Source organism: Cornus florida, unplaced genomic scaffold, assembly GCF_030987335.1.
Source record: "Cornus florida cultivar Cherokee Brave unplaced genomic scaffold, ASM3098733v1 CherokeeBrave_3.0.0_Hap2_Chr05, whole genome shotgun sequence".
Lineage (NCBI taxonomy): Eukaryota > Viridiplantae > Streptophyta > Magnoliopsida > Cornales > Cornaceae > Cornus > Cornus florida.
The window spans coordinates 91,655,978-91,728,066 of NW_026775575.1; the positions used below are offsets into that span (position 1 = coordinate 91,655,978).

Below are 72,089 nucleotides of genomic sequence, written 5' to 3' on the forward strand. Positions count from 1 at the left end.
CAGATCTGGATCTAAATCCCAAAGATCGAGTCTCGATCAACCGAATTGGTCTGAATCCACTCGATATTCCTCATTGATCAACCAAACTTCCATACGATTCCCACAGACGGCGCCAATTGAAGATGCAAGAAATTCATTCCCTCTTTCTCTCTCTAGAATTCTTACACTTCAACCAAATCGATCCCCCTGTATTTTCCATTCCTTCCTTTATTTATAGATATTTACAAGATATTTACAAATATTGACTGACTGCTGGATCTGGGCCTGTTCCTCCATAAGTCCTGGTCACCTTTGATGGGCTTACTCGCGTTCGGCCCATATGGCAGTGTCTTTATATGGGCTGACCCAACTGTACGGACCGGATATAGTGCTTGCAAGTCAGATCCGGCCCATGTCGTCCTGGGCCTCCTCAAGTACCTATTTTAATATATCACTCTTAACCGCATATCTTCCACCATTACAACAACACGTACTCTTCCATTAATATAATATTATATATAATTTGTATCATAATATAATAGTATACATAATATTTACCATTAAATATTATTTGTACTATATTTTCATTTTCATCCAGCCATTAGACCAATATAAATTTAGGTTTTTTTTTTGAAATTTATCTGCTATATATATATATATATATATATATATATATATAAGAATTATATTGTGCATTCATTTATTTAGTTTTTATTAATTTTTATTTTATATAGATTTAGGGACAGAAATAATGCCTAATTTTTTTCTTTTTTATATTAATATTTATGTCTACTTGTTTTCTTCTTCTTCTTTTTATTTTATATATATATATATATTTTAATATCATTTTTTTTTCTATAAAAAAATAAAAAATTCCTTCCATGTGACTAATGCAAACTTGTTAGTTTAGTAAAATGTTAAAAAAAAAAAAAATAGAAGTGTTAATTTCTGTGAATAATGTCGTTTAGGTTATTTAATAAATAAAAAAAATAAGAAGTAAAGTAGATTTTTAAATAGGCTTTACTGAGTATTTAAGTCAATTTATATTTCAATTCTCTTTCAACTAACTTCCGTTAGTTAAATCACCTCCTTCAATAGTTGAGGGTAATTTTTTTTTGACAAAAAAATAAAAAAAGAGTGTTTAATAAAAAAACACAAATAAAAAAAGAGAGTTTCAAATAAAAAAGAGAGTTTAAAGAGAGTTTGAAATTTTGAAATAAAATATTTAACAAGTCTTTTTAAATTGGGCAAATTACAATGACCTCCCCTGAAGTTTGGACTAATTGTAATTAAACCTAAGATTTGCCATTTTGTTACAGTGTGACCCCTTGAGATTTTTTCCATTTTGCAATGACCTTCCCTTTGTACAAAAAATAATATTTTTTTTTTTATCAAAAAATCAGTTTGAAGTGACTAAAATGCCCATCAACAACGTAAAAAGACTCTATTACCCTTGTAATGTAAACAAATGACAACAAAATTCATGTTAAGTGGACCAAACTACCCTTAAACCATTGTCTCTCTCTCCGTTCGAACCCACCTCCACTTTTTCACTGCCACTATCACTTTTGCTAAATCCATATGCAACGCCCAAATCAAATAATGTGTTTTGTGTGCAAAATTCACACACACACACACACACACACACACACACACACACACACACATATATAATAGATATATGGTTACAAATTCATACATATATATATATATATATATATATATAAAGATCAGACTAGTCCGATCCGAACCAGTCACGGCAGTCCGTCACCGCCGTTGAGCTTCCGAACCACTCATGGCAGCCATCATCGTGCCCAGATCCTTGCTTGCCGTGAATTTTTCACCACCGCCTGCCGTCCATTATGGCCGAAACATCTGAGCCGCCGCAGCCGAGCCGTCTTCATCATCGCCGGTCCGTCACCGCCGCTGCACCACCCGCTTAAGGAATTTGTGGTGGCACGGTTGTAGAGCCCTCATCGATCCACCACCACCATCACCGATTGTAATCGAAACCCAATACCACCACAATTGCGACACCGATTGCAGAGCCATAATCAAACCCACCACCACCACAATCACGACACCGATTGCAGAGCCCTAATCGAACCCACCACCACCACCATTGTAGTGTCTTAATCGAACCCACCACCACCACCACCACCATCACCGATTCATTCTAATTTCTTCTTCGTCACTCGAGTTCGCCTGAATCAATGGAGTTTCAGTTCGCATGATCTTCTTCGTCACGGTTTGGGTTGAGCTCTATTTTCTTCTTTGCTTCGCTGGAATCAATGGAGCGTCTAACCCTTGGCCTTGGCCGATTAGCTTGCCTTCAATTCGGTCTAACCTAGATGCTTACATTCAAAGCATTGTTGTACAATACGGAATTGCCGACTGAGGAGATAGGCTTGAGATTGAATATTGGAACCGCTGGCTGAGGAGATAAGCTTGAAATTGAATGTTAGAACAGCCGACTGAGGAGATAGGCTTGAGATTGAATATTGGAGATGGGTTTCAGTTTTGAAAAAGAAAAAGAGGAAGAAATGGTGCTTGGTGGGGGCGGTGAAGTGATGGTGCTTGGTGGTGGTGGTGTGTATATATATATATATATTTTCAATTTTACACGCATATAACCCATATGTCACTTGCTATACAAACCCACTTTGGCGGTTATGGTGGCACTGTGGGTGGTGATGGTGGTGGAATAAGTAGTCTTGGTAGTGTTATTGGTGGAGGCGAGAGATGAGAAGAAAGAGGATAAATGTTATTGGGTAAAAGGGTAATTTGTTATTTCTAGGTATTTTAATTTTTTAATAATATAATAATGAAGGTAGATAAATAAATTTATTACAAAATCGGATAATGGGGTCTTTGTAACAAAATGACAAATTCCAAATTTAGTTACAATTAGTTAAAACTTTAGGGAGGTCATTTTACCCTTTTAAATTCAGTGGTTACGGGAGTACTGTCTTGGACAACATCACTGTCTCACTGATGCATTCACAATTTAATAGTGCTGTAAAGTTTTGCATGTTCAATTTATTTGCAGAAATAATGCATAGTGGGTCTCACTGGTACACTACATAAAAGAAAGACACGTGCACGAAAGAAAACCAATACATGTTAGACCAACCCCTTCTCTTTTCTTCCCTTTCGGTTGGTTCATTTACTGCTAAAACCCCTCCGTAGAAACTCACTACCACTGCCACCACACACCATAGATCTCAAACTTAGGGCTTTCAACCTTCTCTAACCTCCGATTTCTAGAGAGAGAAAATATAGGATTTCTAGAGAGATAAGATGAAGATTCAGTGCAACGTTTGCGAGGCAGCGGAGGCCAACGTTCTGTGCTGTGCCGACGAGGCGGCTCTGTGTTGGGCATGCGATGAGAAAGTTCATGCCGCCAACAAGCTCGCGAGCAAGCACCAGAGAGTTCCTCTATCTGGCTCTTCCTCACACATGCCTAAATGTGATATTTGTCAGGTATATTTTCCTCAATTCTGCTCCATACATACATATGTATGTATGTATGTATATATATATACACACACACACATGTCCACACCAGTTTGTGAGTGTATTTGTTCACACACAGAAACACACTTGCATATATTGTTCATATGACTTTATTTGCTGGTATTGGTTTGATTTATCGATAAGTTCTACAGGACTATGAATTGTAGAATTTACTGTGATTTTGTTGTTTGTTTCATCCACTGGTTTCGAATTTCGATTGATCAAGAAAGAATAACTCATTGATTTTGATCATCATTAAGAAATGAAAGGGTATTCTGACGGTTGATAGTTGTTGTTATGGGTGAGTGGCCTTTGAAGTTTTACAACTACTAGAGTTCATCAACTGGCGCTTGACTTTGGTAAATTAAGTGTGAAGTGGCACCGCTTACTGTTGATTTTTTAGTTTTTCAATATTATTGACTCTGAGAAGTGTTTTGTTAGAATAATCCTCAAAAAGTTCTTTTGAAGATGGAGCAGAGCAAATTTGGGGATTGATTTACCCACATTTGTTGAAAAATGGTAGTTCTACATAGTCGTTAAAAATATGCCTTTTTCATATATCATATATGCACATACATTTTTATGTAACACATCATGAAACGAAAGTTCTGAAAAGCTCTGTTCTTGCAATTTTGGGAGTTCATCAGAATTTTGGAATCTGAGAGGTACCATGGCTCCAGTGGCAACCTGTGACCACAGTTAAGATATTTTCATGAAGGAAAATGATTTTGTATTTTTCATAAATAACCAATCAAAACCATTCGGCTAGTCAATTCACTGCAACTCTTCGGCCTGCGTATCACTACTCTTTCATTAAAGCTATATTTGGGAGCACCGAATCGATGCCTTGGAATTGGAATTGAAGGAAATTTAGTTCGAACTTGAAACTAATTTTCCTTCAATTCCAATTATATGAGCCTATTTGGTGCTCCCAAACACAACAGAGGAGAATTCTCTTCCATTTTGCATATTTACTGACATTTGTGATTCCAACTAGTTTAGTATAGCTTCTTGGTTTTAATCCCTGTGGACTGTAAAATTATGCCAATGATATCCTTCTATTTATTTGCTTCTTTTTACTTATAAAAAAAAAAAAATTACTCCTTCAAAAAAAGGAATATCTTCCTTTTCATTCTTTGCTTTTGGGCTCTCTCAGTAGTGGATTTTGTTGTTTCATTGTCTTTCCTGGGATTGGAGATATAAATATGAATTGGAACTTTGGTGGTAATTTACACTGAGTTTTTTAATAGAATTTTGAGCTTTAGTGCTCGTTAAATAATATAAGGTTGATTATCGTCATATGATTTGTTATTTGATATTTCATCAAATAGTTGAAAGAATCTCTCTCTCTACATAAATCCTAGGTTGCATCACAATGAAAGGAATTAAAATAAATTTGACAAACTTTTCACAATGATTTGAAACAAAAGGCTTCGGACATTCTACCTAATCATGGTTCCATTTTACATCAATATAATTAGTTCCACAAGTTATTTTTATGTATTTTAGAGTCCATGATATACACACACACATATATATATAACAGGAATAGTTAAGATACATCTTCTGTTTATATATCATGTCTCTTATTTTTCTTTGAGATGTTTCTGATTTATACATCTTCTTCTGTTCGTTTTGAGAGGCAATAGTTCCTTTTTTTTTTTTTTTTTTTTTTCCCAGTGAAAATACACACACACACACACACAGAGACACACATACATTTGCCTTGGAGGTCCATTATTTTAATTACTGGTGGATGTTTGCTTGGGAAAAATTTTCAGGTCTCTTCAGTTATCTTGGAAATAACATCTTTTTAAACCTGAAATTCATCTTTTATTGTGAAAAGGTTTCTATTTAAATAAATTTCCTTGAACTAACAGAGTAGTCACATCTTCTTTAAGGTTGGACTTCTTTTTGGCTCTCTTGTAATATTTTCACCAGGTATGCTTGGATATTTCTTTTGTAATGTATCAAGAGAGCAGATATTGCTTTATTTTTCCCTTTTCCCCTTCAGATGATGTGGCTTGAGGCTTGAGCTATCCTCACAGAACCAGCATTCCTTTTTCACTCCCCTCCCCCCTCTTTTGGTAGTGGTTTATGAATTGGCATCTCATACAGGAAACAGTTGGCTATTTCTTTTGTCTGGAGGATCGAGCTTTACTCTGCAGGAAATGTGATGTCGCCATACACACAGCAAACACCTATGTTTCTGCTCACCGGAGGTTTCTGCTTACTGGAGTGAAAGTAGGGCTTGAATCAACTGAACCTGTTATATCCTCTTTGGGGAAGTCACACACTGGTGAAAAAATCTTAGAAAAAGAATCCCGTTCTCTATCTAAAAGAGGTAGCACAATGTCATTGGATGGTCAATACAACAGAGTATTACCCATACAAGCTGGTGGAGCTGGGGATTTTGCACCATCGAAGCTGCCATTTGCCGGAGATTCTTCAGGTGGAAGTATTCAATCGTGGCAGTTAGATGAATTTCTTGGGATAACAGAATTTAATAAGAATTATAGCTACATTGATAATGAATCATCCAAGGTATGATGTTAATTCTAGCTATTCGTCATTTTGTTAGATTTAATGCATATATATGTAGGATGCAAAAAAACTTATGCTAAAATGACCATAAATTATGGTCTGTCTGAGCATTTGTACGTAGATGTCAAAGGAGGGTGCAAACTATAATGTATCTTGCACCCATCTATGTCAATACTGCATAATTAAATGCCACCCATCAAGGTGAAAGAATGATATATCCTACAGTTGGTGCAACAATGATGTTCCTTGGCCAGATTGTCTGATGTTAATCATCAGTTCTAGAAACGAGTTGGCATGCTGGTATACTAGATTCTGCCCGGGCTTGATTTGTCCAACACAGGCCGGCTTGTAGTACTTTGAATCTTACTTTAGTTTTGACAATGACTTCTTTTAAACTGTTGTTTAGTTTTTAATAGTCCAAATTTGTGTTTAGCCTATTGTAGCCGATGGACTCTTGGATGCTCTTGCCCAAAGTTGGTTTTTCAGATTGTAGAGTAGCCAAGGCATCTCTCTTACAATTACGAATTTGGTATTGACAAATTTCTGTAATCTGAATCAACGAACCTAACTAAATCTGCATTAAAAAAAAGTTGACTAGAAGCAGCCAATGGGAATTTGGTTCGAATTTAATGTGCTTTGATGAATTTGGCTAAAAATTTCACCAGAAGTCAAGAGTCATCTTACTAGTGCTAATTTTTGGAGAAGCTGGAAGGACATCTCTCCCCTTGTCTAATAAAAAATCTAGATTCCAAGAGTCTCGTATAAATTATAATCATGTAGTGTCAAAGATGAAAAAGTCATGCAATGTTGCTTTACTTGCATTTCTTGAGTCCACAATTAGAAATGAGACAGTTGCTGACAATTATGGGCTGAAACCAAATGCAGCCTCATTTAACGTTTCTCTTCTGGTGAGAATGTAATCTGCAGCCCATGCAACAAATTCAAGCAATAATAAGCTTGGCTAAACTTCTGCAAATTAAGCTGCGTTGAGTTTTTCAATCCCTTTTTTGAAAGCTACACTGGATTAGTTAACATTCAATTTGATCTTAAGCTTTATTTGTTGCGAGACATTTAGAACCTAGTTTCCTGATATTTTTGTTGGTCCAGTTGGCTGTAAATTGAGTTAACCATGTGCCCTATAGTTGTCGCTTTAAAATAATACGGTGGTTGATGGGCCTGGTTTGTTGTTATTTTCTCCAGGTCTTTACCAATGCAGACCTAATCTTTTATCTTCTTTGCAATGAATTTTACCAGGCTGATACCGGTAAGCTTGGAGACTCTGACAGCTCCACAATTTTAATAGCTGCTGGGGAAGAACTGGATGGTGATGAATACCTGGGTCTGGTGCCAGAAGCATCCTGGAATGTACCACAGCTCCCATCCCCACCTACAGACTCGGGGCTTTTCTGGCCAAAAATTTATAACAGTTCATCTGACACTGCAATCTTTGTGCCTGACATATGCCCCTCGCCCATGCAGAATCCTCACTGTCATCAACCCGATGGCACCAACTTGGAACGGCAAAAGCGAAGGCAAAGGCAATTTCTAATCAATTCTCCCTAAGCTCCTTTCTCTACTGGGCACCTTATAGATGGTGTTTGCTAGTTACAGTCTTCGTGGTATTTCTTAGCATCAGCGTCCAAGTCGTTTGAGCTATTTCTTATGTTGTACTGTTTCATCTATCGGTAATTCTCTCTCATACCATTGATAATTTAAGGTTGTGTGAATTAGCACAAGTATATCAGTTTGTAGTTGAGTTGCTTATAAGTTGGATATGGATTAGTGTTAGATAGAGAAGAGCATAGATAAAAATATTCACGGACAAATTTGTTTTCTATGTGTAAAGACAAACCAAAGTTCATAAATATATTAAGTTAGAATATCTTTAACCGATTTGATGGAAATTTTAAGGTCAAAATACCAAAACTGTGTGTTAGCTTTGTAGTACACTAAATGTTGTATGACAAGAAGCTCAATTAATAATATATTATGTTAGAATATATTGCATTACTACATCGTTCTGCTGCTCCGCATTTCATTGTAGAGTCTACATGCCTATTCTTCATCACTATTGTTGCTGTTAGTTCCCCTTTTGGCCTCCTTGAGAATGAGTTCCAAAAGTTTCTCATAAGTCTCAATAGCTGATCCGAGCGTGTCAATGGCTCTGCTCCTATCCTGTGCCAGAACACTCAACGTCTGTTCCATGTCCATCACTTCCCTTATTGGCCTACTCAACTCCCCACCAGATAACCCTAGACTCCATCCACTTGACTCGGCGTTGCCTCCGCCCATTCTAACTCCACTTTCTCCACCATCACCAAACCCCTTGGCCACGAGCAGTTCACTGATGCTTCCCTTCTCCTGATCAAGAACAACCTTAATCACCTGTCTTCTCTCCACCTCCCAAATCCAAACACTCCCATCTTCCGAAGCAGTGACCAGATTTCTTCCCCTGTTCATCATTGCCATGCCAACAATTGCTCTGTCATGCCTCTGTGCCCACGAGACCATCTCACGCCCTTGTTTCACCAGGTTTCTGCCCGCCACCTTCAGTGCTGCACTGTAAACTAACCCATCCGACCCTCCTATGTAAAACTCCGACTCCGTGGGGTCTATCACTGCACTCCAAATTGTACTTGGGAATGCCACTGTACGGAGCTCTGTCCCGTGCATAAGGCTCCAGAACTTACATGTGCAGTCCAATGAGCACGAGAGTATGGTGCAGTTGGATCCTCCAATACCAGTAACAATGGTAGTTACAGAAGAGCCATGTCCAACAAATCGCTGTAAGATGATGTTTGTTGAATTCTTATTAGGTGAATCATCCAAAAGTTTATAGATTGGAAGTACTGCAATGGTTCCGTCATCACTACCCGAAAATAGAAGCGAACCGTCATGGTTGATCTCAAGGCAAGATACAGCTTTGGAGTGAGCAGCAACTGAATGGACGAAGTCTCCTGAAGGGAGTGATAGTGCATGGATATGGCCTGAAAGGCCACCGGCGAAGAGATACAAGCCGTCAAGAGTGGCAGCGAGTGGAGCAACGGGTTCAGGAACAGGGAGATTGTGAAACGAAGTTGAGGACCACCAGTTATAGAGGTGAACTGAGCCAGAACCGGTGTCGGAGCAGACATGAGAAGCAGCAATGAGTTTCTTTCCCGCAAGTGCGAGGCCTTTGCGAGGTGACCGGCTACCCATGAAGCGAGCTAAGGTGGCACCCGAGGAAGCATCGCAGGCGACAATGGGGCCGTCAGTGGAGCTAGTGAGGATTATTTCCTTCATGGTTGATGCCATTTTCAGGTGGGAGATAAAAGACATGAAACAGGGTGAAAGGTGTAATGTAAACACGGGAAGCGTATGCTTTAGGAATATGAGGGCGTGTCGAAAACAATGTTGTTGTAACCAGATTTGGCCTCTTCCTACTTGAGCTTTGTTGTCATGTGAGTGATGAAATATAGTAATAGGTGCTTGCTTTCGAGACCATCTTGTGGTCTTAATGTGTGTTCTCATAAATAATTGTGACATATTTCTATGTTTTGGCCAGGATTTACTTAATCCTAATTAATGCGTTATGACTATTTGTCGAGCCATAAATACACCTATTAAATATAGATCACCATACTTGCTTAATGGTGAGTTAGTTAGCACGTTTTACTTATTATTCGCCTAATAGTTTATTGTATCAAATTTATATAAAAAAAATAAATAGGCATATATAGATATGGTGTTTGTCTTTCCTAATAATTTAAATATTTGAATCGAATTGCGAAGCATCTAATCCTTTATAGTTGTTACCCTCATTTGGAGGAATATAAGTTCCACATCAAAAGTGAATAAAGCACCACATAATATTATATTACAAATTTGTTAGTTATTTTGTTACAAATTTAAATACTTTGTTTATTTAATAAAAATATCTATACTAATTGTGTAAACCTAGAAGAGACATATTTCACATATTAACAAAAGTAAAAAAAAAAAAAATAAATAAAAAAATTTTCTCCATCAAGCTTGCGCCTATCATTATTTTTTAATTACAAAGTGTTTATTTATTTGTTGTTAATGCATAGCTTCCGTGAAGTTGAAAACAAGAGATGTCTTAACTTCGGAAGAAATATAAAAATAAATTATAATAATAAGAAGAAGAAAAAAATAAAAATAATAATAAGAAGAAGACAACGACGATGACAATGATACGGTGCGTTTTGGTAAGTGTAACAATAAACATCAAGATATGACTGTTTTGCTCACATTTTATTCCCAATATGCCCCTAACATATTACAGAAATCCCCACCCCCATTTTAAAACCAAAACCCATCTCTGTCCTTAGCCTTCTTCACCGCCAACGCCATCTTATCCAGTTAGACACGCTGATGGTATACTCTCACTGCTACTAAAAAGACCAACAACGCTTGTTGTAGAGAGAGAGAGAGCATGGCGATACCGTGCGCTTCATCGACGGCCGTAATGGCGTCTCCATCACCGAAACCCTTGTGCCTCTCTGCGAATAAGACTCCATTTCTCGGATTCTCAGTCGCAGCCTCATCAAAGCCCTTCATTCGAACCACGTCTCTGGTCAGTACTAATCGGACCTTCCAGATACGCTGTCAGGATAAAGCAGCTGTTATCCCATTAGACCAGCGGTGGATGTTTGAAGAATCCGAAATCGGTGGCCCAGTAAACCCTCTCTCTCTTTTAACACACATTTATGTCAATGTTTTTATTCCGTGCTCTGTTTGGTTGTTGAGAAAATGCAGTAATCGAAAGAAAATTAACAATATTTAATTTTGGATTGTTATTACCCTCCATTGCTTTATAATATGGTCGCCTGGTTCATTTGGTTGAAAGTTTAGGAAAGAGAGAGATTTTGACAAGTTTGGAATTAGGTTTTATTTTTCTAAGTCCTAAATAGCACAAATTTTGGCCTAGTAACAATTGAGACCCGAACATTCAACTTCTTTTCTCCCCACCTTTGTAATTAACCGAATTAGGGTAATTTAACATGTTCAAGCTCAGTTTTTGTTATGTCAACTCCAAAAGCATACTTAATAACCCATCTTACCGGAATTTCCATCATACATTTGTGTGTGTGCGTGTGATTTCTTTGGTTAAGTCTTGTGGGTTTATTTTATGACAATAGCACAATGCCTAAAACTAAAAGCAAATGTTGAAATCAATGTCAGGGGTTGCTCAAGCTTAGAGCTAAAGCGTAGGTTGAATAAGTTTGAATAATGTTTTTCGTAGTCTCTTTTAAGCTTCCCGATTGCAAGCATGTAGCAAAGTAAAAAGGGAGAGGTAGAGAAGGGAAAGGAGGGGAAAGGTAAGTGTGAATCGAATATTATATCTTAGCCAAAAATGACATCGCATGCTTATAGCCGCAGGGTGCTTTGAATCCATCAATTCATTTCAACTTCCTTGGATGAAATTCTTGATATATGGAGTTGTGAGTATGGACCTAGATATTTCGAACATGTGATAAGACAAAGGGGCATAACCGGCTAAGCTGCTATTGTTAAATTAAGGTTATGTTTCTTGTTTATTGTTTTGTATTTACTATAAGATGTCCTCTTGATTGGCCATATGAAGTGAATCACACAGACATGCAAAGTAAGCTTATTTCTTTAATGGATACAATTCTTTTCATTATATTAATGAATTACTCACCCATATACAAATAAATGAGCTTCCCATATTTTGAGACTTGACGTTTAAAAGAGTCAAACAGTCGAGGATATTTTTGTGTTTGGGCTTCTAAGTCTCCGGACTTTGCATTTAAATTTCTTTTTTTCTTCCTTCTCTTTACTAGTCTCGAAACTTGGACCTGGGACTTGAAAATTAAGATCCAAAGCCAATGAGAGAGAGGTAGACCATCACTCTGCAATTAAATTAATAGGTATAAATTATTATTATTATTATTGAAAATAGTTGTTCAAGTGTTGACTTGATATTGAAAATTCAACAAGAATGTCATGCTAACTTAAAGATTCATTTCAAAATTTGCAATCGGGATACTTACTATTTGTTTTTGAGTTATTAATTTAATTTTATATATAACTGCTGCTCTTGAATCGCTTATGTTAGATCGGGCTCCTTCTGAGCATATTTTTTTCTTTTTCAGGATATATGGAATACGACATGGTATCCTAAAGCTGCAGACCATGTAAACACAAATAAAACCTGGTATGTTGTTGATGCTACTGATAAGATTCTTGGAAGACTAGCATCGACTATAGCTATTCATATCCGTGGGAAGAATCTGGTGACCTATACTCCCAGTGTCGACATGGGGGCTTTTGTCATCGTGGTATGTACCTTTCATAGAAAGTGCTAATTCTTCTATGTAATGTTTGATATCCATGGAAATAGAATATCCAACTGTAGATCGAGCAGCCTTGAAAGTCATTATTTTTGAAGTGGGGTATCAAGAAATTGTCTTCCCTTGTCCGTCATTACTAAACTACAAAAACAATGAATTGGACTCAGTTTGAGATCATCAATTTTCTCTTCTTATATTCATTGTTTTTGTCAAAAAATGGTTTGATTCATTATCAACTTTTTGTGTAGTGATGGATGCATAATAGTTTTTTAACTGATGAGAAATTATCATTCTTGCTTTTATCCATATGGATGGGGTTTAACTGAGGGGAAATCATAGATATTTATAGAACTTCAGATAATTTTTCATTGCAGTATGTGCATATGCTTATGTGGTGGCTCATTACCTAAACAATGTTATGTAACATTAATGTTCATAATGTGCTCTTTTGACATAAAATAGTTACAATAATGTTGCCAATAGATAAATAAATTTGACCAGTATCCTGCGTGAACTCAAATAGGTGAATGCTGAAAAAATTGCGGTATCTGGTAAAAAGAGGACCCAGAAGCTCTATAGGAGGCATTCAGGAAGGCCAGGTGGGATGAAAGTGGAAACCTTTGAGCAGCTCCAGCAGAGAATTCCAGAAAGAATTATTGAGCATGCGGTTCGTGGCATGCTTCCCAAAGGGAGGGTGAGTTATTTGTTTGTGATTCTTTTTAAGAAAATATATTATTATAAGCTAAAAAATTGTCAATTGAGAACAGGGCATTTATGTTTTTATTTACCATGTTAATGAACCTGAACTGAGTTATATGTTTATGGTTCTGCATATTTATTTATTTTAAACACCTAGAGATGTAGGTTTAATAAGTATGGGGAGTACTTACCACTGGCCCTAGGCCATTGGCCCAGGTTGTACGAGTTCTCCTCCCCCAAAGGGAGGTGAGCGTTTCAAGCCCCACAAGGGACAATATGGTGTGTGTGCATGTGTCAGCATTGCTTTTAGGGCTAGTTTGGTGTGGTGGAATGGAATAAAAGAAAGTGGAATGGAATGATTTTTTTTCCATTCTCGTGTTTGGTGTCAATTTTAAAGTTGGAATCATCATTCCCTACTATTCTTGGAGAATGGTCATTCCATTTAAATCATTCCACCTTCAAACAAAAGGAATGACCATTCCATTCCCATCTCCATTCTCATTCCATTCCAATTCATTCCATCACACCAAACTAGCCCTTAGTGTCAGCGTTCAAGGCCGTGGAACTGTTAATGTGGGACTCCTTGAGAAACTAATTTGGTATGCGCTGGAGTGTTGATAGGACAGTAGGAGCACTGAAATGAAGCAACGTGTAGGCCACCCAATATGGGCCGTTGAGCTAGCTGTGGGAGTGCCATGTGGAGGTAACTGTCACAATGATTAGCTGTAAGTGGGGGAATAATGCCTAGAAAGATAATTATCAAATTACACTGTGTAGATCTTACACTAAGGATATCCTGTTACACCTCACAAAGCATTATTTCGCTTATGTGGAGCTATTGCAAACATGTGAATATCGGTAGTAAAAATATACTTTCTTTGTAACTTAATCTACTACAGATTGTCCTCCTCGTGTGGCCGTATCAGTTTCAGCCTTAATCATTCAATATATATATATATATATATATTCCAAATGATTTAACAAAAATAAGTGTCTAGAGTTATGCTAATTCTTGTGCTAAATCGTAATAAGCTGTTTCAAATTTACTCGTTTGTGCAGCTTGGCAGAGCGATATTCAACCATCTCAAGGTGTACAAGGGCCCTGATCATCCACACGAGGCCCAAAAACCCATTGAGCTGCCAATTAGGGACAAAAGGGTACAGAGGCAGAAGTAGATTGTAAGCACGTTTGGAAACGTTGAGAGTTCATGGTTGTAAACATGGAGAGAGAACAAATTTCAATATATATATATATATATATATATATATATATATATATATGTGGGTAAACTCCTCTTATGTTGTTCATTGTTCTCTAATCTACTCTCTGTGATACAATTTTTGTTTCTTGAACCCCTACAATGTTAATTCATTACATTTTGGCATTTGAATTGAATCAGTTTGTTTCTCTGGCATATATACATGTGGGCTTCGTTGATTTTGCTTAATGGCCTTTGGGTGAAATGGTATAATAGCAACTCGGCAAAAAGTAAGTAGAGGGTCTTGGTTCTCCTTGCTTGGCTTCTTAAACCCAGTCGAATGGCTTCACGGTGAGTTTTTTCTTCTTCTGAACTGATCTTTTGGAAAACCAATAGCATATTGGGGTGAGTTTAACCAATTTATCATATCAATGGCCATATTTGACATTTACACTCTTTTAAAATTGTGTTCCAGCATGAAATTGATGGTTTTTGCCTATTCTTACTCTTGACAATTAGGTCTGATCCTCTCCACCAAATCTTGGAAATGAGCATTTACTGGGACAAATTATTCCATCTTCCAAACAATTTCTTTCCCAAATTTGAAACAGTAACGCTTGTGATCTAGTTTGTAAGGTCTACGAGGTCCTGGTGAAATTACCAATGTTTGCCTTGTCGTCACTGGTTTGGGAATTTCTCAGTCTTCTTCCTGTTTCTCACTGTCTTCTACCATCATCAGAATTCAACTGCAGCTTAAATTATGTTAGATTGAATCCAAACAAAACGATATCAAACTCCCTTGAAATAGACTAATTGTTGCATTTGCCCCAAAATTGTTTATCTATTGATTAGCCATGATATAAAACGAACACACTCCATCTCAACCTCACCATTTAAAAAAAAAAAAAAAAAAAAAAAAAAAAATTACTTGTTGAACAAAATTGTGTATAAAAGTTGGTTCCAGGTATCAGGAACACCAGCGAGGCACCAGTGACTGCAGTCCGTGGCTGTGGCACTGCCACCATCACCGCCAGCATATTTGGATGGGTGACCATCTTTCCTTAATTGAGTGAGCAATGTGATGTCCAGCAAAAAGGGAGGCCTTTCCATGCTACTCAACACGCTCTTCACCACTGCTTCTCCTGGATAATGATCGCCGGGATAATTTGATCCCTCTATTGGTTTTGTTTGCCCTTCACAGCTCCTCACTTTTGGTTCATTCCATTCCTTCCCACTGATACATGATCCAGATGAAATCACAAACAGGTAATTCTGAAACTACTTGAAAACATGTATAAAACAATTAATTTAGTAATTTAATTGAATATAGATAAGTGCTTACTGGTAATGGACTGCAGAAATTCCTTGGAAGAAGAGTCTTGTCTTTGAAGGATCTATGTTGGAATCAACCCATTGAGCCCAAGTTGTCAAAGCTATTTTGTAAGCTTCCATATGATCCATGTTTTTGGATAAATTACCACCAACTTCAAAGTAATCCCATCTGCATCACAACATCAGATTCATTACACACACTGACACACACACACACACACGCATAGTAGGAAATGTGATTGAAATCACACGTTTGAAAGCGACCCTCGTGAGTCCACCAGTGATAGCTGTTGAAGATCAAAACATCGACTCCTTTCCACTGGTTGCCGGTGCTGATTGAGTCCAGCTTTAGAACTCGGCCTATTTTTTCAACAGCTATGTCCACTAGAAATCCATTCTTCAAAAACATAACGGAAACTCCATAATCCTTAACAAAAAGATCAAACAGTTTATTGTTTTGTCGAAAAATTGAGAACTGCATATCCAAAAATGAGTAAGAAAACTCACGCTTGAGAGTTATCAACAAGTCAAGATACATTTGATAAAAAGCTGTAACTGGGACACAAGCCTACTATACAAAATGGGCAATTAATGTTCTATGTGACAATGCTGCCTGCAGGTGAATGTATAGTGTGCAATGGTGCATATATATATATAAAATACATCCACGTGCTGCGTAATAGTGTGTAGGTGTTGGGAAGTGGCTGCCACATGGCATGTTCAAAAGTCAACAAAAGCTCACATGACATTTTAAATAGTCAAAAGAAGATGACGTGACACTTAAAAAAAACAAAAAAGCCAGGACTGTATCTTCTTTTCAACCACATAAAATGATGGTTAAACCAAACATACAAAACCCTAGCAAAGAATTGCCTGATCATCTAGCCTCGAAAACATAACCCCGGGCAAGTTAAACCCTAGTAAAGAATTACTAGGTCACTAAATCACGAAAGAACAAGCACAGAAAAGCCTAACAAGAATGGCCAGGTCACGGGCATTGAATAAATCATACTCAGGGTCACAAACAAAACCCTAGCAAAAGCTACCAGGTTACTAAATCTCGGGAGAACAAACCTCAAGCATAAAGCCACAACAAATAAATTACCTAGATCGTGAGGCCTCAAGATTGCAATCTCAGGCGCACACACAAAACCTCTTTTATACCTCAAATAAAAGATTCATACGACAAACTAATAAAATTAATGAGATAAAGGTAGGACTCACTCATAAACCCTAAGACCTTTATAAGAATTTTGGATTGAAAGATAAAAATTTAAATAACCCCTAAAGATAAATGTGGGTTTACTAAGAGAAATAATAAATCACATGTCTAGAACAATAGATCGTTATCGTTACATTAGTGACTCTTGCAGAGTCATTAATACATACAGCTAATGCCGTTATAGCGCCGAATACATTTAATGTCAAGAACAAGTCTAAATAGAGGTGTGCTCAAGAAGGGATTAGACCCTTCAGGTACATAGACCCCTCATGAACTAGTATCACATGTCGAGGGTAATAACCAGTATCGCGAGAAAACCAACGGTTATCAACCACCCTTGGCCTTGGGTTAGGCTATAAAAAGCCCATTAAATTGAACATTCAAGGGAGGCTTAACCAGAGATTCCCTCCTTCACTGAAAATTCCTCTAATCTAGTCTACTTTCTTCCCTGGCCCCTCGTATTTGTGATTTGATATCTCTAATTTATATTGTTAAAGAACCTACACAATGTTATTTATCTCTGTCCCATGTATTTCTCCATGCTCATCTGCTCATAGGTGTGTATACACAATATTCAGAACAATGCAATCAACTTGGTAGGACTATTTTAAAATTATGAACATGCTTTCTAGGTTTGGAATGGGGCTAGTGCTAGATTCAACACTTTTCTATTACTCAACGTGTTTTAAAACCGTGCTGGCCGTGAAGTTTGGGAACTTACCAGAACTTCATATTTAAGCTTGCTTAACCTGGAGAAGTATCAGGATGGGTGACGGACAATATTATGTCTGGCTAAGGTAAGGGTTGCTATATCATAGTATCATACATGGTATTTATAACTAGTTTACTTTCATTTTCTTTTATTTTCTTGGCTATCAACTGGGATTTATGATCGAAAAATTCGAGGATTTGTAAAGAGTGAAAATTTATAGACTTACGGGAAATGAAAATGTGGAGAGCAGCCCTCTGCTGACTAAGGTGTAATTGGACCTTGGGAGTGCAGTGTGAAGCATGCATATTAGTGACTGCCACTGGTTCAAGCTTAAAGAGTCCCCCACAAACATGATCTTTTTGCCCCTAAATTCCTCCAACAAATTCTGTCCATTGAAACTACACCACAATATCACCAAAACAAAAATTACGCCAAAAAAAAAAAAAAAAAACAAAAATTTCAGAAAATGTTTGGGAGTCTGAATTCAGTCAGATTCTCTATCATTGTCCAATCTCGACACATGTTTCTTTACACAACATAAAGATATCAAATTAACTGTCATGAACTCATTTTATTCAACAAATAAAGTTTTTTCCCAAACTGTCATGTTTCTCCGTGTTATGACTATTCCTAAAGTAGAGCATGGGATTATTCTTTAGAAAAGAAAGAAACAAGGGTTGAGAATAATACCTTGAAAGGTCACAACCATCTGGCTTCCATCTATATTTGAGGTACATATTATCAGGTCTCCCACTCTTCTGACAATTCAGTCCAATGAAAGGACAATCAGAGGCATCATAGAGGGGATAGGTATCATCAAATACCCAACTCCCTCTGAAAAGATCACAGCCGTTTGATGATGATTGGCTGGTCATCTTATATATCTTCTCTCCATTTACTTGGAGGGATGTCACAAATGCCACCAGAGACAGAAAAACAACAATGTGACCACAAAAGACCAACCAGAAAGCCATTTTAGATTAAATCAAAACTGGGCAGGGAAAGAGATATCTATATATATAGTTATATACATACACATATATAGAGAGAGAGGGAGAGAGAGAACTAATGCTTTACAGAAAGGAATTACGATGGGTTGGTCAAGGATTATTGAGTTAACACACATAACGACTCTTTTCTACATTTATTACATATTATATAAGATAAATACATATATTAATGAAATAGCTTAACAATTATACTATTTATTACAGGATATGACATAAATACATATATTAACGAAAATGAGTGATATACATTTCATGATATATATACACACACACACATACGTGAAAATTAGTGACAAGCAAATCTAAATCTTACAATGTGAAATGTGAAAAAAAAACTGTAAAAGATTAGATTCTAATATGTTATTTGTGTCTGATTTTAGAGCATCCATGGCAGAAAAGCGAGAGTATTGGCCTTTTGCAGGTAGTGAATTTTCTGGCGTGGGGCTCTCCATATGCGGTCCCCACACAGATACTCGCCACACTAATAATATCCTTCTTTTTTTTAATTTGTTTTTGCTCCACACATTGTATTTACCTTCCTCCTTTTGATGGAGATTTTGCTTTCTCAACTCTCTATTCAGAAGGAGGTTTTGTGCAATATGTCTATAAATATATTACATATAGATAAGTCTTAAAATTTTTACAAAAATATAAAATAATAATAATAATAAAATTGTCCAGTTCAATCAACACCATTTCGGTTGGGCTGACCCAATTTAAGCGGAGAGCCACGTCAGTTCAAAAACTTTTTATTATTCAATAATGGAGAGCTAACATTGGATAATTATATGAGATGGAATGCTCTTATGCATGTTATGATTGTTGGAGGTTGTATATATGAGATTTAAAGTTGATAATTAAATTGCATGGTCAATAATCCAACTGTGATTACCATGCACATGAACCCACAGGATTAGAAAGAGAATGTACAAGACAATAGCTAGAAATTCAAAACTTGACCATTGTTTTTTAGAGTCAAATTCAAAATTGTTCTGTTGGTTTTTAGTGTCATTACTTCTACGGAATTAACGTTACACCACTCGTTTTGTTACCATTTAGTTTAGTTAATGGATCAGTGGTAAGTTATTAGCCACAACTATGAAATGAACCTCACATGAAATTTTATCTTGCCAAACCCACACTCACTCAAAAAAAAAATAAAAAATAGAAGACGATGACATGCAAAACGAATAAGTGGAGTTAAAAATGAAAATGTTTACAGATAATAAAAATTAGAGTAGTGATTTAGGGAACGAATTCGACAATTACCGAATTCAATTTATGTGAAAGAGGTCAGGAACCGGCTCAAAAAATCAAGGGGGGAGGGAATACTAAATTCTAAAAATAATTTTATGGGGACAAAGTTAATATTTCGTAAGTATATTTATTAGAATGACAAAATAGTAGGGTAAAAAAATGATTTTTTTTTTTTTTTTCAAATGGGGGCAATTGCTCCCAATAAAATGTACTTCGTTCTGTTCATAAGAGAGGTGGTGGGTCTCATCACATATTCACGTGACTATGATGGGACCCACCACCTCACTTGTATAAGTTGAATTCGGTGCCGAATTCGATTCATAAATCATTATTCTAGAATTATATTTTAAATCATAATGAAAATTTATACAAGTCTATTTATATAATTCAAACTTTAAATCTCAATTAATTTTACAGATCTAATTTTGTTGTTGCACCATTTTAGGACCTAGGAATGGTAAAGATAAATCACTAAATCAAACACATGCGTTTGGAATATTGGAATTTAGTGGGATTTGGAATTAAAATTGGAATTCCTAGTACCCGGAATCAAAGAAATTTAAAATGGATACCTAGGAGTATTGCCCTCTTTGATACCATGGAATTGGATTCAATGGCATTTGAAATTTCAAAATATAGTGTTTTCAAATTCCATGAAAATTAGTGGAATTTAATGAGATTTGTAAATTAGTTTAGTTATAAGTTTCTAACAGACCGAATTTGCTTTTCTTGTCAGTGAAACATAATATTGTAATTGTCTTTATAATTAATAAGGATAAACGGGGAAAAAAAAAAAATTTCATTTAAAATCAACTTTCAATTTATTCCAAATACACTAATAGAATTTTATTTATTTAAAATACACAAATGGAATTTCATTTAAAATCCAATCCCATTTGTTTTTTTCTTCCTTTGGGGGCAAAGTAATCTTTCACTCCCACGAAAACAACATAAATGGAATTTCATTTAAAATCCCCTCCCCCCTCCCCCCCCCCTCGGGGCTGAAGTAGTCCTTTATATATCTATAATCACTCCTCGGACCACCACACAAATTGAATTTCATTTTAAATCCTTCAAATTTTTAAAATCACTCCCTGACCACCTCACAAATAGATTTTCATTTAAAATTCGATGCCAATTTTTTTTTTTTTTTTCATTTGGGTGCTGAGGTAATCTTTCATATATCTATAATCACTCCTTAGACCACCACACAAATGGAATTTTGTTTAAAGTCCAATCCCATTTCTTTTTCTTTTTCTTTTCCATTGGGGCTGAAATGATCCTTAAAAAAATCTATAATTATTAATCACTTCCCGGAGCACCACACAAATGGAATTTCATTTAAAATAGGAATTCCATTTCTTTTTCTTCCCCTCTAGGGCAAAAATAATCCTTCAAATATTTATAATCAATTCCTGGACTACCACATGAATGGAGTTTCATTTGAAATCCAATCTCAATTCTTTTTCTTTCCTTTGGGGCTGAAATAATCCTTCAAATATTTATAATCACTCGTGGACCACCACATAAATGGAATTTCATTTCTTTTTCTTTCCCTCAGAAAATATTAAATACCATGGTCATCCTAGTTGTTGGATGTGGTAGGATCTGCCACCACATTCATAATCCAGTTGTTAGATGTGATGAAATTTACTACCACATTCACGATCCAAAAACTCCCATTGTCTCGGAATACCATATCCTGTGGTAATACTTTTTCAAGAGGGGCTTGTCAAATAAAATCTCATTACTTAAAAAAATCAGATGTAATCTCTTTGGAAAGGAATTTTTATTGTTTTTAGTCCAGTACTCAAGAGACACACACCTATTAATTGTATCTCCACAGAATTCTAGAAAACTCAACCTCCTCAAATAATAAGAGCTCATACCATCTGCGAACTAGTGAAATTATCAACAAAACCAAACGAATTGTCCATCGAAATGAGCAACAGCAACAGGTTCCCCATATAAGATCTTATGAGACAAGATCCCACTCTCTCAAATTTATTAGAAACTTTTAAATAATGCAATACCAACAGAACCTCAACCCCTAGAAATTTAAAAAGAAATTCATGACAAACGTTTTCCAAGAAAAATAAAACAAAAGAAAAGGTTTCCTTCAAATGAATAAGCTTTTGTATAGCCACAAACGACAAAGGAAAAGGAAAAACAAACAGTATCAATTGGATAGTAGTAACACTTGACTCCCACATGCGCGCGCGCGCGCACACATATATACCAAAAATATATCCCACTTATATATAAATAAATTTCAAAAAGGATCATTAAACTGCCATTCATAATAATAACAATGATACAAAGCATCACAAAAGACCAACAAAATAAAGTACCAATCTCTGATTCACTAATGGAATTCAAACACTCAACAGAAAAATGTATGTTTTTGCTATGGGATTTTTTATGCAATGTTTAAGCAAATTATGAATTCGTATGGTGTAAGGTATGTGTAAGAGAAAAATGAAAGAAGGAAATTTAATATCATGCAGTGGCAAGGATAAACAAGATGATAACCAGTCAAAACATGGACCATTTATCTAATTTCTGCTAGCCAAATAATCAGAATTCAGATTGACCGGATAGAGATCAGCTGTAGATGTGGGAGAGGCGGTCCATGGCCCCGTCAACTGAACTACTACTCTGGATCAGGCCTTGACTTTCACTCATGTTAGTTTCATGGCTGTGTTGGTACACATCTTTCATTTCCTTGACCTTCATGTCGCCATTTGGAGCACTTGGAACCAACTCCTGAACAATTGCTCTACCTTCAATCATGCTGACCACTGAAGACATGGTAGGTCTAACTGCTGGCGAGACATCAGTACACAGCAGAGCTATTTTAATCATCCCCATCACCTCTTCTTTGTTGAAGTCCGGTCCCACCCTCGGATCGACTAGCTCCAGCAGATCCCCCTTCTCCTTCAATTGAAGTGCCTAGGAAAAATATCAAATTGATATGTTAGAATTTAAGTATGATTGGGCGCGTGCATTGTGATTGGAAGTAAGGGGCACCAATTCACCAAAGCTCCCTTTGTTTAAAAGTTCCCCAGTGTGACAGTGTCGAACAAAGAGCATATCATCGTGATTTCAGTACTAGTATATTCCTTAGCCAAAGTTTCATACGATATTGAATGAATGTGATATTATCTGCCAGCCTGTTTTGCACAAAGTGATATTCATCTTTGAAGAACTGCTATATGTTTATTAAGTATTAACCTTCTGGCAAAGCACATGAGGTTAATGGCCAGTTTTTAGAAACATTTTCTTGATCTGCTTTGTTTAAACAACAAACACGGCTTAAAATATACTGACAATAATAATAATAATAAAAAGTAGAAACAATAGATGCAAGACAATGAAATTACCCAATCAAGAAGGTAAAAGCATTCCTCCTTTGGCAGGTAGCTGGTGTTACTCCTCCCGCTGACAATTTCCAACGCAACAATTCCAAAACTATACACATCTGCTTTGTCAGTCAGGTAACCCCGCATTGCATATTCAGGTGCCATATATCCACTGTAAATTCTCTGTGTGAGATAAGTTGTCAAACAATATTGTTCTCACTAGTAAAAACAAACTAGTACTTGGCATATGTTCCACAGGGCACACCCGTAAATGGACTGGCCATGTGTGAGTCAAGTCATTTTGGAAAAAGAAAAATCTGCTATATAAATATTTGCAATGATATGATGATGACAATAATATTAATAACTCGTACAGAATGAAAATAATGATAGTAATGAATTACAGCTGGTGACTCACTAAGTTCCAGCAATCCGAGTGATTATGTGGGTATTGTCCTCTTCAGCAAGTTTGGCCAAACCAAAATCAGATATCTTAGGTTTGAGATCCTTATCAAGCAGCACATTGGTGGCCTTGACATCTCTATGGACAATCTTTAGTCTTGATTCTTCATGGAGATAAGCCAAACCTCTAGCTATACCAATGCAGATCTTTTTCCTAGTTGGCCAATCCAATTTCAACTGGAATTCTTCTGGGCCTTTCAAATCACCAAATTATCGAGTACATAAACATACTAATCAGCTGAAGCATACACATAAATAATCATGTCTGCCTATTCGTAGTCTGATACAAAAAGCAATAAAGTGAAGCATGTGTTTGAAGTTTACCAAATATAGCACGAGCAAGACTGTTATTTTCCATGTACTCATATACTAGCAACAATTGATTTCCTTCAATACAACACCCGTAGAGCTTTACAAGATGAGGGTGCTGCAATGCAGAAATCATGCCTATTTCATTCACAAACTCACGATTTCCTTGCTTTGATTTGGAGGAAAGCTGCTTCACAGCAATTATAGTGCCGTCTGATAAAAGTCCCTTCATTTAATAAACAATCTTTTTCACATTAGATTTTTTTATTTTTATTTTAAGGAAAGAGCAACACTATTACAGCTTAAAAAATTATAGTGATATGAAAGCAATCCTTGAGTAGGATACCTTGTAAACGGAGCCAAAACCACCCTCTCCAATCTTATTAGCAGCATCAAAATTGTTTGTGGCAGCTTTTATTTGTCTCAAGGTAAATGAACCGGTCTGTAGATCAAGACCTTTCAGATCTGTCGATACAACTTTGCAGTCTGCATTTCTAACATTTTAAAAAAATCTTAACACTTGATCCAAACACAAGTGATATATCTGCACCTAAAAGTCCAGAAAAGAGAGACCAAACGGTTGTGGCAGCACCAAGTATTCAACAAACCAATATCCAAACAAATATTTTGCATAAAAAATTATTGTTCAAGTGTTGAAATGTACAGAGGCATACATATACCATTACACAGCACTCATAATGACAAAATTATCAACAAAAAGTAACGAACAAAGGCATTTAGCTTCCTCATAAAGGAACAATATGATAATGATACTTAAAATTAAAATTTCTCATAATTATCAGGGGTTTGCCTAATTGGTTTGCAAATACCTTGATCCATTGTATCATTTAGTTTCAGGCAGATTTTCCACCAAAGGTTTCCTAGAACCAGGAAGGTAATGGATGCAACTGCAACAACAATTCCAGCCACAGTGCCTGCTGATACACTTTTTCCATGGGATAATGGAGCAAAATCTGTTTGCAGAAAAAAATTATCCAACCATTAATAGTATTTCAAAAAAATCCAAAAGAAATGGAATTAGAAAAAGAGAAAGAAAGAAGATAATTTCATTCTCTGTTTATTAGTAATATTTCGAAATAACATGAACATGTTTATAAAAGAGCTGCATAAGGAACAAAGATATGAAACCATTCCATTATCTGATGGTAATTCATTACAAAAATGGAGTTTCACCAAAAACTGATATTTTGGACTTTGAGTTGAGGTCATCTCCTGAAGTTGTAAACATTCAACCAATAATGGAAAAAAGAAAAATAAAAAAGAAGAAAGAAAGACATTGTATATGATATAAAGACAAAATAAATGTATATGATATTAAGACAAAATAAAAAAAGACTCGCGATATTGAATGTGGAAATTCCAGTTCAGTTCCCATTTGTTCTTTCAAAAAACAGTACTCTAACCATGGGGATCAATTTCCTCTTTTATAATCTGTTTGTAACATATGAAAGTAAACATAGAAATCGTATTGTGCAAAGTATGGGGCAGCTGAGTCCAGTTCCCAACCATTAACACCACGATAAATAGAAACCTCATAAATATACAACTCACTAGGATCCACAGAAATAGCAGAAATCAGGGGACCATATACACCGCCAACAGGGATATCTGTTGTCCCTTTTCCAGCCCAGTAGAAACGGATTTCCAACGTACCATTGGTGACTGCTGCAGTAAAATTTCTTACAATTTCCTTACCGACACCACCTGCTTCATCTTCAATATTGAAATCCTTCAGCACCAGCTTTTGCTGCAAAAATTTAATTATATACAACTGCAACTTATATGCTGTGACAAGGCTTAGATTTCAGTTTCACAATAATTTCGAAGCAGATTTTCCTTGAATTTTAACTTAAAAAAAAAAAAAAAAAAATTCGAAGCAGATGAAACTCAAATTATAGAACAAAACTGATATGCTTCGGGGAAAAAAAAAAAAAAAATCTTGAATTTGGCACAGCGAAGATGAAAAATCCAAATGGGCCCAATGACCACTCATCCCATTAACATCATATCCTATCCTATCATTTTTTTTTTTTTCCTAGTTGGTACTCACACACACATGCCTCCACTGAGGCTTGAACCCTTGACCTCCCTTTGGGAAGTAAGGACTTGATACCGCTAGGTCACCTGTATCAGATAAATAGGCTTTTTCTATCAATTGTTGATAAGAATATCATTTCTTTTTTGCCGAAAATAAAGATTGCCAATAATTATCATAGAAAACATATGTGAATAACTACCTGAAGGTAAATGTTGAATATGCGCCTTCCAAGGCTGTAATATGTTTTGTCATCAGTAAACATGATCTCTGCAAAGTGAAGCCCTACCGTGTAGTTTCCATTTTGCAGACAGAATCCATAGTAAGTCAGGGAGAGGGGAGAAAGTCTTGCTTGCATGTACAACTCGGAATTGTTCACAGAGAGTGTAGAAGCATTTGTCGAAATAAAGGAGTCTATAGGGTGGTCATCGTCCAAGAAGTGACCACTGCTGCTAAATGCCCAATTAGTTCTACTCTGGAAGAACCTTGATGGTCCACCTGAATCTGTATCATCTTCATATCTGGTATTTTTATTGACAGTTACTTCTCTTCCACCGCAATTTATATGGAAAGAAGAGTATGGAACTGAGACCAAAAATAAGTTGATTAATTACCAGCACGCACGCACACGCACACACACACACACACAGAGAAACAAAAAGTACTGATTAACTCCCCTGTCCCAAATTTATCCACCTACTCAATTGATATTTGTTTTATACTAACTGAGACATCCTCTCTTAATTTTGAGAGGGGGCATCTTTACAATTACTAGAGGTGAGGTGCATCTTTACAATTTCAAAGGTCCCTAAGGAGGAGGAGGGGGGGCGGGGGGGTTGGGGGTTGTTGATTGTGGCAACCTTGTGGGCGGGTGCAAGGCATTGGCAGGCTACAGGTGCACAATCCCACATCGCTTGGGTAACGTGAAGGTGAAGTGCTTATATATGTTAATGCTATCTCCAAATGGTATGAGGCCTTCTGTGGTAAAACCCAAGAGCCAAACCATGCGGGCCCAGGCTCAAAGCAGACAACACGTTGAGTACCGGACACACTCACTTTCTTGAACATGCAAAACCACTAAATATTTAAGATTTTTAACTTCAAATGCCTTATTATTACTCTTACACAGTGGCAGAGACAGCACTTTACTCTAGTGGGGGCAACAAGCTTAAATTATCAAATAAAATAATAACCTTTTTTGAAGCAAAATAACAAGTACGAAAACTTAAATATTGATTGATGCATTCAATACATTATGTATGCATTTGGCTAAGCATTCAATTTGTCACTCTGGGATTTGTTAAATTTGTAAAATCATACTTGAATTGTGACTCATTTGACTATAGGAACTCAAAGCCTCAAAGGCCAATCATTTAAATGTTTAATTTGTGAGGTCAAGAATTCAAATATGTAGGTGTCGATTAGCATGTTCTCGAAAATTTTGAAATGATTGTTTTAGGGTTCATTAAATATTTTTAATAATAATTCTGATTTGGTAATTCTTCAATAAATGGTTTATATAGAACGAAATTACAAACACAAATTATCAAAGTCTAGTTTATAAAAGTAAATACAGACAATTAACACGAGACACGGAAAATTAAGACAAAAACCTTTTTTTTTTTTTTTTTTTTATTTGCAATTTTGAGAGGGGGCATCTTTACAATTACTAGAAAATTACACATCAAAATTCAAAACATAAAAGTTGAGTGGGCACCATGTGGCTCAGCTACTGCTCTTACATATATGTAAGAAAAATTAGAAGAGAAATAATTCAATTTAATAAGAAGAAAGAGAAATTTCTCTTAAATGCATGCCAATTTGCAAAAACAATTTTTGCGAGTGTTCGTCATAAACTGTTATTTTGGGTATCTAGTCTCAGTTGAATTTTCAATTCTGCCACCAAAAAACCCCATCCCGTTCAAATTTTAAGCAAGAACTGTGGAACCATGGAATCACCTTATATAAGAGATTCCACCAACTAATATATAGAACTAAGAACTGCAAAAACAGGTTTATTGTTCACTATTGCCACACGGCATGACATAGCCCTGGTTGATCAACTGGCGTAGGGTCAAAATCAACATATTTTATATAAGAATCGCACCAATAATTGAATTAAAATTATTAAAGAAAAGAAACCCAGAGAGATGAAAACTTTATTTATTATGATTTATGCTAATATAAGTGACCCAGATGAAATCTTTCATTGCTGTAGCAAACAAAAAAAAAAAAAAAAAAGGAGAACTTTGTGACGTTAACCATCTAAAAGAGTAGATGACATTTTAACTTACTTCGTGGACAACGAACGCTTCTCAAGCATGAAACAATTCCACTGAAAAATCATAACGACTTTAGGAACTAATTAGCATCACATATTAGAATTTTTCGTTCTAACAAGGAAATAAATTGTAGCAATACACAGTAACATAATGAAAATGATGAATTTTTTTATGATGGATGTTCTTCTAATGCTTTAAAAACTTACGATGTGTTGCCTGCTGAAGAGCTGCTGAACAAGTTTCTGAAGAAAATAAAACAAAGTGAAAAGGTTGGTTGGTTCAAAGAAAAACTTGGAAAAATAACAACTTCTTAAAGTAAGAACTTGCAAGTTATCTTACAGTTTCCGTGGTTGACATGTTGAAGGTCCTGATTGTTCAATTGTAAAGTTGTTGTATGAAAGATCACTGCATTTATTATGATCCTCTTGAATGAGAATGAGCATAAGAATTATATTTCATGCATTTTTAGATGATAAACTGACAGAAATTTAAAATAAATAATAATTAACTCATCTGTGTCCTTATTGGGTGTCTGTATATCTTAGTATTAATTGTAAACAATGCAAAGCATAAATTTCTTATTTTCTCGGAGTTGTGTGTACACATAACCATTAGCTGGGTGGTTCATCTGGTGGTGGGATTAAACAACATCAAAATTTAATAAGCTGCTTCATACTTCGTTTGTGGCTGCATTGTGGGGTATTTGGCAGGAGAGGAATCACAGAATTCATGGTCAATTATTTAAATCTCATCAGGAGGTGGCTAGACAGGCTTTGTTTGAAGTTCTGGATATCTTTAATGTTGGCATTCAAGATCTTTTACAATAGTAGGCTGCCATTTGTTATCACTTTGTACTGGAAATGGGTTTATTCTTAATGTTTTTGTATTGGCCTTTCCAGAGTTATTCTGAGGGTATGCCCTCTGTGCATCTGTAATTAATTCTTCCATTTATACATCAACACCAATTATGAAAAAAAAAAAAATTTAATTTCCATATTTATCATTCTAATTTAAGAAGAGCCTATAATGCATCTATACCTTCTAAAGTTTCGATGACCCATTTTACCTTTTTTCCAAAGTGTAAGCTAAATGTTAGAGAGAATAACTGACTGTTTATTTCTGTTGAGGTTGTGGAGCCTGAGTAACAAGTTTTGTGGCTCCGATTGAAGTTTGTGATTTGATATAGGAAAGTTTATCACGAGCTTTTAGAAAAACTTGGATTGTCCGGGACCATTGAAGGTAACTAGAACCCTTCAATTTGGTAGTAGCCATAGAGTCGAAAAAGAGATATCAGAATTACATAGAAACACATTGGTCTCACTTTTGGTTGGACATGTACTTAAAAAGCATATCAAGCATATCGAATCATTCACTTTTATTATATTACTACTTTAAAATAAGTTAAATGCCTATATTGAACACACTTTAAAAAAAAAAAATTGCCTATATTGAACACTATGTTACATACAAACATTATTTTACTCTAGGAAATAAAAAATAATAATTAAATAAAATGAATATTTTGTAGGTGTGTCCCTCTGTGTGGATATTTGGCACATCCGACGCACGGATATATACCCGTACCCAACACATGTACCTGAGTCTATGTAACGTAGTTTATGCACTTAATTAAGGAATTGCTAATCATGCCCCTAATTAAGGAATAGTTGACTATTAGCTGTATTTGTTAAAATTGAATAGAGAAACAAAGTACGAAGAACATAAGGCAAGAATATACATGATTCAGCCACTTGGGCTTACATCCATGGCACACAAAGCCCAAAGGGCTACATATCTTTTATTATAATAATCTCTCTTTTCATCCTTAATACAATGGTGAAGACTCTTTTATATAGGAGAAGAAATAATGAGAATGGAAAGAGATAGATATAGGAAACAACATCAATATTGAAATATTTTTCTCCACAAATTCCTCCAGTATCTTCAATAAAAAGAAACATCAATAATGAAAGATTTTCCTCCATTGATTCCTCAATAACAAATATAATAGAAAATCTTCAACAATAGGAAAGGGCATCAATACTGGAAGATTTTTATCCATTAATTCCTCCAGTAAATCTTCAACATTCCCCCTCAAGTTGGAGCATGAATGGCATGAATGTTCAACTTGCCATTGAGATGACGAGTAGAAGCAAGTGCAAATGATGAAGAGGTGTAACAAGACGACCTCAATAAAAATGGATCCAAAGATCCTAAGACGAGTAGCAGCAACCTCGATTGATGAAGAGGTGTAAGAAGACAACCTTAATAAAAATGGATCTAGAGATCCGAGAAGAGAACCAAGAACGGCTCTGATGAGAACGTTGCCTGCTCTGATACCATGTTAAAATTGAATAGAGAAACAAAGTATGAAGAACACAAGGCAAGAATATATGTGGTTCAGCCACTAGGGCTTACATCCACAGCACACAAAGCCCAAAGGGCTACATATCTTTTATTATAATAATCTCTCTTTTCATCTTTAATACAATGGTGAAGACTCTTTTGTATAGGAGAAGAAATAATGAGAATGGAAAGAGATAGATATAGGAAACAACATCAATACTGAAATATTTTTCTCCACAAATTCCTCCAGTATCTTCAATAAAAGGAAACATCAATAATGGAGGATTTTCCTCCATTGATTCCTTCAATAACAAATATAACAATAAATCTTCAACAATAGGAAAGAGCATCAATACTGGAAGATTTTCCTCCATTGATTCCTCTAGTAAATCTTCAACAGTATTCATCACAAGGAAAACAAAAACCAAGATTTGTTTTATGACACCTTTCTTTACAGGTAAATAAGAAAAAGGTACTGCAGAACAACCTCACAATAACTAACAGAGAAAAATATAATAACAAAGGTACAATAATGATTTGCTAGATCGCATTAGATAACACTAACAATATTAATGTAAAGGAACTTACATGTTGTCCCCGTCTTTCAGCATCCAATCAGGCACAGATCCGGTTAGCAAGTTCCCAGTTAAATAACTGAAAGAAGAAAAAAATTCAGTATCATCGATTTTATACTGTAGTAGTTCTCCAAACCACATAGCATCAGTTTGTGACAAGAAATATAGCCAATACTAGAAATAAAATTTTGATGATAATGGAACTTCAATAATTTCAAAATGGACCGCTTGCTGTTTGGAGACTCAAATACCCATTGAATTAAATCTACGGTGTTCAATTTTGTGAAATCAAAATCTGATTTGACCTGTAAAAATCAGACTATTATTCATGCTCTTCTGTGAGAGGAATACCTTATATTAAGTGCAGAGGACGGTCTACATATTAGCAAATACCTCCCTATACTAATGTGACCTTTCCAAGTTTAATACATCAAGAGGAAGGATGTATTCCTCCTCTACATAACTCACATGAAAAAAATATCTTCATTTTAATCAAAGAAAATACAGAAAACAACCTGATTTAGTTTTATACAGAAAAAACCTAATGTATTTATGTGATATAGTGTTCAATATAGGCATTTCACTTATTTTGAAGTAATAATATAATAAAATTGAATTATTGGATATGTTTTTTTAGGTGCACGTCTACCCAAAGGTGTTGGACACATATCCCATGGCCATATAAGAGAAATGTGTGCCTGACACTGGCACTTCACCTACCTTTGAACAGTCCATGTAACATAGGTCTTATATATAGCTAGTGCCATTTGTCCATCCATTGCTTCTTTTGTTATAAGGCCATGTGAACTCAGCAAGTGAAGACACTATAGGCCATGCGTAAGGGTTATCCTGCTTAACACACAGGTGTCCTTCTTAGGTTTCACTCTAAAGCCCAAAAATTAATTTGTAAAAAGGATGATTAACCATGGGATTGACCTTTAACTTAATTGAGGCCATTTAGACCATTCTCTCCTAACTACTTGGAGAACTTCTAAGGTTGCTTGGTTATTTTGGGTAGTTGACTGGTCCTGGTATCAAACATTGCTTTTCAAGGTAATTTAATTCAATGGATCAGCAAGAATGGTATCCCAGGCCAGAAAAAATTAGCATCAAAGATTTTAAGAAGACAGAGCAAAAAATTAAGAATCAAATTCCTTACATGTAATCTGTGTTTGATATGGGAACAAAGCTTCTTGGAATTTCTCCACTTAGTTTGTTAAAGCTGAGGTCTCTGCAAGAGAAATCAAGAGAAGTAGGTTTTAGAATGACTATCCCAGAAGAATTTCTTTTAAAACATTTCATTTCAGTAGAATAGAAAACCTAGAAATGATAATCAGTATAGCATATTGAAGTTTGCAAAACAATAGAATTTTAACTGTCTTTGCAGCATAAATGTCTAAGCAAACACTAATGCTCACTAAGCATTCCTCTGTTCAAACTCCTCAGGTTAGAAACTTAGGGGTAGTTTTGGATGCTCACTGCTCAGGAATTGTTATTATTATTATTATTTTCTTATTAACAATTTAATGCATAAACAAAATATGAATTCTGCAATTCTGGTGACATTATTTGAAAGGTAATTTACCAAAATCTCATAACATGCTATGACTTTGAATTTTCCACTACAGTTTTAGTGAGCTATCAAACAAGAGATAAGTATGTGATCAAAACGGTTTTTAAGAAAATAAGAGACATGAAAATGGAGAATGGAAAAGAACTAACAAGGTTTTCAAATTTGTCATTGTTCCAAGATAATCAGGTATCTGTCCCATAATATTGCAGCTCCTTAATATCCTGCGATGCAATCAAATATATTTAAATATATATCATTTCAAAACACCAAGAAGATAATAATATAATCCATAAGAGAATATAGAAGTTTTCTACGTACAGTGTCTTCAGGTTTTTCATATTACTAAGAGGTGGAAAAGCTGCTTCACTTCCACTTAAGTCACTGAATCTCCTGCATTTGTTTTTATTTAACGAAGAATAAACATAAATTAGATATTTTCTTATATAAAATGGGTAAAGCTATGAGATTATAAGAATTTACTAACAAGTCAGACAAATTTTCCAAGAGAGAAATTCCAGAAGGAATTGGCCCATCCAAACCACTAGCCTGAATCATCCTGTCATAATTTTGTTTAAATGAATGGTTAAATAGAGAACATCTTCCAAAGAAAAATTGAAATATTAAAACAAGTAAAGTAAAAATCTCACAAGTTTTGGAGTTTTGTCCAGTTTTGGATGAAATTGGGTATCTTTCCTTTAAAGTTGTTGTTGCTGATCCTACTGCAATGTGTAAAAGAAAAAAAATGAACAATTAATTCTAAAAATAGGAAACAAATAAGTATTTAGAAAAACAAAAAATAAACCAACTTTAGACACTTACAAGTCCTTCAAAGTGGTCAGATTTGCAAGTGTTCCCGGCAACTCCCCAGTAAAATAATTTGAGCTTAGAAGTCTTCAAGAACAAAAATTAATTAAGCCAATGGTCAATTGACCTCAAATTTCAAATTGAACCCTCAGACGCATTACCATTTTTTTTAAAAATAAAATTACACATTCATAAAGTACACAGACAAAACGAACACCATAAAATCAAAAAACAGATAAAAGGGTCTTACATTTTCTCCAAGTTGGGAAGATTCCCAAGCTCTAGAGGAATACCTCCAGAAAGCTGATTGTCCCCGAGGACTCTATAAACACCAAAGTTAAAATCATAAAAGCATAATTTTATATCGCATATACTTAAATGTGAAAGAAATTGGTTATCCAAATCTTACAAGCTTCTGAGTGTGGTTATGTTTCCAAACTCTTTTGGGATTGAACCCGTTAATCGATTTCCAAGGAGAGAGCTACAACGAAACCATCATGTCATATATTTGTTAGAACAAGAGAAGTTTCAATATGAATGCCTGTGTTTGAGTGTAACATATATGTATACACAGAGAGAGAGAGGGGGCAGTTGATACATACATGTTCACTAGTTGTATGGAACCCCATCCTGGAGGAATAGTACCGTTAAGGTAGTTGCGAGTAAGGTCACTATATGAATGAGTGTACGTACAACAATTTGAGAATTGAGATTGAGTAGCACTCAAATGCGTAATTAAGAAGAAAAGATGGGGGCATTGCGGGGATATACAAAATTTTGGGGGTTTCAGGTAACTTACATTTCTTGGAGGTAAGGGAATCTGACCAATTCGGGGGGGAGTTTGCCTGGAAGATTCTGCGCTTTCAGAACTCTGTATTTCAAGTTTCAAAACAAAACCAAGTCTAAGCAACATATGAACATAATATATATACGTATATGCGTACATACATATACAGAGAAAGAGAAAAAGAACTACTTTCATTGCTATCCATTTTAGAAGACCAAGTCTAAGGAGGCCCAGCCCAAACAAAAGATATGCCTAGATGGCTAAAAGGCATACCCCAGCCCAACCCAAAGGCATTTTAAGCCCACTACCAATGGCTGGGTGTAAAGGCACCCACCCAATATTTATCTACTTAAGAGGAGTCAGTGATAGAGTGTGAAAGTCGGACCCAGATGCATTTATACAAGTGACCGAATGGTGTTATCATAATGATTGATACCAGCCTAATTCTTCCATTCCAGCCCAAAACGGTTCTATTAAAAGGGACTAGACAAGAATAGGTTTAGGAGAGTTTCATAATTGTATTACAAATATAAAGTAAATAATGAAATAACCTTTCAATTATGGTAATAATTATTCTCTTTTATGTAAAATTATAAGAGTTGTCAAATAAGAATAATATAGAAGGATATCAATAGATTGGAATAAGATAACCTAGAATTTGCTTAATGCATACCTAATATTTTTTAATATAAAAATAAATTATAATAAAAAAAACATTTATAATCTCACTATAAACGGGACGACGAGATAGGGTATTTTTTTCCATCCCTGTCCCGCAATTGCCGATTTTCCAGAGCGAATATCAATCTAAGTGGTGGGATTTTTTGGCACCTCTGGTCGGACGCATCCTATTGTGGAATTGCATGTTATTTTTTATCCTAGAGATTTATATTAAAGAATTCAATATTTAGAAAGTTATAAAGGGTGAGAGTACATGGTAACAACATGGCAGACGGAGGCATTGGAGTAGGAGCAATTACAGGTGACTGCATTCTCAAAATGTATTCGTGAATTTTTGGTGGCCCAACCCCATTCTCCACTGCATGGATCTACACTGAAATTCCAATCCATCTTTCCTAACGTCTTTGCTATTTCTTTCAACGATTCCACTGCAAAAATGTATATAAAACACAGATGCTTATATGTATATATATACACACACATAAATATATGACCACTAACACACACACACATATTCAGTTCGAAAAAAAACACACACACATATATATGTATCCCTCATTTCTTTCTTTATATATAACAAATGTATCAGTAACGCACACTGTATTACTATTTTGAAGTTAATCAAAAGCTAATTCAATGAAAGAACTCAAGAAATACACACATAGTGTGTAGAAAATGATAGAATTCGACACGCTGCACCCGAATTCAAAACCTACTAATATAGCGACTTCAAAACCCACTAATATAATATATGATGTGATTATCGTAAATTTTAATTTTAATTTAACTATATATATATATATATATATATATATATATATTTTTTTTGATAAATCCCAACTCACACACTAGCTTTCCTTCTCTTTAAGTTTTCATAGCAATTATTAAAAACATATTGTTGTTGAATCTACTCGAATGCTTTTCTTAAAAATTGATTTGTAAAAATAGAATCTAAAACAGAGATATGTTCGGATGAACGGAATTGAAATATTTGAATTAAATTTTTTTTTTAATAAATTTTTTTCAATACTCAAATTTCATACAGTCGAACATAGTTTATTCGTAAACTACGAGCATCTCCTTAAAGAATGCAATCGAAAGAACAAAAAAAAAGAAAAAAAGAAAAAACAGTAGGAAACCTAAATATTGAACGAAACAATGTTCAAAAGTGTAGATCAGAAGCATCTCTGCTTTCTCTCTCTACCCATCTCGGTATGGACTCTTAAAGCCCAATTATGTTTTAATCTAAATTGTTTTCCATTCTCCCAATAATTAGCCATTTGAATGGTATTTTTTATTAGGAAATTATTTGATTTCTATTTAATTTTATATTAAAAATAAAATTAAAGTACTCCATATAATAAAATTAGTTTGAAAACCTTAGTTGAAAAAAAAGAAAAATTAAAAAAAAAAAGAAAAAGAAAAAGTGAGAAAAGAGAAAGATGAGAGAGATGAAAAAAAAAACGTAGAAATAGTAAATGAATAACATCAACAAGGCAACAAAGCATTGAGGTTATACATTGTGGTTGTCCACGTGTTCCTAAATAATATATATAATCGCGGACACACATATATATGTCATACCTTCATCAGTTGGCAGAGTAGCTCCGGATGCAAAAATGGGCAACAAAATTAATACAATAAGTGAAGTAAGACGTCGTGGGAAGAACATTTTTTTGATATATATATATATATATATATTTTTTTTTCTGATCGAGATTGAGGGAGGATAGCTTCTTCAAGTATGAAAATTAAGGGTGTAAATTCGGAAGAGTAAAAAATGAGATGAAATGAAATGCTGCAATAATGGATGTGTGTGTGTGTGTGAGAGAGAGAGAGAGAGAGAGAGGTGGAGGGAGAAAGAGTGACAGTTATGAAGTAAGGCGTTGAATAATTGAACTAATATAAGCTAAAAGGCATTTTGGTTGAACAGTGGGACGAATACTCGTACATGATGGCTTTTACTTTTTCTTGAACAGTAGAGATACATTGCATGAAAAATTATCACGTGAATCACTGCACCTAAATAAATGTATCGATTTTATTTATTATTTTATTCGTGTATTTTTTATTGATTAGTTCGACCAATGGCTCACAAACAAATAATATAATACAATTCTTATTCATGTGATAAAGAAATTAAAGTACGAAAAAAATAATAATTTAAGTGTGAAGAATCCTAATGTGATTCGAATCACACATTCTTTTTTTCAAGCAGCCAAAATTGAGCATTTAGTTCACTAAGACACCATGTCACAAAAAACGAGGTACAGGACAGCAGGCCGGATTCCATTCCATGCCATGTTAGCAGCCAATGCGACCATGCCCAAATTCATGGCCACAACAAGCTATTCAACAGTTGACTCTTACGACTCTGGTCATCTTTGTCCGGTGTAACTCTGTATCAAAATATTGTTCTTGATTTTTATGTGATTCCGTACACACACCAGTTTATCGGTGTGTAACAGAATCGAATATTGTCAAAACTATTCCGAGCCGGCCGGTTCGATGAACCATAGTGATATGAATCATTAATAGGGTCATTTCTGCTCTCGAGATATTCCACTGTCTCAAAATTATAAGAAATTTTTTGATAATTCATGACCACTTGAAATTTAACGCCAAGAAATTTAAATAAAAATTCATGATAAACGTTTTCCAAGAAAAATACTACCTATATCAAAGAAAAAGCTTCCCCCAAGTGAATAAGCATTTGTTTTAGCAACAAACGGAGAAAAGGAAAAACAAGCAGTACCAATTAGATAGTAGTAACACTTGACTGCATTAAAATGTTTTAAACCATATCACTCAACTGCCATTCATGATAATAACAATAATACAAAGCATCGCAAAAGACAAAAATAAATAACCAATCTCTGATCCATTAAAGCATTCATTTCAAACGCTCAAGAGACAAATGTATGCCTTTTGCTATGGGATCTTTTATACAACGTTTCAGAAGCATTATGCATTCGCATGCCTTAAGGTGTGCGTAAAAAAATTAAAAAAAAAAAATAATAAAGAAGTAAATTTAATATCATGCAGTTGCAAGGATAAACAAGATGATAGCGGGTCAAAACATGGACCATTTATCTAATTTCTGTCAGATTGACTGGGTAGAGATCAGCTGTAAATGTGGGAGACGCGGTCCATGGCCCCGTCAACTGACATACTACTCTGGATCAGCGTTTGACTTTCACTCATGTTAGTTTTATGGCTGTGATCTTTTATTTCCTTGACCTTCATGTCGTCACTTGGAGCACTTGGAACCAACTCCTGAACAATTGCTCTACCTTCAATCATGCTGACCACTGAAGACATGGTAGGTCTAACTGCTGGCGAGAAATCAGTACACAGCAGAGCTATTTTAATCATCCCCATCACCTCTTCTTTGTTGAAGTTTGGTCCCAACCTCGGATCGACTAGCTCCAGCAGATCCCCCTTCTCCTTCAATTGAAGTGCCTAGGAAAAATATCAAATTGATATCTTAGAATTTAAGTATGATTGGGCGCGTGCATTGTGATTGGAAGTAAGGGGCACCAATTCACCAAAGTTCTCTATTTTTTTAGAAGTTCCCCACTGTGACAATGTTGAACAAAGAGCATATCATTGTGATTTCAGTACTAGTATTCTCCTTAGCCCAAAGTTTCATATGATATGGAATGAATGCGATATTATCTGCCAGCCTGTTTCGCACAAACTGATATTCATCTTTGAGTAACTACTATATGTTTGTCAAGTATCAACCTTCTGGCAATGTACATGAGGTCAATGGCCAGTTTTAAACAACAAAGCACGGCTTAAAATATCCTGTCAATAAATAAGTAGAAACAATAGATGCAAGACTATGAAATTACCCAATCAAGAAGGTAAAAGCATTCGCTGGTGTTACTCCTCCCACTGACAATTTCCAACGCGACAATTCCAAAACTATAAACATCTGCTTTGTCAGTCAAGTAACCCCGCATTGCATATTCAGGTGCCATATATCCACTGTAAAATATCTGTGTGAGATAAGTTGTCAAACAATATTGTTCTCACTAGATAAAACTTGGCATACGTTTCAACAGGGCACACCCATAAATGGATTGGCCATGTCATAATGGAAAAAGAAAAATCTGCTATATAAATATTTGCAATGATATGTTGATGACAATAATAATAATAACTTGTGCAGAATGAAAATAAGATAGTAATGACTCTGTCTATGAATTTCAGCAGGTGACTCACTAAGTTCCAGCAATCCGAGTGATCATGTGGGTAGTGTCCTCTTCAGCAAGTTTGGCCAAACCAAAATCAGATATCTTAGGTTTAAGATCCTTATCAAGCAGCACGTTGGTGGCCTTGACATCTCTATGGACAATCTTTAGTCTTGATTCTTCATGGAGATAAACCAAACCTCTAGCTATACCAATGCAGATCTTTTGCCTTGTTGGCCAATCCAATTTCAACTGGAATTCTTCTGGGCCTTTCAAATCACCAAATTATCGAGTACATAAACATACTAATCAGTTAAAGCATACACGTATAAATAATTATGTCTGCCTATTCGTAGTCTGATACCAAAAGCAATAAAGTGAAGCATGTGTTTGATGTTTACCCAATAAAGCACGAAAAACACTGTTATTTTCCATGTACTCGTATACTAGCAACAATTGATTTTCTTCAATACAACACCCATAGAGCTTTACAAGATGAGGGTGCTGCAATGCAGAAATCAAGCCTATTTCATTCACAAATTCACGGTTTCCTTGCTTCGATTTGGAGGAAAGCTGTTTCACAGCAATTATAGTGCCATCTGACAAAAGCCCCTTCATTTAAAAAAAAAAAAAAAATGATTTTCGCATTAGATTTTCTTTTTTAAGGAAAGAGCATCACTATTATAGCTTAAAACATTAAAATGATAATGAAAGTAATCCTACCTTGTAAACAGGGCCAAAACCACCCTCTCCAATCTTATTAGCAGCATCAAAATTGTTTGTGGCAGCTTTTATTTGTCGTATGGTAAATGAACCAGTTTGTGGTTCAACACCCTTCAGATCTGTCAAAGAAATTGAGTTAGATAAGTAGTATGTCTATAAAACTTCACAGCCTACATTTTAAAACAGGTCTTAGCACTAGATCCAGATATCTGTGCCTAAAAGAGAACCAAGCCGTTGCTGCAGCACCAAGTGTTAAATAGCCTGATATCCAAACAGAAAAAATTTAATAAAAAAATTATTGTTCAAGTGTTGAAATGTACAGAGGCATCCATATACCATTACAAAACACTCATAATGACAAAACTATCTATAAAACATAATGAACAAAGCCATTTAGCTTCCTCATAAAGGAAGAATACGATGATGATGATATTTAAAATTACTATTTCTCATAATTATCAGGGGCTTGCCTAAATGGTTTGCAAATACCTTGATCCACTGTATCATTTAGTCGCAGGCAGCCTTTCCACCAAAGGATTCCCAGAATCAGGAAGATAATGAATGCAACTGCAACCACAATTCCAGCCACAGAGCCTGCTGATAAACTTTTTCCATGTTCTGATTGGGGCAGGCCGTCTTCTCCAGAATCAGGAACAAAATCTGCTTGCGGAAACAAATTATTCAGCCATTAATAATATTTCAAAGAAGTCCACTAGAAAAGGGGGAAAAAAAAACGCACAGAAAAAGAAAGAAAGATGAGGCGAATTTTATTCTCCTTTTATTGTTAATATTTCATAATAACATGAACATAAAAATATATTTACTGGTATGATGATCTGTTTGACATTTTCAAAGGGTCATAAAAGAGCTGCAGAAGGAACATATAGATAGGAAACTATTCCATTATCTAATCGCAATTCAATAATTAATTACAAAAAAAACGGAATTTCACCAAAAACTGATACTTTGGACTTCGAGTTCAGGTCATCTCCTGAAGTTGTACACATTCAGCCAACAATGAAAAAAATAGAAAAAGACATTGTATATGATATTATTAAAAATAAAAACCAAAAAGAGTCGGTGATAGATAACGTGAAAATTCCAGTTCAGTTCCCATTTGTTTTTTCAAAAAACAGTACTGTAGTCTCTAACCATGTGAATCAATTTCCTCTCTTACAATCAGTATGTTACATATAAAAGTTTGAAACCGTATTGTGGAAAGTATGGGGCAGTTCCCAACCATTGACACCATATATGATGAATAGAAACCTCACAAACAGTATAGAACTCACCAGGATCCACAGAAATAGCTGAAATTAGAGGACCATATACACCTTTAACAGGGATATCTGTTGTCCCTTTTCCAGCCCAGTAGAAGCGGATTTCCAACGTACCATTAGTGACTGCTGCAGTAAAATCTCTTATGATTGCCTTACCAACACCACCTGCTTCACTTTCAATATTGAAATCCTTCCGCACCCGCTCTCGCTGCAAAATTTTAATTAAATACAACTGTAACTTATATGTTTGTGACAAGTCTTAGATTTCAGATCTTTCAAAAAAAAAAAAAAAGTCTTAGATTTCAGTTTGATATTATTAATTTAGAAGCAGGTGAAACTCAAATTATAGTCCAAAAACTGAATTGTTTCAAAAAAAATAATAATAATATTAAAGAAGAAGAATAAAATCTTGAATTTGGCATGGTGAAGATGAAAAATCTAAATGGTCCAAAGTTGATAAAATAAAATAACATAAAATCTTTTAGTAGATGATCACTTTTTATTTTATAGATAACGGCCTCTCATCTCATTGACATCATGAGTATCGCAACTGTATCAGATAAATAGGCTGCTTCTACCAATTGTTGATAAGAAAAGAAAAAGTGAAAATCTACCTGAAGGTAAATGTCAAATATGCGCCTTCCAAGGCTGGAATAGTTTTTGTCATCAGTAAACCTGATCTCTGCAAAGTGAAGCCCTACTGTGTAGTTTCCATTTTGCAGACAGAATCCATAGTAAGTCAGGGAGAGGGGAGAAAGTCTTGCTTGCATGTACAACTCGGAATTGTTCACAGAGAGTGGAAAAGCACTTGTCCAAATAAAGTCCTTTTCAGTGTGGTTTCTGTCCAAGAAGTGACCAGTGCTGCTAAATGCCCAGTTCGTTCCACTGTGCGGGAAGAAGAATGATGGTCCACCTTCATATTTATCACCTTCATATTTGGTGTTTTTATCGACAGTTACTTCTTCTCCACCACAATTTATACGGAAAGAAGAGTATCCTGAGACCAAAAATTAAGTTTATTAGTCACCAGCACGCGCACAGAGAGACAAAAAAGTACATCTAGTTGATCAACTGGTGCCCGTTCAAAATCAACATCTTAATTTTATTAAAGACTCTCATCAATTGTTAGATTATATTGTTTATTATGTAATAGAGTTAGGGTTAACTATCTTCACCTACCCTCATTACCATATATAACATTTACTTGCTATTCACACTTGTCCACTTCTATATAAACCCCGGCCTCTGTACTCTTATATTATCTCATATCAATAGAATACATTGTATTTCTCTCTATATTTATACTTCTAACATCAACAATTGAATTAGAATAACAAAAGCAAATAAAGAAAAAGAAATAATAGAAAAAGAAACCCAAAGAGAAACACATGGCTTTGGTTGCACTCGTGGCCGATTTATGGTGACTCGGAGAGAGATGAAAACTTATTTATTATGATGCATGTATGATAATATAAGTGACCTAGAAGAATCTTTCCTTGCTGTAGCAAAAAAATAAAAATAAAAAATAAAGAACTTTGTGACACTAACCATCTAAAAGAGCAGATGACATTTTTAATTACTTACTTCGTGGACAAACAAAACTTCTCATGCATGCAACATTTCCACTGAAAAAGCACCATGGCATTAGGAACTAATTAGTATCACGTATCAGAATTTTTGTAATAACAATATAATAAACTGAAGCATGTACTCAGTAACGTAATGCAAATGATGGAGAATTTTAAGATGGAAATTCTTCTAATGCTTTAGAAATTTACGATGTGTTGCCCGCTGAAGAGCTGCTGAACAAGTTTCTGAAGAAAATAAACAAAGTGAAAATTAAGTTAGGGTCGTGTGAAGAAAAATAATAATGATTTAAAAGTAAGAACTTGCAAGTAATCTTACACTCCCTGACATGTTGGAGATGGCCCTGATTGATCAAGTGTAAAGTTGTTGTATGAAAGATCACTGCATATATTATGATCCTCTTTAATGAGAATGACAATAAGAATTATGTTTCATGCATTTTAGATGATTAACTGAAAGAAATTTAAAATAAATAATAATGAATTCATCCGAGTCCTTTATATAGGTGTCTGTATATATATATCTTAGTATTAATTGTAAACAATGCAAAACATAAATTTCTTATTTTTTCTGAGCCGTGTGTTACACATAACCAGTACGTAGCTGTGTTGTTCATCTGGTGGTGGGATTAAACCGCATCAAAAATTAATTTCCACATTTATCATTCTAATTTAAGAAGAGCCTATGATCCATCTATACCTTCTAAAGTTTAGATGACCAATTTTTCCTTTCTTTATAGGTAAACAATAAAAAGGTACTGCAGAACAGCCCCATAATAACCAACAGAAAAAACAGTAACAACGAAGGTAAATGATCTTTGAAGAAGAACTTACACGTTATTAACTTTCGACGTCCAATCAAGGTTGGATCCATTTAGCAAGTTTCCGGTTAAATAACTGAAAAAGAAGAAGAAGAAGAAGAAGAAGAAGAAGAGGAAGAAAGAGTATCTGAGAAGTATTGGGAGAAATCTAATATATATTCAATATGTTACCAGCGAATATATATAGACTTTACAAGAGAGTATCTTTCAGTTAGTTCCTTTATCTAAGAAAACAAATAGCAAGTTGAGATATTCATGTTCAATAACTAGTTGAGATATTCATGGTCAACTACTTGATTTGAGCTAGGAAGCAAGTGACAGCAACTTTGAATGAAAGAAATCTATGTACAGCTAGCATGTGATGTGGTGGAGCTGATATTTTGATGCTCCCCCTCAAGATGGAGCGTGGATGTCGAGAACGCCCATCTTGCGAATGAGTCTTAAGAAAACATCCTTGCCAAGTGGCTTGGTGAATATATTAACAACTTGAGACGCCTAGGGGATGTTTCGAGGAGACAATAATTTGTTTTGAATCTTTTCCCGCATGAAATGACAATCAATCTCGACGTGCTTTGTTCGTTCGTGAAACACTAGATTGTGAGAGATGTAAAAAGCTGCTTGATTCTCACAAAATATGGTCATCTGAGATGTATGTGAAATGCCCAAATCAGCAAGAAGATATTTTAACCATTGAAGTTCACATGCAAGGGTTGCCATTGATCTGTATTCTACTTTTGTAGAAGATTTAGATACAGTTGCCATTGATCCATGTGTGTTGTACGTAGGGATTAAATGAATTGGCTAAGTTGGTTGACATCATAGGTGATATCGGGTCGTGTGACAGTAAGATAAAGAAGATGACCCACAAGGCGATGGTAAATTGTAGGATCTAGTAATAATGTGACAGCCTCTGTAGCGAGATTGAGATGTTGTTCCATAGGGAACTCAAAAATCCGACCACCTGTGGTTCCTGTATCGGATAAAATGTCAGTGGTGTATTTGCATTGGGTAAGGAAGAGTCCTTTCTTAGTGCGGGATACTTTAATGCGAAGGAAATATTTTAATCTCCCCAAGTCCTTAATGTAGAACTTTTGTTCTATAAATTGCTTCAATTTCTGAATAATGAGGGGATTATTTAATGTGATAAGAATGTCATCGACATAAACGAGCTTAAATGTGGAATTAGAACCATTAATTTGAGTAAATAAAGAATAGCTAGTCAGATTTAGATTGAGTGAACCCTGCATTGATCAATGTTGTAGAGAATTTGGCACCATGCTGAGAAGCCTATTTGAGTCCATAAAAGGATTTATTAAGTCTACATACCTTTTGCTCCCCCTGTTTGGCGAATCTTGGGGGTAAAGTTATGTAAACTGTCTTATCTAAATCCTCTTGTAGGAATGCATTATGGATGTCTAATTGATGAATGAACCAATTTCTGATAGTAACAATGGAAATAAGCAAGCGAACAATGACTAATTTAGCCACAGGAACAAAGGTATCATGGTAATCTTGGCCCTCAATCTGATTGTGTCTTTTAGCGACCAAACAGGCCTTGTAACGCTCAATGGAACCATCTGAATGATACTTAATCTTAAAAACCCATTTATAGCCAATAGGCTTGTGATGTAAGGGTAAAGGAATAAGAGTCCAGATATGATTTATTTATTTATTTATTTTCTAGTGCTTTAATTTCGGCAGACATTGCATCTCTCTATTATGGAATTTTTAACAAATTGAGAGAATGATTTCGGTTCAACTGTAGATAAAAAAAAGCTATGTGGGATAAAGAGAAATTAGTGTCGGAAACATACAAAGTAACAGGATATTGAGTATAACTTGTAGTTACTTAAGAGTCCGATTGAATGAGGTTAGCCGAATGAGGGATTGTCGGGCAATGAAAATCTTTGAGATAAGCAGTGGGTGTCTCTCTAGAAAGTCGAGATGAGTTAAGAACAATGGGTTGTGGTGCTGAAGTTGTGGACTTAGGATTTTTAATGGGTGAGATTGTAGGTTGTGTGGAAGGATGACGACGATGATATACTTGTAATGGCGGAACTTGATGAGGTTGGATTGCAATAGGGGACTATGGGATGACTTGAGTAGAGGAGTTGGAATCTATATGATGAGTAACTAAATCTGAAACTACATGTGGAGATGGTGCATAATTGAATGTGCCACTGTCAAGGACATGTAAAGGGTAAACTTCCAAGTTTGATGGAGAGGCCGAGATATCTTGATAAGGAAAAGTGGTTTCATGAGAGATCACATCACGGGATGTGTAAATTCGCTTAGAAATTAACAATATCGAAAATGCGATACCCTTTTTGAGCATGGGGATATCCAACAAAAATACTCGGTTTGCTTTTTTGATCAAATTTATTTATGATGTTGGTACGACCAAAACATAAGCAACCGAAAACTCAAAGGTTGTTATAATTTGGTGGTGTGTGAAATAGGATTTCATGTGGTGACTTACCACCTAACAAAGGGGTGGGAATTTTAGAGTATTTATTGAGAATGGGGAACATTTAAGTGATATGTATACGTGTGTAGAGAGAGAAAATGAACCCAATGAACCTAATTCCTTCTTTCTTTCGGCTCCCACTTCTCTCTTTCCATTTCTTCTCTTTTTAATTTGACTTCAACCATTTTCCCACCATTTCACCTTCAACCTTTGAGATTTTGGGCTTGTGGTAGAAAAGAAAGATAACGGGGACTGCGGTAGCTACATAATGTGACATTTTTCAATTTTTCATTTTTCTGGCATATTTTTACTTTTTGGATTATTTCATTTCCGTACCTCATTTTGCATGCCACGCACCGGTTAGCGTGCCACGAGGGCTCCGAGAGTGAGGTGGAACATTTCTTTTAGTTTAGAACTTTTAGAAATGTATTTAGGATCATTTTAGCATTTTTCAGGATTTTGGTCCGGGAGGTCCCGTTGGGTCCCACGCCCGGTTTTTTCGTGCACTGGCAATATTTTGAGTCCACGTGCATTTAATATTTGTTATTTGGTGTATATCTAGGTGATTATGTGTTTAAATGTACAATTGTGGTGTATTTAGGGTTGTATATGCATGGGAGGACATTTTGGTCACTTTATGAGTCAAAGGTTGACCTTACCTTTGATAATGCATGTGATAGGAGGCATGGGAGTCATTTTTTCTATACTCTTCGTTCTTCCCTAGCCATGGGTTTCTTCTCTCTCTCTATATCTCTTTCTCACACTACAGACCACTCATTTAAGTTTCAATTTCACCTCTTTCCTTTTGGATTTGATCTTTTCCATAGAAGACAAAATTGTAGAGCTCAAGAAAAGTTTTGATTAGATTGGATTAAAGTTCTATTTGGAGGACATTGGGATTTTTGAAAATTTAGGCTTTTGCATCAAAGGAGATAGAGTTGTTTAATTGATGTATTCCTTAAGTTTTGTAGTTAATCCTATGTTTCTCCTTTTCATATACATGGTAATTCAATGTTAATTGCATGAGTAAATTCTAGGGTTTGGTGTATGTTTAAGTTCTTGACAAATTGATAAATTCTATGTGAGTATATGCTTGTTTTGTGTATAAATTGCAAATGACATGCTACCAAAATTGTTAGGTGATGGATTATATATGTTTACACTATGTGATTGTTGTGATGAGAATGATTATTCACATGTTAAATGATACTCTAATGCTTGAAGTAATGCTATGATTATCAATTAAGCTTGTTGTGAGTACAAAATTTTCTTTTGTATTATGGAAGCATGATGAGTAGTGAATAAGTTGTGTATGAAGCATTTCCATATACCTAACATTGATGATGTTTTATGAGCATATGAGTTGTGTGTGTTCAGATGCATGTGTGGGATTATGAAAAGTTGAAAATGTGGATTTGAAAGGTTTTGGGAAGAAGGTTTTTCTCAAACCCGATAGTTGGGGAGGTACCTCTTTGCCGGCGGTATTAGCTAGTTAATAGCGACACGGGAGGTACCCGTGACTAATTTAGTGACCTTGGACCCCAAATGGTACTTGGAAGTTACCCTTTGCTAGCGACGACTAGCAAATTCTCCCTAGGGACTGCAGAGGTACCAAAGTCCGGCTAGTTAGTGTGCGTTGCATAAGTCATTTCATGCATTGCATCACTTCAAATGGTTGACGATAGATTAGTTAATAATAATTAATGTGTATGATTATCTTCATTTAAAATGCCTTTCATGTTGTGTTTGCTTATGAAATTATCATGTATTTATTGTCTTGTGAGTTTACCTTTGAAAAATATGCTACTATAAAGATGTTGAACTCTCGTACACTTTATATTCGATATAATGCTCACATGAAATAACATGACTTTAAAATGCCCAATTTGTTAACATTGTCTTAATAAGTATGCTATTGTAGTGATTTGGACCATAGGGCATGGATACTTTATGTGCACTTGTGAAGTGCAACTTGGGCATATCATGGTATATGAATTATTTTGTGGACTTGGTTATTAATTTAGGGAGATACTTGGGGGTTATTACTTTGAGAACTCGAGGGCTCGACGCTCGCGACTGAAACATAAGTTTCCCCATTTTATATTGGCTAATTGATTGGTTTTTGGCTGGTTAGTAACCCAAAAACGACCATTTTATTTTAGACTCATAGCATGGTTATGTGACCGGAGGTATTGGAGTGTTCTAACTTATCCCATTGATTGATTTTGACTTTTATTTTTAGCTTGGCATTCATATGTTATTGCAATTTGTGAATTTATGTTCATTTAACTATATTGTTTATACTTGTCTTGATGAATGGATTAAATTTGTTTATGCTAGGCTAGGATGATCCTATTTAGGTTCCCTTATTGAGACTAGACGTTATGAAGCATGTTCCTTGTACTGTATGGTGATGCTATGTTTGTAGGATTTTTGATAAACCTAGTTTATATTCATGAGATATTCTCACGGAGCAATTCATTGCTCACACTCGTTTAATTCCTCTTTTCAGGTAAGAGCATTATCCATGTGGCCCCTCCTCTCCCATAGCTCGAGCGAGGGTTCGAGAATATTTTTGGGACTTCTTGATCATATTTGACATGCCGTGTGTAGCATATTGTGATGTTTTATCTAGTTGGACATGTAACTATTTTGGATAATATAATTGATGACATGTTTGTAATATTCTTTAAAAGAGAAAAATGGTTTAGGAACTCATCCATATATCTTTTAGATTTCTTATGGAATTTCCCCTCTTATCTCTTTCCATGTAATCTTCAAATTTTTATGGATTGTAACGAGGCCATGAAGGCTATATCTTCTATTTGGATTGTATCTGTTGGTTAGAAGCCATGCTCATGATATGTGAATGATGGTGTGTGTTGAAATTTATTTATAAATGTAATTTTATTTGAAGGTGTGTGTTTGAAATTTATTAATAAATGTAATTTTATTTGAAGGTGTTTCATTGCAAAGTAATATTATTTTTGCCATGCTAACATTGTTATTAAGATTATTATTTAATTTAGAAGCTATGGGTTGCTCACTACCTGGTCTTGCCATAATTATAATTACATATATATATATAGAGAGAGAGAATTGAATTTTAATAACATTACTGTTTGGAGGCTTTTTGATTGATCAGTATATATTATGTGTGGGTAGGTGCTTGTCGATACACTTTTGTAAAGCTTTTGTTTCGGATTTCTTAAAGAACTTTTTTGAAATTCAAAATAAAGGCTTTCTCATCAAAATTTAATTTTTTTTCATAGTTTCATTGAAGAAGTTTTATTTACTCAATAAATTTACCTGTGTTTTTTTATGGTTTGTCCATTACTTACACAGAGCATGGGGAGTGGGTGAAAGAAAGGACAAGGCTCCTACTCCTATATATTAAAGCAGAAGGGCAACACAGACTATTAGTAAAACAACCTTTCGTGCTAGGAGCAAGGGCAGATCTCTGTGTATGTTTAGGTAAAAATGATGATCCCACAAAATGGTTTCTAATATTCTTGTTTGGGATATAGTTTGTGGTGAGTTCATGCGGCTATCCAAACGTGGTCGTCCAAATTGTTTTGGAATAACAAGAAGTTGTTAAGTGCGTTTTTATTTTATTTTATTACTATTTTTTTTTATTTATGCGGGATGTTGTTTAGTGTATTAACACCAACCACTCCATTTATTGTTGCGGACCATTAAATGGAGTGGTTGGTGTTAACACAGTGAACAACAGAAGTGGGTTATTTATCAACAAAATTGACCTTAAGAAGAAAAGCAAAAAATTATGGATCATGAAATTCCATACATGTACTCTGTGATCGATAGGAGACCAAGGCTGCTCGGAATTTCTCCACTTAGTTTGTTAAAGCTGAGGTCTCTGCAAGAGAAAACAAAAGAAGTGGGTTATTTATCAACAAAATCCCGCAACATGCAACTAATTTTGAATTTTACACGTGCACTTTTAGTGAGTGTCTAACAAATGTAACAAGAGACGATAAGTATGTGATCAAAAAGCCAATTAAGAAAACTCTTTTAACAAAAAACAAAAACAAAAAAGAAAATAAGGGCTAGTTTGGTGTAGTTGAATGAAATAAAGTGGGAATGGAATAAATCAAAGAGTGGACCATTATCATTCCCATGTTTGGTTGCACAGAAAAATATCATATTTTTGTAAAACATATATAAATATGTATTTATGTAACCGACATTTCAATAAATACTTTTTTTATTCATTTATTTATTATTATTATTTTTTAAGTGGGAATAGAATGGTCATTCATTTAGTTGGAAAGTGGAATGAATTAATAGGAATACCATTCTAGGAGAATGGACAAGAATCATCATTCCAACTTTAAAGTAAGTTACCAAACTAAAGAACAGAAACAAAAACATTACATTCCCACTTCATTTGATTCAATTCATTCACACCAAACATGACCTAAGAGATACATGAAAATAGCTAGAGAATGGAAAAGAAAGGTATAATTCCACTAACAAGGTCTCCAACTTTGTCATTTCTCCAATATAAACAGGTATTTGTCCCGTAATATTACAGCTCCTTAATATCCTGCCATGCAATCACACACACACACACACACACACACACACACACATATAAATATCACTTGAAAACACAAGAAGATAATAATAGTAAGAGATTATAGAAACTTTGAACGTACAATTTCGTCATGTTTGACCTATTACTTATATTAGGTGGAAAAGGTGTTTCGCTTCCACTTAAGTCACTGATTCTCCTGCGTTTTGTTTTTATTTTAATGAAGAATAAACACACATTAGATATTGTTTTAAATAAAATGGGCAATTTATGAGATTAGAAGAATTTACTTACAAGTCAGACAGTTTTCCCAAGAAAAAAATTTCAGAAGGAATTGGCCCATCCAAACCACTAGCCTGAATAAACCTGTCATAATTTTGTTTAAATAAATGGATAAACAGAGAATATCTTCTAAAGAAAAATTGAAATACTAAAACAGGTAAAAGTCGCACAATTTTTTGAGATTTGTCCAGCTTTGAATTAAATTGGGAATCTTTCCTGCAAAGTTGTTGTCATTGATCCTACTGCAATGTGTAAAAGAATAAGTTGAACAATTGATTTTAGAAACCCTAAACTCATAAAAACTAAAAATAATCAACTTTATATCTATACAAGTCCTTCAAAGTGGTCAGGTTTGCAAATGTACGCGGCAGCTCCCCAGAGAAATTGTTTGAGCTTAGAAACCTTCAAGAAAATAAATAAATAAATAAGCCAATGATTAAATTGATCTCAAATTTCAAATTGAACGTACCTTCAGAAGTATGTCTCATTTAAAATTAAATCACGCATTCATAAAGTACACATACACTAAAAGCTAACACCAGAAAATTAATTAAAAACAGATGAAAGGGTCTTACATTTTCTCTATGCGAGGAAGACTCCCAAGCTCCGAAGGAAGGCCTCCAGAAAATTGATTGAACTCGAGAACTCTAAAAACCACCAAAATTAACATCTTAAGAGAATAAATTTATATCACATATACCTAAATATGGAAGAAAAGTGTTATCCAAAACTTACAAGGCTTCGAGTGTGGTGATGTATCCAATTTCTTTTGGGATTGAACCCGTTAATCGGTTTCCTAGGAGAGAGCTGCAACAAAACCATCATGTCAAATATTGTTAGAACAAGAAAATTTGTAACATATATTACACACACACACACACACACACACACACACACACACACACACACACACACACACACACATATATAGAGAGAGAAATGCGTTGATACATACATGATCGATAGTCGTTGCATGGAACCCCATTCTGGAGGAATAGTACCGTAAAGGTAGTTGCGGGTGAGGTCACTGTATGAATGAGTGTGTGCAACGATTGATAATTGTTTAGTTCGTTAATGATGGGGTAATTAAGAAGAAAAGACAAGGGCATTGCAGGGATTAAAAAGTTTAGGGGGTCGAAGGTAACTTACATTATTTGGAGGTGAGGGAATCTCACCAATTCAGGGGGTAGTTTGCCTCCAAGACCCTGACCTTTCAGAAGTCTACATTTCAAGTTACAAACTTTCACCACAAAAACAGTCTATTAACATATGTATTACTATCATGTATAGGTATATGTATATGTCTATAATATATATATATATATATATATATATATATATATATATATATGGAGGTGATAGTCATACTCTATTTTTTCTATTTGCACTCTAATCTTAAAAGAAATGACAATTTTAACTCTAATTTTACAAGTAAATTACTATTATATTTTAAATGACACAAGTGCCCTTTCATATTTTCTCTCATCTCTAAACTTTAATATTTTAGGTCTATTTCGACAACATATATATATATATATATATATATATATATATATATATATATATATATAAGTGAAGTGCAAAAAATACCCCTGAACTATGCTTACAGTGCATATTGTACCCCTCATGTGTAAAAAACACCCCTAAACTATGACATTTGTGCAAATACGTCCTCCTTATCCATTTAAAATAAAATTGGACTAAAATGCCCTTAGTTACATATTTTATAAAATCTATAAAAAAATAAAATTATGTGAAATGACTAAAAGGGTACCCACCCATCTTCTTCAAAAAAAATTTCCCAAATTGTCGGTCACCTGAAAACCTCCATTGAAGCCGGTGAGAGAAAATATCGGAACAGTTTCATTGAGCTTTGACATACCCGCAAACTTTTCAGCAACGAAATCCAAAATTACACCAAATAGTTCCAGTGGCTGTAGTAGGAACGACAAGAAAGGATTCAAGGGTGAGCACGGACTGCATATATCGGCAGTAACGAACAACATTACTGAATTGATCCAATTCAGGCGAGAGTTTGTTTGGAAGTCCGGTAATCTTGAAAGACTAAGCAACTCGATTGACCAACAGAGAGCTTAAGTTTGGCCAAGCTCTGGCGACGGCCCACCTCTGCGAAACCCAGTTTGGTTTCTTGGGCTTTAGTTTTAATATAGTAGAATGAATAATTGTGGTCACAATAATCTTCCTAAAAGTGCCAAAAAGTCTAACATCATGTCTGATATCTATATCCAATTTGAGGAAACAAAAACAAACTCTATAAACGGCAAATAACCAAATTAAATTGTCTGTTTCTCTTACCTTATAGCTCACATTTGTGCCTATCACAGTTATATAAATTTGAACAAAGTGTCACCATTTCTCTCATAACCTACAACACACAATACAAACACATTCTTCAATCACATTGCAATGGCATTCCCTCATCTCTTCCTCACCCTTTTCATTATTCAAGCTCTTGTTCTTTCCCCTCTATCGATCAAAGCCGCCCCCATCAAACCTTTTCTGTGAATACATTGGAGCCGAGTTCAACAATGCCAAATTCACAGATGTCCTAATTAACACAAATGTCGAATTCCACTTCATTCTCTCCTCTTCAGCCTCCCCCACCAACGGGAAGTTCAACGTGTTTTGGGACTCCGATAATCTCAACCCCTCCCAAGTCTCTTCCATCAAGAATAAGCATTTCAATGTCGAAGTTGTTAGGTTTGTGGCTCAAAATTTGTGCGCAGAAAATTAGTTTCCTTTTTCATTTTGGAAGCTGCGAGAAACAGTTTCCTGATTGGTTTTGGAATCCAGAAGACTTGGGGAAAAAGGCTAAAGATTTGGGAAAGAAGTTATACCTGCTAATTTAGAGTTGAAGATGGATATGGTAATTCCTTGTAGGTAAGTTGATCCTTGTCCAACAAGGAATTGGATTTGAGGAATACTTATCCAACAAGGAATTAGGTTTTGAAGACTCTATAATAGAGATGGGTATGAGGGGTTTAGAGAGAGATAGAGAAGAGAGAAAAGATGTAAGGGGTTTAAGGGTGAGTGTTGTGAGGAGAGGGGAGAGTATATGTAATTCCCGAGTGTATACATGTAACATCAAAAGAGATGATGAGTGAGTGAGTGGGGTTTTGACATGTGGTTGTATATTCTCTTCCTTGATTCATAATAGTGAAATCTCTCTCTCCCATGGACGTAACCCTAAAGTTGGGTGAACCATATAAAATATTGTGTTGTATGTTAATGTGTATGATTGTTATCTCCATATATGCTTGTGTTAATGTGATGTGATGATGCTTCCGCTGTGTGTGATGAAGGAGGGATTTAACTCTCAACAACAGCCGACCGTTGAGTGGGTTGGAGGGAGTTAATTATCCCCAACAACTGGTATCAGAGCCGATGGTGGGTTAGAGCCTGTGATTGGTCCTGAAGATCAGTAAAAGAAGATTGCTGCGAAGTTTGTCAGAGCAGAGGATGATAGTGAGGTGCTATGGAGATTCAATCAAAGTTGATGATGACATGCAGGTATGAAGAAGGTGATAGCGTGAAGCCCATGAGGAACAAGTCTTGTGACAAGCCAGAGGATGTTTGTTTTCAAGATGGGGCAAAGGTGATAGAGGTGAAGCCCACGAGGAACAAGTTTTGAGGACAAGTCAAGAGTGGGTGCTAGTTCTCAAGATAGGGTAAGGGGTGTGAAGAATGAAGGGGTTTGCTCTAAGCCCGACAAAGAGCAAAGGGGAGTATGAAGAGTGAAGATGAGAGGCTTGTTGCTTTGATCCGGAAAAACAATTAATGAAGATGAGTTTGAAGATTGGTGGGTTGCCATGCGTAAGCAATTGAACACCAATGGGGTGGATATAGAAGATAGAAGAAAAAATGAAGAATGACGAATTTGAGAAAATGTGGAGATTGTTAGAGTGTTTCTCAAGTTCATCATAGTGCTTTATTTGAGGTGGAGAAATTTTCAGTTGAGGTGGAGAAATTTTCAGTTGAGGTGGAGCTATGAAGAGATTCTTGTTTGAGGTGGAGCTATGGAGAAACAAGTGAAGATGGAATTTTGAGCCAAGGTGGAGATTGTTAGGTTTGTGGCTCAAAATTTGTGCGTAGAAAATTAGTTTCCTTTTTCGTTTTGGAAGTTGCGAGAAACAGTTTCCTGATTGGTTTTGGAATCCAGAAGACTTGGGGAAAAAGGCTAAAGATTTGGGAAAGAAGTTATACCTGTTATTTTAGAGTTGAAGGTGGATATGGTAACTCCTTGTAGGTAAGTTGATCCTTATCGAACAAGGAATTGGATTTGAGGAATACTTGTCCAACAAGGAATTGGGTTTTGAAGACTCTATAAATAGAGATGCGTATGAGGGGTTTAGAGAGAGAGAAGAGAGAAAAGATGTAAGGGGTTTAAGGGTGAGTGTTGTGAGGAGAGGGGAGAGTATATGTAATTCCCGAGTGTATGCATGTAATCTCAAAAGAGATGATGAGTGAGTGAGTGGGGTTTTGACATGTGGTTATATATTCTCTTCCTTGATTCATAATAGTGAAATCTCTCTCTCCCATGGACGTAACCCTAGAGTTGGGTGAACCATGTAAAATATTGTATTGTGCGTTGATGTGTATGATTGTTATCTCCATATATGCTTGTGTTAATGTGATATGATGATGCTTCTGCTGTGTGTGATGAAGGAGGGATTTAACTCTCAACAACAGCCGACCGTTGAGTGGGTTGGAGGGAGTTAGTCCAACAATGAATTGGGTTTTGAAGACTCTATAAATAGAGATGGGTATGAGGGGTTTAGAGAGAGAGAGAAGAGAGAAAAGATGTAAGAGGTTTAAGGGTGAGTGTTGTGAGGAGAGGGGAGAGTATATGTAATTTCCGAGTGTTTACATGTAACCTCAAAAGAGATGATGAGTGAGTGAGTGGGGTTTTGACATGTGGTTGTATATTCTCTTTCTTGATTCATAATAGTGAAATCTCTCTCTCCCATGGACGTAACCCTAGAGTTAGGTGAACCATGTAAAATATTGTGTTGTGCGTTGATGTGAATGATTGTTATTTCCATATATGCTTGTGTTAATGTGATGCGATGATGCTTCCGCTGTGTGTGATGAATGAGGGATTTAACTCTAAACAACAGCTGACCGTTGAGTGGATTAGAGGGAGTTAATTATCCCCAACAGAAGTAGCTCTCAGCCTCGGAGGGGACAGCGTGGGCAATGGCTTCGCGTACTTCGCCCCATCTCAGTCGACTCATAGGTGTCCCAGAAAATTAAATTTAAACCCGGAAAACCATATGTATATCTGTGTGTGTGTGTGTGTGTGTGTGTAGTGAGTGTGTTTTATATGTGTATATATACATCGTACGACTATAAGAAGGCCATGGGAAGGTCTGCTGGTGAGAGGGTGCGTGATGAGGAGAGGAAATCCTAAGAGGAGTAGGAAATTCTAGAGAGAGAAGGGGAAGTTTGGTATGGGCATTAGAGCATTAATTTATGTCAAATTTTTTATTTGAGGTTATTTTTGCACAATGTGCAAAAAATAAGGGTGTTTTTTGCACTCCTTTTTAAATAGGGGGTAAAAGTGTTACGAAAAATATACTTTAGGGGGTGTTTTTTGCACTTTACCCATATAAATATATATATATATATATGTATATATTGAAAAAAAAAAAATTATGTTGAATAAATTGCCTCTTTTGATTGGAAGAAAAAAAAAGTACCCATTAAATTTTTTTCTCTTTTGGCAGGAATAAAAACACTATTAAAAAAATATCATTATTGAACAAATTATCTCTTTTGTCAAGATTCAAAAAACAAAAAGAAAAAAGTACTAAAAAATAGGATTTAAAAAAGTTATCTCTTTTGATAAGACCAAAAAAAAAATATTTTTATTGAATAAATTATTTTTTTACTCAACCCATCAAAAATTATATAAAAAAAGAAAGAAATACCTTTCTTGACAGGATTAAAAAAAAAAAAAAAAAAAAAAAACATGAAAAAAGTTAATTGTTTTGAATAAATTAGTTACTATGGGTATGTTTGATTTTCTAATTCAGCGCTGAATGCAGAATATGATAAGTGATTTTTAAAAATAAGTTTGTTTGATAAATTTTAGGACACCACTTAACATGGTAGTACTGTTTAAAAGAGGCCAAAATTTTAAGCGTGGGGAATATTACTTATCACTTATCCTAGAACACGGTAAGTGATTGGGTTTAAAAAATAATTTTTTAATGACTACTTTACCCTCATATAATTGTGTTATCTCTTTTAGGGTTTCTCTACAATTTTTCTAATGAAAATGAATTACATGTAACAAATTCCAAAAAAATAAAAAAAAAACATAATTCTACCTAATATATTTTAATTTTAAACACGTACATAGCTTTTTCGTTACCATTTATATTGATTCACTTTATAAAACAATTATTTATATAACAGAATTCTATTCAATTTTACGTACTTTCTTTAATATTTTTAACACTATTTTTATACCCACACCATTTTTATACCCTACAAAAATATTATGTAATTATTTATATAATGGAATTCTATTATCAGAGAAGAATTGTCTTTTACATATTTTTTTAACAATCTTTTCAATACTCTACCATGTAATCCAAAACCCATATATTTTAAATTTTACTTTCTTGAATCTTTTGTAACATTCTTTTTGATATCCAAAACCTATATACTTTAAATTTTTATTAATTATTTATATAATAGAATTAATTTTTCATTTTTATTTTTTGTTAATTGTGGGTGTCCGGGTCAGCTTGCGCACACCTCGACTAATCCTACAAGACCCTGAAAATATATAATAGAATTATGTTATTAGATAAGAATTCTTTTTCACTTTCCTTAATTTTTGTAACACATATTTTATTACCCTACATAAATATTATGTAATTTTACTTTCTTTAATTTATGTAACACCATACCTACATAAATATTATGTAATCCTATATTTAAAATTTCCATCAAATATTTATATAATAATTTTTTTTTTCCTAAATAAGAATTATTTTTCAAGTATTTTCCTTAATCTTTGTAACACCCTTTTCAATACCCTACCTAAATATTATTCAATCCAAAACTCATATATTTTAAATATTATGTAATACAAAATCCATATATTTATTTATTTTATTGAGTGAATGTGGTTGTTTTATTAATATTTTTGTATTATAAATATAAAACTATTATGAGTATCAGATATTGAGGGCAAAAATGTAATATGTATAACTTTTAAACTTTAGCTTTTGTATATAACAAATAATTTTAATGAATTCAGCACTTAAAATTAAAATGTAATCAAACAGGTTTTTAAATTAATACATTCCGTGCTTAAAGTTTCAGCGCTTAAAATCCTTGAAATTTTCAGTTTTATCAAACCGCAATGTCTTAATACTTATTTAGTTTAGAAATTCTCAGTTTCTTTTTTTTTTTTTTTCCTTTTTTTCTAACGATATTATATCTGGAAATTTTAAAATTTAATGTCTTAGAGATACAAAATATATATATATATTAAACTTATGGATAAGTTTAAAAAGTATAAGACTTGTATCCGTATCAGTATGTATGCACAGGGTCAGTTATTTGACACTGACACATTTCATATTCAGAATTAAAAAAAAAAAAAAATTAAAATAAGAGGATAAATGAAAACAGAAAAGGATAGACGAACATGTGGAGAGAGAGAGGAGAGAGAGTACATTCTAACAACATGGCAGACGTTGTCATTGGAGATGGTGCAATTACAGGTTACTTCATTCTTATATTCTCCAACTTGTTCGGTAACCCAACCCGAATCGTTACTGCATGGATTTACACTGAAATTCCAATCAGTCTTTCCAAGCGTCTTTGCTACTTCTTTCAATAATTCCACTGCAAAAATGTAAAACACAAATGCTTTTATATATATATATATATACAGGGAGGGGCAATTCCCCCACTGAATATATATATATATATATATATATATATATATTGTAATGTATCCTACTTTTTTATTCATTTTGATATATATATCTATAAAATTACATTACTGTCAAAAATTACACTATTACCCCCTCACACTATTTTTTTAGCTCCGTCCGGACCGTCCTGTATACATATCAATTATTTATAAATCTTATATACACAGAACTATATGATCACTTACATACATATATGTACCCCTCATTTCTTTCTTCATATATATCAAACCTTACTATTTTGAAGTTTATCAAAATCTAAATGAAAGAACTCAACAACCAAACACACACACACACAAACACACATACCTTCATCTGTTGGAAGAGAAGGTTCGCCAGATGCAAAAGTGGCCAAGCAAATTAATACAATAACTGAAAAAGTAAGACGTCGTCGTGAGAAGAACATGTTCTAGTAAATTAAGTAGGTACGTAAAGCTAAAAATGAGATGATGAAATGAACCAAATGCTAAAATGGATTATACTAGAGAGAAGTGGCATGGGATGGTAATACTTTTCTTGAAGAGAGAGAGAGAGATAGAGAGAGGGAAGACTTAATAATGGTAATAGAGAGAGAGAGAGAGAGAGAGAGAGAGAGAGAGATGGGGAACACTTTGACCAGTAATACTTTTCTCGAAGAGAGAGAGAGATAGGGAGAGTGAAGACGACCTCAACTCGTGGAAGACGACACATACATGCACAAGGAATAGTCTTACCAACCGACATATATGAAAGAATGATTGAAAAGATGGTTGGATATATATATATATATATATATACCGACCGACATATATGAAAGAATGATTGAAAAGATGGTTGGATATATATATATATATATATATATATATATATATGCATCTGAATAACCCTACATATAATTACCAATTTCTAAGACTAGAAACTTCATTTTCACATTAGTTTGTATGTGGTTCGAGATTAATACACACCAGTGAAGTAAGTGGTTAATTTAATTATTAATGTTATATAAACACAAAGCTATAACTAAAAATTCATTTTTATTTATTTTTATTTTATAATAATCATTTAAGAACATGCACCAAATAATTTTATAACACAAATCCAACTCAAATACTAACAGATTGAAAATAAAAATCTCTGTTTTTATTTATAGGCGGTGTTTATGTGATGTAACATTTCAATTTTTTTTTTTTGTTTTTTTTAAAAAGGTTAATTTCTACTCGTGTGACATTTCACATGCATGCATATTCCACATGTAGATATGGTGGCTTGGTTTTTATTTTTCTTTGATTCAACATTCAAGAACCCTATTGCCTGTAGATTCCACATATAGATGGAAAACAAGTGAGCTATTGTTGCATGTATTATTGCCCGTAGATTCCACATATTTTTCTTTGATTCAACATTCAACAATATGACTTTTTTTCTTTTTTTTTTTTGGGGATAGGTGGTGAATTCCACATATTTCTGGACCATATGGCTAGAACAAAAATGGAATTCTACAAGTAATATGGAAATTGAATTTGGTCCTAGCCATTTGGCGTAAACCATTTGACTACATGGCTTGAAGCCACTTGGGTTCAAGTGGTGTTGGGAAAGAGGAGGGGATTTTCAGAACGTAAAATGAAAGTGAATTTCTTTTGCAAATGAATTATGTGGCTATTTATAGAAGAATTGGTGACTGCTCAGGCTAACAGGCACAGTGGGGTTAGGGAGTTTTGTGACTTTGTGCCCTTAACATTACTCTTGATGTTGATACTTGCTATTATAATGTAACAAGACCAAGTCTAAGAGGTCCAACCCAAACAAAACAAATGCCTAGAAGGCTAAATGGCATAGACCAAGCCCAACCCAAAGACTAAAAGCCGACAACCAATCGTTGGGGTGTAAGGGTACCCACCCAATATTTATCTTTGTAAGAGGAGTAGTGACAGATCGTCGATTTTCGGACGAATTCGATGCAATTATACGATACATTTATACGAGTGACGAATGATGTAAGTATAATGACTGATATCATGATATGACGTCATTTCCATTCACATAAAACAGTCAGACGTAGTAGAAATGGCAACAAGGTGAGTTTGGGGTAAGGGACACCAACCCCATTTTCTTTCCCGTATAGCATACCTCCTCCATCCCCGCCCAAAATCATTTATTATATAGGGCGGGGCGTGAAGAGGTTTAGGAGAGTTTTATAATTGTACTACAAAGGTAAATAATGAATGAAATAATTTTTCAACAATTGTAATAATTATTCTCTCTTATGCCAATAAGATAAATATTCAAATATCAATTGGAACTCAGATTCAACTTTATAGTAGAAATATCAAAATAATACATAACCTTCTCAAATAAGAATAATAAATGATTAGAAAAGGATAATCTAGGGGTTTGCTTAATGCATACCTAATATTTAATAAATAAATTAATTAATTAAAACTATAAGGTAAAAATTGTAATTTATCACTATAAACAGGATGGGGTGGGATGACCTTTCCCCATCCCGCCCACGACCGCACGAGTTTTCAATCCTAACCTTATCCTCGCCCAAAAACCATTTAACAATCCGCATAACCGATCTAAATGAAGCGGAATGAGGCAAGTACTTGACGTGGTAAGGTGTTTTACCATCCCTAGTTGGACTGTCAGGCTATCGGACTGCGTGTTAATTTCCATCTAAGAGATTCAAAGATTCTTTTAACAATTATAGTACATATTTTATTTGAAAAAGTGATTATATAAAAAAATAAAAATAAAAAAAAAATTCAAATTATTGATATGTTTAGCAAGATTACATGCTAACAACATGGCAGACGGTGACATTGGAGTAGGAGCAATTACAGGTGACAGCATTCTCAAAATGTAATTTTGGATTTTTCGTGAACCAACCCAATTCTCCACTGCATGGATCTACACTGAAATTCCAATCCGTCTTTGCTATTTCTTTCAACGATTCCACTGCTGCAACGTTAAACACAGGTATGCGCGTTGGTACATTCCAGTTATTTATAGGGAAAATTACGAATACAGCGCAACTTACAGATAGATGGAATCAAAGACGTGACTTCTAAAAAAACAAAAATATATTTTAGCCAGACAAATATACCAGTAACAAACGTTGTACTATATTTTGAAGTTAATACGGAGTAAAAAACCTAAGGCCATATTTGGTAATCGTTTTTTCTTGTGATAATGTACTGTAGTGAAGTAAAAGGCGGAAATGTGTCAGGTAATGATTGCAGCGATTTGAATATTATCGAAATGTTTATGAAAAAGAGGCCAAATTTGGAAGCACCTAATTGGTGTTCCGGTTGCTTTGCACGGTAGCAAAAATACTTGTACACATCTGGCTGAGCTTATGGAAGCCTCCAGCTGATGCAGCTCCAGTGATGCATTATTCGGACCTTCCATTCTCGTTCATCTTCCTTAACAATCAACCTCCTCCATTGCAGATAAATGATGCTCTGGTTCTTGACCCCTGAACAGAGGTCCCCGATTCCTGCCCCGTTAGCATCTCCGATCCAAGATAAGGGATGACTCCGTTAGGTCTTTTTGGGCCGGAGCCGGCCGGTAATGGACCTACTTACCTTGCTTGTAGACCAGCAGCAGAGCGAACCCTTGTTTCTATTGGATTGGTGGTTGCTACCAAGACGATTTCTTTATGCCCATCAAAGCTTTGAATATGATAATGAGAAATTGATGGAATGTGCTCTTGTTCAATTCATTTAATCAAAGTGAATTTCAATTGATTTGATTTTTTCTTTTAATAATACCTCACACGCACACAACGCGTTTAGAGAGCGGTGAGAGTTTAAGAGAGAGGAGGTGAATTTGTTTAATCAGCGTCAAGACTCAAGACAACATGCACAATTTTGTGGTCTGATACCAAAAACATAACTAATCAGCTAAAGCATACATGCATAAATAATGTCTGTCTGTCTATTTGTGGTCTGATACCAAAAGCAATAAAGCAAAGCATGTGTATTAAGTTTACCCAATAAAGCACGAAAAAGACTGTTATTTTCCATATACTCGTATACTAGCAACAATTAATTTTCTTCAATACAGCACCCATAGAGCTTTACAAGATGAGGGTGCTGCAACGCAGAAATCATGCCTATTTCATTAAAAAATTCACAGTTTCCTTGCTTCGATTTGGAGGAAAGCTGCTTCACAGCAATTATAGTGCCATCTGACAAAAGTCCCTTCATTTGAAAAATAAAAAAGATTTTCGCATTAGATTTTCTTTTTTAAGGAAAGAGCATCACTATTATAGCTTAAAACATTAAAATGATAATGAAAGTAATCCTACCTTGTAAACAGGGCCAAAACCACCCTCTCCAATCTTATTAGCAGCATCAAAATTGTTTGTGGCAGCTTTTATTTGTCGTATGGTAAATGAACCAGTCGGTAGGTCAAGACCCTTCAGATCTGTCAAAGAAATTAAGTTAGATAAGTAGTATGTCTATAAAACCGGCATTTCTAACATTTTAAAACAGTTCTTTACACTAGATCCAGATATCTGTGCCTAAAAGAGAACCAAGCCGTTGCTGCAGCACCAAGTGTTAAACAGGCCGATATCCAAACAAAAAAATTTCATAAAAAGTGTTGAAATGTACAGAGACATCCATATACCGTTACACAGCACTCATAATGACAAAACTATCTATAAAACACAAGGAACAAAGCCATTTAGCTTCCTCATAAAGGAAGAATATGATGATGATGATGATGATATTTAAAATTACTATTTCTCATAGTTATCAGGGGCTTGCCTAAATGGTTTGCAAATACCTTTATCCATTGTATCATTCAATCGCAGGCAGCCTGCTTTCCACCAAAGGATTCCCAGAATCACGAAGGTAATGAATGCAACTGCAACCACAATTCCAGCCACATAACCTGCTGATAAACTTTTTCCATGTTCTGAAAATCGAACAAAATCCGCTTGCGGAAACAAATTATTCAGCCATTAATAATATTTCAAAGAAGTCCAAACAAAAAGGGAAAAAAAAGCATAGAAAAAGAAAGAAAGATGAAGAGAATTTTATGCACTTTTTAGGCTCCGTTTGTTTGGATGTAAAATATTTTTCAAAAAATATTTTTTTTTATTTTCTGGTATTTGTTTGTCGTAATTACAAACGAAAAATATATTAATATTTTACAAAAATAATTTATCTATCAATTTTTGATAAGTTATTTTATACGCCTAACTCGAAAGACTTGACCTCAATCTCGACCTAGACCCTTGTCAAACACCGGAAAGTACAAATAAAAAAAATATTTTACCTAAACAAATAAAATATTTTACGTCGAAACAAACGAAGCTTATTGTTAATATTTCACAATAACCTGAACATAAAAATATATTTACTGGTATGATGATCTGTTTGACATTTTCAAAGGGTCATAAAAGAGCTGCAGAAGGAACATATACATAGGAAACCATTCCATTATCTAATGGTTTTTCAATAATTAATTACAAAAAAAAAAATGGAATTTCACCAAAAACAGATCCTTTGGGCTTCGAGTTCAGGTCATCTCCTGAAGTTGTACACATTCAGCCAACAATGAAAAAAAAAAAAAAGCCAAAAAGAAAAGAAAAAGACATTGTATATGATATTAAGATAAAAACCAAAAAGACTCATTTGTTTTTTCAAAAATCAGTACTGTAATCTCTAACAACGTGAATCAATTTCCTCTCTTACAATCAGTATGTTACATATGAAAGTAAACTTGAAACCATATTGTGGAAAGTATGGGGCAGTTCCCAACCATTAACACTATTATGAATAGAAAACCTCACAAAAAGTATACTACTCACCAGGATCCACAGAAATAGCTGAAATTAGAGGACCATATACACCTCTAACAGGGATAGCTGTTGTCCCTTTTCCAGCCCAGTAGAAGCGGATTTCCAACGTACCATTAGTGACTGCTGCAACAAAATTTCTTATGATTGCCTTACCAACACCAACGGCTTCACTTTCAATATTGAAATCCTTCAGCACCCGCTCTCGCTGCACAGTTTTAATTAAATACAGCTGTAACTTTTATGCTGTGAAGATGAAAAATCTTGAAAATCAATATTGAAAATCCTGAATTTGGCATGGTAAAGATGAAAAATCTAAATGGCCCAAATTAGATAAAATAAAATAAAATAAAATCTTTTAGTAGATGATCAATTTTTATTTTATAGATAACGGATTCTCAACTCATTAACATCATGAGTGTCAGATAAATAGGCTTTTTCTACCAATTGTTGATAAGAAAAAAATGTGAAAATCTACCTGAAGGTAAATGTCAAATATGCGCCTTCCAAGGCTGGAATATTTTTTGTCAATCAGTAAACCTGATCTTCGCAAAGTGAAGCCCTACTGTGTAGTTTCCATTTTGCAGACAGAATCCATAGTAAGTCAGGGAGAGGAGAGAAACTGAGACCAAAAAATAAGTTTATTAGTCACCAGCGCGCGCGCGCACACAGAAACAAAAAGTAACCCCCCCCTCCCCCCCCAAATTTATCCACCTACTCAATTGAAACCTCTCTAAATTTTGAGACTAATCTATCAAGGGGGTGTCCAGATAAGCATTGCGACATCATGTACATTGTCACACTTACTTTCTTGAAAATGCCAAAACACTAAATAGCCCTGAAAAGTAAAGTTCTCTTAAAAGTGAGAATTGCATAAACAGGTTTATTGTTCACTATTGCCGATGGCAGGACAATAGCCTTGGTTGATCAACTGGCGCATGTTCAAAATCAACATCTTTTATTAAAGAATCTCGTCAACAATTGAATTAAAATTATTAAAGCAAATAAAAAAAAGAAAATAATAGAAAAAGAAACCCAAAGAGGAACACATGGCTTTGGTTGCACTCGTGGGATTTTTGGTGACTCGGAGAGATGAAAACTTATTTATTATGATGTATGATAATATAAGTGACCTAGATGAGTCTTTCCTTGCTGTGGCAAAATAAAATAATAAGAAATAAAGAATAAAAATGAGAACTTTGTGACACTAACCATCTAAAAGAGCAGATGACATTTTTACTTACTTCGTGGACAAACAACACTTCTCATGCATGAAACAATTCCACTGAAAAAGCAACGTGGCATTAGGAACAAATTAGCATCGCATTTTAGAATTTTTGTAATAACAATATAATAAATTGAAGCATGTACTCAGTAACGTAATGCAAATGATGGAGAATTTTATGACGGAAATTCTTCTAATGCTTTAGAAATTTACCATGTGTTGCCCGCTGAAGAGCTGCTGAACAAGTTTCTGAAGAAAATAAACAGAGTGAAAAGTTAGGCTGGTTTGAAGAAAAATAATAATGATTTAAAAGTAAGAACTTGCAAGTAATCTTACACTTTCTGTAATTGACATGTTGGAGATGGTCCTGATTGATCAATTGTAAAGTTGTTGTATGAAATATCACTGCATATATTATGATCCTCTTTAATGAGAATGACAATAAGAATTATGTTTAATGTATTTTAGATGATTAACTGAAAGAAATTTAAAATAAATAATAATGAATACATCTGAGTCCTAGTTAAGGTGTCTGTACGTGTATATCTTAGTAGTAATTTTAAACAATGCAAAGATACATTGATGATTCACTAGATAGCAACACTGACAATATTAATGTAAAGGATCTTTGAAGAGGAACTTACATGGCGGCTTTATGTTTTGGCATCCAATCAGGCATGGATCCATTTAGCAAGTTTTCGATTAAACCTCCCAACCCACCTCCTCCTCGCCGGCCACCAAACCATCTGAAACCGCCGTTCCAGCCATATCACTGTGTCAAACCCAAATCTACTGTGACCTTATCACAGTCAAAATCACCCACTCCAACCAAACATTCCCCAACTGTTAAACCCACACCACCGGCACCCATATCAGTTTCAAAAAAGAACCCCTCACCATCCAAACCTCCCTTACCACCAAAACTCCCAAGGAAACCACCCACGACTCCCACGCCCCCCACATCTCCACCTACATCCAAGACCACTCTCTCTCCAAAAACAGTAAATGAATTTTCCTCTGATTATTGGTCACGCTCTCCTACAGTTTCAGGTTTTACAAAGGAAAAGGTCAGGATCGCGCTGCAAAATGACAGATTTCTTAACCCCAATGGGCTCGAGGTCAGTGATGTGGTTCTCTTACCAGAAGGCATTGACGCAACTATTATGGAGGCCTCAAAGCTTGATCTTATTCAGGAGGTAGCAAGACTCAAGTCTCTACTTCAAGAGAAGGAAATGGAACTTGCAAAGGCGCACGATATGATCAAGGAAGCATCAGGCTTTTCGAAGTTGTTTCTTGAATTGAATGAGATCGTGGCAGAGCTCCGGCCAACCGGAAAAGCTTCGCTCCCGGATACTCACACATCACCTCATGATCACGTGCCGACCATCCCAGTAGTACAGTTTGACCGGGGCCCTCCAAATTCAAATTCAAATTCAAATACTTTTATCCCGGATATTGAGGATGCCAGTCTGGAGGAAAATGACACTACAGTGGAAAACAGACATGACCTTACCTCACCCAAACTCAAAATCCCAACTGTAACCAAGAACCTTCTCTTTCTTTCTCGTTCCAACCTAACCAGAAATTACAACCACTCGCCCCCACTCAACTGTCAAGGGAATGGAAGTTGTTCATGAACCGGCCCAACATCCTCACACTCCAGCTGGTGGATCCCACGTCTCTGAAACATCCCCTCAACAGGTCCGAGATGATGCACCTCGCACTTGGTCTAAAGTTGCTCAAGATGCTAAAGAAGATTGGTGCTTTGATTATCATGAACCATTAAGCTGTGAAACTGGCAAAATTGTGGAGCTGCCTGATGAGGTTGGTGATGAAGGTGCTCTGTTTTGGCACTCTTGTCTGGTGGGAACCTTTCAGCGAAGGATGCCTTACAGCCTCATATCCAAGATGGCCAATAAACTTTGGGCAAAAAGGGGCTTGTTAAATGTTATGGGGAGCTCCAATGGGAACCTTCTACTTCAGATTTGACTCAGTGGAAAGTTGCAGAAGCATCCTTGCAGGTGGACAGTGGTATCTTGCAGGGAAAGCAGTGACACTAGAAGCTTGGTCCCCAGATCCAAAACCAAAAGATCACTCTAGTCCTCTGTCTATTTGGATTCAGCTGTATAATGTTCCATTCCAGTATTGGACTCCTAAGGGACTAAGCTACATTGCAAGCGCAATTGGGAGACCACTTTTTGCAGACGCAAACACCATAAATAGAAGCAGAATTGATTATGTGAAAGTTTGTGTTGAGGTTTATCCACACTCTTCACTGGACAGTTCATTTCATGTTCGAAAGAATGATGGCACTCTTGCTGAAATCAAGGTACTATATCCCTGGAAACCCCTCTCATGTTCTTCTTGTAACTCATTTGGGCATTCACTTGAGAGCTGCACTTCTAGTTGCACACCCCCTTTAAGCCATCTAGCCAGTAGCTCATCACATCCCCAAAAGTGGGAATTCGTCTCTAGAAAGAACTCCAAAAAAATCAAAATCTAGACCTTCCCCTCCCAACAATGAACCTGAACCTATCATTTCTGATTCACCAACTATTGCCCTTGATATTCCACCAGCAGTTCGCACTACAATTCCTCAGGATAATCCTCCAACAGCCCCTACAACATGTGAGATTGTAAACTCAGAGAAGGGAAAGGAGATTTGTTTATATGTGGATTTATCTAGTGCCCCTACCATTCCAAGGAAATGTCTGGCATCAAAACCACTAAACACTGCTAATCCTTTTGCTGCCCTCAATGACAGAAATTTTGATGAGCATGGGAATGAGCTTGTGGAAGATAATGTGAGCCAATCCTCTGCTTATGAATCTGATAATAATGATCATGCTTACTCCCCCTTGGAGGGCAAGCTAATCAAACCAAGAAAGCCAAAATTCTCCAAGAACAAGAAGAAGAATGGGAAGGGGAAAGTTGTTACCTTGAAGGGGTTTAGGGGAATGTGCAACCTCTCTTCCTCATCTCAATGAATTGGGCTGCTTGGAATATAAGAGGGTTGAACTCTCCCCTCAAACAAGTAGAGGTTAAGAATCTCATTAGGGATTCAGATTTGAGTCTTATAGCTCTCCTTGAAACTAAGGTCAGTCCTGAGAATGCTGAAGCTGTTCACAACTTTATTGTTCCAAATTGGAACTTTGTCTGCAACTACCAAAACTCAGTACTAGGTAGAGTTTGGCTGCTATGGAATCCAGCAAAATTAACAATTACAACCTCAAGTATGACAAGTCAGGTCATCAATTGTAATGTCTTTCTTACTGATTTGAAGCTAGGATGCCAGGCATCTTTTGTTTATGCTGCAAATACAGCAATGGAAAGAAAGAACTTGTGGAGAAGTCTTAATTTATTTGGACAATCAAATACTCCCTGGATCCTATTGGGGGATTTTAATGTCTTGCTACATTTCAATGACTCATTTGGTGGAGCTCTCAGGTGGACCACTGGAATGGAGGAATTCAGGTCTTGTTTGAGTAAAAATGAACTTGATGACTTAAGGTATAAGGGTATATTTCATTCTTGGTCAAATAAAAGTTTTGGATGTGCCAATATCTCAAGAAAGTTGGATAGGGTCCTTGTGAATCATGTTTGGATGTCCAAATTTACACAATCTGAATGTTGGTTTAAGCCATGGGGAGTCTCAGACCATGCTCCAATGGTGGTTAGTTTTGGGGATGTTAATCCAAAAAGGAACCTGCCTTTTAGGTTCTTTAATTTCTGGGCCCTCCATAAAGATTTCCTCTCGATTGTTGCTCAAGGATGGCAGCTTGATATTCAGGGTACAAAAATGTTTAGGGTGGTCCAGAAGCTTAGAGCTCTTAAGGGATCACTCAAACAGTTGAACAAAAAAGAATTCAGTGAGATTTCATCAAGAGTACAAGTCTGTAGGGAGGATCTCTATTCATGTCAATCCAGCCTTGACCAGAATCCTATTGATGAGCAGCTGAGATTCAGAGAAAAGCAATTGGTGGATAAATTCTTGGAATTGTGCCTTGCAGAGGAATTGTTTTACAAACAGAAGGCTCAAATCCATTGGTTAAAAGAAGGGGATCAAAACACTGCATTTTTTATGAGGAACTTCTCTACAAAATGCAACAGAAGGAAAGTGGAATCTATTCTTGATGTTAATGGAATCCAGCTTCAAGGTGTGGATCTTCAACAAGAATTTCTCAACCATTTTCAGAGCTCAATTGGTCAATCAGAACAGCACTATCCAGGTATGGCCTCCTTCTCCCACCTTATTACCAAAACTGTCCCACCTCACCTCATCCCATCCCTAACAGCCATTCCTTCTGACATAGAAATCAAACAATGCTTACTCTCTTTCCACCCCTTTAAAAGTCCAGGACCTGATGGATACAATACCAACTTCTTCATTCACTCTTGGCCTATAATTGGTCCTGAAGTTTTTGCTGCCATTAAAGATTTTTTCATTTCTGGAAAATTGCTCACAGAAATTAATTGTTCATACATTGCACTTGTTCCTAAAATCCCTAACCCAACAACAGTTCTTGACTTCAGACCCATATCTTGTTGCAACTTAATCTATAAATGCATATCAAAGCTTATTGCTTCTAAAATCAGCACTGCATTACCCTTTCTCATTAGTCCTTCTCAAAATGCCTTTGTTAAAGGCAGGCATATTTCAGAAAAATAATTTTGGCACATGAGCTTTTTAATGGGTACCATAAATCCTCTCATCCTCCCAATTGTGCATTGAAAGTAGACCTTAAAAAAGCTTTTGACAATTTGCACCGCAGTTCATAATTGATACACTGAAACTAATGGGCTTTCCTGATTGCATTGTCCTCTGGATAACTCAATGTTGGAAACGGGGGCATTAAAAACATAAACTTTGGATGAGATTTGAAATAGATTCCGTTAATAATTTTTTACGGATCTCTAGACAAGCCCGTTTCTCTCCATAAGGAGATAAATGTGGTATATTTACTTTCTGAAATCCGTTTCTGGATGAATGAGAAATTAGCTCCAAAGTGTGGTGTTTTGATAAGCCTAAATGGGTATGCAAAATGTGGGAAGTGTTTGTTCCACATGAAAAAAATGTTGAAACAAATTGAAATTTAAATAAGCTGAGTTTATGATTTGGGCTTGAGCTTGGGCCTAATTGTAAAGTCCAGATTATTCTTTTTTGGAATTTTGGATTGGGCCTAATTTTGGGCTGGGCTTATTTAAATGGGTTTTACAAATGAGTGGGTTTTTTGGGTGGTCGGTTTTTTAAATTAAAAAAAAAAAACTACTTTTTAGTTTTTCTAAAAGGTTACACCTTTTAAATTAAAAAACCATATTTTAGTTTTTCTAAAAAGGTTACACCTTTTAAATTAAAAATCCACTTTTAGTTTTTTCAAAAGGTTACACCTTTTTCCGAACCATCATGACCCATGGTTACACCCACTCGAAAAGACACATTGCAACCTATTGGAATGGATGTGTCTATTGGTGAACAGACACCACGTGAACCATTACAACCTATTGGAATAGATGTGTCTAGTGGTGAATAGACACCATGTGAACCATTGCAACCTATTGCAATGGTTGTGTCCAATAATGAAGAGATACACCCAATCCGAAAAGGCATTTCTGTTTCTATAAATACCCCTATTTGGATCATTTGCAATTCGTTCATTTTTCATTTTTCTTCTATCTCCCTCTCTAGACTTGAACCCAACCCAAGTGGGTTCAAACCATAGGTTAAGTGGTCCGAATCACTTAGACCCTAATCCAATTTCATCGAGCCATATTAAGATTGGTCCGAACCATTTGGTTCGGATTACACCCAATTCAGCATTTATATAGTATATAGATGCATTTTTTTAGTCAGAGAGAGTATTACACAGAGGAGGTTCGCCGTATCCACGAGTTTGTAGTGCTGCTACTGGTGGATGTAGACCGTTGTATCCTGGGAGATAGACGCCACTGAGTCCGTTAGCACCATAGCGGGGCGAATCTGTCTTAAGGACATAGTATCCAATACTAGCCTCGGTCCAGGTTCATTCCTTGCATATTATTATTATTTTATTGCTTTATTTTGTATATTTAATTAAATATAGAGTTGCATATTTAATTAATGATTTTTTAGCATATTGTTAATTATCTCATGACATATTAGTATAAGGGTTGTTATATCTTA

General features: G+C 35.2%; 5 protein-coding genes, 1 long non-coding RNA gene and 2 pseudogenes across 6 annotated transcripts; 2 read left to right on the top strand and 6 right to left on the bottom strand.

Annotated features, from left to right (window-relative positions):
• The first annotated feature begins 3,094 nt into the window (after nucleotides 1-3,094).
• LOC132307603 (B-box zinc finger protein 22-like) lies at nucleotides 3,095-7,932 on the top strand. Its single transcript, XM_059805416.1, has 3 exons — nucleotides 3,095-3,462; nucleotides 5,614-6,039; nucleotides 7,294-7,932. The coding sequence occupies exons 1-3, from the start codon at nucleotides 3,280-3,282 to the stop codon at nucleotides 7,600-7,602; spliced, it is 918 nt and encodes a 305-aa protein (XP_059661399.1). The 5' UTR covers nucleotides 3,095-3,279; the 3' UTR covers nucleotides 7,603-7,932.
• A 162-nt stretch (nucleotides 7,933-8,094) lies between these two features.
• Nucleotides 8,095-9,512, bottom strand: LOC132309702 (protein ROOT INITIATION DEFECTIVE 3-like). Its single transcript, XM_059807987.1, has one exon. The coding sequence runs from the start codon at nucleotides 9,355-9,357 to the stop codon at nucleotides 8,095-8,097; it is 1,263 nt and encodes a 420-aa protein (XP_059663970.1). The 5' UTR covers nucleotides 9,358-9,512.
• An 846-nt stretch (nucleotides 9,513-10,358) lies between these two features.
• LOC132307604 (large ribosomal subunit protein uL13c) lies at nucleotides 10,359-14,472 on the top strand. Its single transcript, XM_059805418.1, has 4 exons — nucleotides 10,359-10,717; nucleotides 12,159-12,344; nucleotides 12,880-13,050; nucleotides 14,115-14,472. Exons 1-4 carry the CDS (start codon nucleotides 10,475-10,477, stop codon nucleotides 14,229-14,231), a joined length of 717 nt encoding a protein of 238 aa, XP_059661401.1. The 5' UTR covers nucleotides 10,359-10,474; the 3' UTR covers nucleotides 14,232-14,472.
• Nucleotides 14,473-14,916: 444 nt separating this feature from the next.
• Nucleotides 14,917-18,994, bottom strand: LOC132307602 (protein trichome birefringence-like 42). Its single transcript, XM_059805415.1, has 5 exons — nucleotides 18,211-18,994; nucleotides 17,747-17,918; nucleotides 15,838-16,013; nucleotides 15,597-15,755; nucleotides 14,917-15,488 (listed from the first exon to the last, which is right to left on the bottom strand). Exons 1-5 carry the CDS (start codon nucleotides 18,492-18,494, stop codon nucleotides 15,179-15,181), a joined length of 1,101 nt encoding a protein of 366 aa, XP_059661398.1. The 5' UTR covers nucleotides 18,495-18,994; the 3' UTR covers nucleotides 14,917-15,178.
• A 3,027-nt stretch (nucleotides 18,995-22,021) lies between these two features.
• On the bottom strand, nucleotides 22,022-33,799 carry LOC132307605 (probable leucine-rich repeat receptor-like serine/threonine-protein kinase At3g14840; annotated as a pseudogene).
• A 4,091-nt stretch (nucleotides 33,800-37,890) lies between these two features.
• LOC132307607 (probable leucine-rich repeat receptor-like serine/threonine-protein kinase At3g14840) lies at nucleotides 37,891-59,432 on the bottom strand (annotated as a pseudogene).
• Nucleotides 59,433-62,773: 3,341 nt separating this feature from the next.
• Nucleotides 62,774-65,938, bottom strand: LOC132309703 (probable leucine-rich repeat receptor-like serine/threonine-protein kinase At3g14840). The gene is made up of 6 exons (XM_059807988.1): nucleotides 65,917-65,938; nucleotides 65,183-65,244; nucleotides 64,717-64,912; nucleotides 63,687-63,839; nucleotides 63,205-63,323; nucleotides 62,774-63,097 (listed from the first exon to the last, which is right to left on the bottom strand). Exons 1-6 carry the CDS (start codon nucleotides 65,936-65,938, stop codon nucleotides 62,942-62,944), a joined length of 708 nt encoding a protein of 235 aa, XP_059663971.1. The 3' UTR covers nucleotides 62,774-62,941.
• Nucleotides 65,939-66,143: 205 nt separating this feature from the next.
• On the bottom strand, nucleotides 66,144-66,636 carry LOC132307616 (uncharacterized). Its single transcript, XR_009482282.1, has 3 exons — nucleotides 66,574-66,636; nucleotides 66,266-66,334; nucleotides 66,144-66,178 (listed from the first exon to the last, which is right to left on the bottom strand). It is a non-coding gene; the product is annotated as an uncharacterized LOC132307616 (long non-coding RNA).
• Between the last annotated feature and the right edge of the window lie 5,453 nt (nucleotides 66,637-72,089).

What these genes read in the sequence shown, in the direction of transcription:
- LOC132307603 (XM_059805416.1), top strand. Translation starts at nt 3,280, where the DNA reads ATGAAGATTCAGTGCAACGTTTGCGAGGCAGCGGAGGCCAACGTTCTG. An exon ending in CTAAATGTGATATTTGTCAG is followed by an intron (nt 3,463 to 5,613) that starts GTATATTTTCCT and finishes CATCTCATACAG; the next exon opens with GAAACAGTTGGCTATTTCTT. An exon ending in TTGATAATGAATCATCCAAG is followed by an intron (nt 6,040 to 7,293) that starts GTATGATGTTAA and finishes GAATTTTACCAG; the next exon opens with GCTGATACCGGTAAGCTTGG.
- LOC132309702 (XM_059807987.1), bottom strand. Translation starts at nt 9,357, where the DNA reads ATGTCTTTTATCTCCCACCTGAAAATGGCATCAACCATGAAGGAAATA.
- LOC132307604 (XM_059805418.1), top strand. Translation starts at nt 10,475, where the DNA reads ATGGCGATACCGTGCGCTTCATCGACGGCCGTAATGGCGTCTCCATCA. An exon ending in AATCCGAAATCGGTGGCCCA is followed by an intron (nt 10,718 to 12,158) that starts GTAAACCCTCTC and finishes TTTCTTTTTCAG; the next exon opens with GATATATGGAATACGACATG. An exon ending in GCATGCTTCCCAAAGGGAGG is followed by an intron (nt 13,051 to 14,114) that starts GTGAGTTATTTG and finishes TCGTTTGTGCAG; the next exon opens with CTTGGCAGAGCGATATTCAA.
- LOC132307602 (XM_059805415.1), bottom strand. Translation starts at nt 18,494, where the DNA reads ATGGCTTTCTGGTTGGTCTTTTGTGGTCACATTGTTGTTTTTCTGTCT. An exon ending in GATGGTTGTGACCTTTCAAG is followed by an intron (nt 17,919 to 18,210) that starts GTATTATTCTCA and finishes ATTGTGGTGTAG; the next exon opens with TTTCAATGGACAGAATTTGT. An exon ending in ATTTCTGCAGTCCATTACCA is followed by an intron (nt 15,489 to 15,596) that starts GTAAGCACTTAT and finishes ATCATGTATCAG; the next exon opens with TGGGAAGGAATGGAATGAAC.
- LOC132309703 (XM_059807988.1), bottom strand. Translation starts at nt 65,938, where the DNA reads ATGTCATCTGCTCTTTTAGATG. An exon ending in GTCATCTGCTCTTTTAGATG is followed by an intron (nt 65,245 to 65,916) that starts GTTAGTGTCACA and finishes TGCGAAGATCAG; the next exon opens with GTTTACTGATTGACAAAAAA. An exon ending in GTTTTGGCCCTGTTTACAAG is followed by an intron (nt 63,098 to 63,204) that starts GTAGGATTACTT and finishes TTTCAAATGAAG; the next exon opens with GGACTTTTGTCAGATGGCAC.